The sequence below is a fragment of the Malania oleifera genome, chromosome 2 (genome assembly GCF_029873635.1).
Source record: "Malania oleifera isolate guangnan ecotype guangnan chromosome 2, ASM2987363v1, whole genome shotgun sequence".
Classification (NCBI taxonomy): domain Eukaryota; kingdom Viridiplantae; phylum Streptophyta; class Magnoliopsida; order Santalales; family Ximeniaceae; genus Malania; species Malania oleifera.
This window is the reverse complement of record NC_080418.1, coordinates 118,776,828-118,848,916: the sequence shown is the minus strand read 5'-3', so window position 1 is coordinate 118,848,916 and position 72,089 is coordinate 118,776,828. Positions and strand designations below refer to the sequence as shown.

The following is a 72,089-nucleotide window of genomic DNA, read 5'->3' as shown; positions in this document are numbered from 1 at the left end:
CCGGTTTGACGAGGTAGAGTAGTATCGTACCTGGAGAGACTGTAATGGGCCAGATTGTTGATTGGTAGAGATTTAAATTGACTTACCTAATAGGCCAACTAGAGTTTAGTCCCGCCTATGGGCCGCACAACCCTGTTATGAGGGGTTAAATCATAATATTCAGTTCCCAAGGTATTATTACAATTGTTTCTATATATATATATATATACAAATTTACAGTGCAACAGCATTTTTATTATAATATTAGAATTATGTGTAACTAGAAAACTCAGATACACAGTTGTATTTTAAACTATAATAAATGTAATTTGTACGGTATACTAGACTATCAGTTTTACAATTTTAGTATTATATCAGTATATTAAATGTGTAACTTAGTTGCCATACATTAGCGATAGCATATCTTCTCATACTGAGCGTCGTCTCATCCCAGTGACTTAACATTTTTCAAATGATCCAGCTAGGCGAGCAAATCAGGCTCGCAGGTAGAGAGGTTCTTGGGCTACCCTTTTTGAAGGGTGAGTGTTTCCTAGGTGTTGGTTGTTTGGGTAGATCCTAGACTCTTTTATGATGTCACAGGGTACTTTGTGATGTATATTTTGGGACTTTTAGATTTCTAGTATTGTAAATATTGTTTACAATTTTATGTTTACCACTACTTAGGAATGTAATGTGAACAAAGTTTCCTGAGTGCTCCCTTGGGCTTGAGATGTTTTTAGCAACTAATATAGGGAGATTTGCTATATATTTTATATTTGTTTAAGTGGGAAAAAAAAACATGAAAAGCAGGTCATTACAATATAGTTGACTTAAATCATTATTAAACTATGATTGCCAATTAGGAGATTTTTCAACTCTTTTGTTATAAAATGGTTAACTTTAATCCAAGATTCAATCTTCATCGCCAAACCCTAATTTTCAATTAGGAGTTTTTTCAACACTCTCTCATTACATGGTTGACTTCAATCATCATTAAAACCTGGTGGCTATTTAGAAGATTTTCTAACTCCTAACACATTCAATGTTTTACTTCAATCAAAGATTCAATCTCCATCCTCTTTAAACCCCAATTTCCAATCATGATATTTTTTAAGTCTTAAGCAACAAAGAGTTTTCTCAAGGTGCTGCTCTGGTAACCTCACTTTCATATTCCACTAGCCCAATCCTTTAGCCATCAAGATCATTTGATAGGATTGACAAAATGGGGCAATACCAAACAATTAATCACAATCCATTTGTTCAAAATGAGTTCAGGTTTAAAGTATGGTAAATCATTTATGGTCAACCCAAACCCAACTTGTTTCCTTAACAGTTTAAGCAGGTTTGAGTAGTACCCATGAGATTACCCATTTATTTCACATCTCACTTACCCAATTCTAGCCTAAATTCATTCCCATGAATCATGATTCATGTAGAGACCCAAAGAATCATACCAAATTAAGTATTAAAATAAAGGAGAGAAAATAAGTTTTCTAAGGGTGTTCAACATGCCTCGTCGACGAGGCCAGGTCATTCGTCGATGAGTAGCCTTCCTGGGCATGTCAACGGGAATATGTGTCTCGTTGATGAGGAATTACCGAGAGAGGTGTTTTTGGGCCTAAACTTCATCGACGAGGAGTAAGTACTCGTCAACGAACCTCCTTCTTGAGCTCGTCGACGAGATGACGTGGCTTTTAGATGAGTCTGCACTTTATAAATATGCTAAACCCGGATTTGAAGCAAAAAAATGGCATGCAATTCCTTTTCTCTCACTCTCACTTCGCCCTCCTCACCTTCTCTCTAGCTTTATGGCCCGATTCTTCGCCGAATCGACGATCCGAAACCGCCACGTTACTCCTAGCAAGATTTTCTTCAAATCAGCTGGAGTAATTTGTTGGTTAGGCTAACTTGGGAATCATCCCAAAATTTTGGTAAGTTAGTTAATTTCAGTTTTATTGGGTATTTGGTGTTTTGTACTAAGGAGAATATGTCAAGAAAGATAATACTGAAGTTTTGTTGGGGAAATGCAAATTTCAGGGTGTTGAGCTGGGGAACACACGGGTGTAATTTTGGAGTAATTTGTGGGCTTTTCCATAAGTCAGGTAAGGCGATATACTAAGTCAATATTTCCATGAAATTATATATTAATATTTAGCTTTTATTTTTAAGGAAATTACGTTTATTATTGAATTGAGTTTGAAAGTACTATTGTTAAAGGGAAAACAATTTTAATACAGTTCAGCAGGGAATATGATTTTGTGCAAATTTTACGAATATAACAATATTCATTTTGTGTGGCATGAGTATGAAATTATATGATTTTATATAATATCAGAGTATTATGTTTTTAAAATAAGCATGTTATTACTGAATTTCAGGAAGATATTAAAAATGGTACAGGGATTTCAAACTATGAATATTATATGATATGTCAGCATAAGGGTCGTGGATTATATGATATACCGGCGTAAGGGCCGTAGTTTTTTTTTATATATGACATGCTATGCTGACATAAGGGCCGTGGTTTTTATGTTTTACTATGCCGGCATAAGGGCCATGATTTACAAGATACAAAATGCCAGCGTAAAGGCCTTGAATTTTATACGATATGTTATGTAAAATTTTGTGGAAATATTATCATGACAGATATTATTATGAAATAGCCATGTATCAATATTTGGGAATATACTATATGTTATCAGAACTCAGATGGCTTGGTTTAGGCTTTCATGAAGCATGGTACCGTAGCTATATGATCTCGATCATGTATATATTAGTGCTACCACATGTCGTAAGGGACAATGGGAGATCGGCAGTCGATGTGATTTTATGGTAGTGTAGGCGTCCTTTTGGCATCCGGACTAGGAGGGGCAGACCAATCATACTTACAAACTTATGTTGATCTAGCATGGTCGGTCAGCCATTGTTAGGTCCCGTCTTCAGGCCGTACAACCTAGTCATGTGGGGGTAAGACATAACACCAGCCAGCTATCCATCTCGGATATTATTTCATGTACAGTTATATATGATGATTTTATGCTTAGAAACCCAATATGTTATACCACATTATGATAAATTATGTTTTATCCAGTTATTATATAGTTTCGCCAAATATGATTTATGTACTAATACATGTATAACATTAAAACACTCATGTTGTCACACACTGATGTTAGTTTATTTCCCTTATTGTGAAGTGTCTCACCCCAGCTAAATAAACATTTCAAGTGCCCCAGATAGAAGAGTGGATAGAGCCCCGCAACATTAGAGGTTGACTATTCTACCCTATCAGAAGGGTAAGTCATTATGCTAGGGTTTGATGGATTTTTAGATTGTGACCTTAGGGCACTTTTTGGTCTTTTGAGATGTGTATATGTATATAACAGTTTTTGTAAAATTCTGGTATTGTGTTGGTTGGATGATTTGATATGTATATGATTTTACGTTTTCCCGCTGCTTAGGTATCCGTGTTGTATTTCAGGTATATCCCTAGTTCCCATGGGTCCAGGTTGACTATGATTTTTTAGGATTATTATATAGATATTATTATGGAGGGAAAAAAATATTATAGTAAAGTAGGCAGGTCATTACAGTTTGGTATCAGAAACTAGGTTACTAGGTTCTATAGAATTTAAAGTGCAGCGAAAACGATACCAGAGAATAGGAAAAGGATTTAAGGTTTTGTTCTGCAGTCTAGAAGCAAGACTTCTGTAGTGGTTTCTATGTCTTTCCTAGGATGATGATTCTAGGAAAGTCATAGTAAACTATTGCCGGGTTGTGTTTCTATAGTGTAGGACTGAATCTTGAAATAAGATAAGGATGTCAAGATAGGAGATTTTAGTTAGACGTGTAAATTATAAGAATAAGGTCCCTGAGCCATGTTTATTGTCTTTTCAAGATGGACCCGAGAGGTGGTAGTGCCCATGTGGGCGGTAGTGATGGTGCAGGGCCCTCGAGTGCAGGCAGGACTGATTCAGATGCAATACTACGCAGCGTAGCTCAGCAGGTTATGATTGAGATTGCTAGGAGCTCCAAAGAGCAGGGAGGCCAGTCTGCAGACCCTAGGTGCACAATAGAGAAATTTACCAAGATGAATCCTCCAGCAATTTTCAAGAGGAGTTGATCCTACAGCCATTGAGAATTGGATGCAGGAGATCAAGAAAGTTTTGGCAGTATTGCAATGTATGGAGGAGCAAAGGGTCCTCTTCGCCACCTATAAACTAACAGGGGAGGCTGAGAGGTGGTGAACTACTGTGAGACTTATAGAGCAGTAGAGGATGACACTGATTGCTATAACATGGGACCAATTTAAAGAATTATTCTTTGATAGATATTTCTCAGCCACTGTCAGGGAAGCTAAAGTGGAAGAGTTTCTGAATTTGAAGTAGGGACAGCAGTCAGTACAACAGTACGCGACGAGGTTTATAGAGCTATCCCGCTTCACCCCGTATATTGTTCCTGTTGAAGTAAAGAAGTCGAGACAGTTTGAAAGAGGGTTGAGGCATAGAATATACAAGCAGGTAGTAATGTTGAAAATACAAAACTTTGCTGAGTTAGTCGATAGAGCAGCTTTGGCCGAGGCTGGTGAGCACATGGATTCAAAGGAGTAGGGACAGAAGAAGAGATCTACACCTTCAGGCTTCTAGCAGGGAGCTAGGTAGGGTCAGTGGAGGAGAGGAAACTATGGCAAAGGATTGAGGCAGGAGACTGGAGGTCATGAATTGTAGGTGGTGCAAAATTTTCCTATCTGTCAAACTTGTGGAAAAAGACACATGGAAGAGTTGTAGCTCCTGTGAGGGTCTATGCTTTAACACCTGGAGATGCTGAGATAGCTGGCGATGTGATGACAGGTATGATTAACATGCTTTCACTTAAAGTTATTGTATTATTTGATTCAGGAATCACATACTCGTTCGTGTCTATGGGGTATATTAGATTATGTGGGGCGGAATCACAGTTGTTAGACACCGAACTATTAGTAACTACACTGACAGGGTCAGTAGCGAGGTGTAGTAGAGTGCTCCGAGGCTGTCTAGTTGATATTTAGGAAAAATTTTGCCAGCTGACTTGATAGCATTGGACATGCATGGGTTCGATGTAATTTTTGGTATGGACTGGTTGGCAACCAATTACGCCAGTATAGACTTTCATTTGAAAGAAATAATATTCAGACCTCCGGGAACACCAGAATTCAGGTTCAAAGGGTTACATGTGCAATCCCCGTCACAGTTAGTATCAGCCATACAAGCAAGGAGATTACTTTTGGATGGTTGTTAGGGGTTTATGGCCTTTGTAAAGGAGGTGTCAGAAAATGAATTGAACCTGGGCAATACACCAATGGTTAAGGAATTTCCAAACGTTTTTTCAGAAGATCTACCTGGGTTACCTCACGATCACGAAGTAGATTTTGCTATTGATCTACTTCCCGAGATGGCACCAATCTCTAAAGCTCCTTACAGTATGGCTCCAACAGAGTTGGGAGAGCTAAAGGGTCAGTTGCAAGACTTTATGGATAAGGGTTTTATTTGGTACAGTGTATCACCGTGGGGAGCTCCAGTGTTATTTGTAAAGAAAAAAGATGGGTCTATGAGGATATGTATAGATTACATGGAAATTAATAAGGTGACGATCAAGAACAGGTATCCTCTACCCCATATAGATCATTTATTTGACCAACTTCAGGATACATGGCTCTATTCCAAGATTGACCTCAGATCAGGCTACCATCAGGTGAAAGTAAAAGCAGAAGACATCTCGAAGACAACCTTCAGGACCAAATATGGGCATTATGAATTCCTCATTATGCCTTTTGGTATGACGAATGCTCCTGCTGTATTCATGGACTTGATGAATAGAGTCTTTCACCAATATTTAAACCAATTCATTGTAGTTTTCATTTATGATATACTGGTTTACTCGAGGAGCTTTGAGGAGCATAAGACGCATTTACGACTGGTATTTCAGATGTTCAGGGAAAAGAAGTTGTATGCTAAGTTTAGTAAATATGAATTTTGGCTAAAGTAAGTGTCATTTCTGTGGCATTTTATTTTAGGAGATGGTATTTCAGTGGATCCCAGTAAGATTGAGGCAATGGTAAATTGGGAAAGATCGAGGAATGTTCAGGAAATTAGGAGTTTCTTGGGACTGGCGGGTTATTGTCATCAGTTTGTTGAAGGATTCTCAGCATTATCAGGGCCACTAACACATCTAACCAGGAAGAATGTCAAGTTTGAATGGGAAGACAGTTGTGAACAGAGCTTTTAGGAACTAAAATAGAGGCTTGTCACTGCACCAGTGTTGATCATTCCATTAGGAGGTGATGGTTATGTAATTTACAGTGACGCGTCTTTTAAAGGGTTTGACTGTGTATTGATGCAACATGGTAGGGTTGTAGCTTATGCCTCCCGACAGTTGAAAAAGTATGAAAAGAACTACCCTACCCATGATCTGGAATTGGCTGCGGTGGTGCTCGCATTAAAGATTTGGAGGCATTACTTGTACAGTAAGAGATGCAAGATATTCTCCGATCACAAAAGTTTGAAGTACTTCTTCACTCAAAAGGAGCTGAACATAAGACAGAGAAGATGGTTAGAACTTATTAAAGATTATGACTGCACCATTAGTTACCACCCAGGAAAAACAAACGTGGTAGTTGATGCTCTTAGTAGAAAATCAGTAGGACCAGCACTGGTAGCTTTGGAGGTTCAGCATCCGATCCAGATGGATCTGAAGAGACTCAGCATAGAGTTGGTAAAGAGTGATTCTTAGACATTTATTGCCAGCCTGGTAGTGCAGCCTACTCTACAGGAAAGGACTAAGATAGCTTAGAGAGATGATGCCGAATTAGCAGAGCTGATAACTAAGGTGTAGAACGGAAAAGGGGAGGATTTCAGTATTTCAAATGACAGAACTCTGAAGTTTCGCACCAGATTATGTGTGCCTACAGATGTTGATATCAGAAGGATGATTTTAGAATAGGCTCAAGAGTCCTTGTACACGGTTCATTCTAATAGTACTAAAATGCATAGGGATCTACGAGAGTCTTACTGGTGGAGCAGCATGAAGAGGGAAATTGTCAAGTTCGTACAGCAGTGTCTGACGTTCCAGTAAGTAAAGGCTGAGCAACAGAAGCCAGCGAGCTAGTTGCAGCTGCTTTATATACAAGAGTGGAAGTGGGATCATGTATCTATGGACTTTGTGACGGGTTTGCCACTAGCACTGCGTGGTCAAAATGCTATTTGGGTGGTCGTTGATAGATTGACGAAGACCGCTCACTTTATTCCTATTAAAGTCAACTACTCCATGGACAGACTGGTAGAGATTTATGTTTAGGAGATATTCCGTTCTCATGGTGTGCCAGTGTCTATAGTGTCAGACCGCAACCCACATTTCATATCACGATTTTGGATGAGCTTTTAGGAGGCTTTAGGGTCTCAGTTATCTTTCAGCACAGCGTTTCATCCTCAGATGGACGACCAGACTAAGAGGGTGATTCAGATATTAGAAGAAATGTTGCGGGCGTGCGTGCTAGATTTTGGGGATAGTTGGACCTAGTATATGCCGCTGGTAGAGTTTGTATATAATAACAGCTATTAGGCCATCATCGACATGACACCGTATGAGGCGCTTTATGGTAGGAGGTTTCGTTCTCCTCTATATTGGGATGAGATTGGTGAGAGGCGAGTTTTGGGACCAGAAATTGTGCAGCAAGCGTACGATAAAGTTTAACCCATCAAATAAAGAATTAGTGCAGCTCAGAGTTAGTAGAAAAGCTACGCCAATATACGTCGCCAGAAGTTGAAATTTGAAGTAGGAGACCATGTGTTTTTGAAGATAACGCCACTGAAGGGGGTTATGAGATTTGGTAGGAAGGGTAAGTTAAGCCCTAAGTTTATTGGCCCTTCGAGATTCCTGAAAGAGTAGGGTCAATTGCCTACCGGCTGACTTTACCACCAGCTTTATTTAGACACGACGTATTCCATGTTTCCATGTTGAGGAAATATGTCTTAGATCCCTCCCATGTCATCAATTATGCCGAGTTGGAACTTAGTGATATTTTGGCTTGTGAAGAAACTTCAGTGCAGATTCTGGAGAGGAAGTAACAGGAATTGCGCAATAAGAATATTTCTTTAGTAAAAGTCTTGTGGAGAAATCATGCGGTAGAGGAAGCCTCATGGAAGCTCGAGGAGCAGATCCGACAGAAATACACGTACTTATTCAGTGGGGATCAGCACTAGGTATATTAGTAAAGTGAATGTAGTATGGTTTAATTTTATGAAAAGCAAGATGATATATGTATGAGTAGTATTGTAGGTTATAGAATAGGTAGTATTTTGATTTTGGGAGAATTTTTTATTTATTTATGTATTGTAATCTCCCAGGACCTTGAATGTAACCATGGTATTCCTCAGTCACAAGTGAGAGTAAGTAATAAAATAAGTAGTCATTTTCTCTTTAAAGGATGGTGTTTAATACAAATAGAAAATTTCGAGGATGAAATTTTTTTAAGGGAGAATGTAGAGACCCAAAGAATTTTACCGAAATAAGTATTAAAAGAGAGGAGAGAAAATAAGTTTCTAAGGGTGTTTGGGTCGTTCGTCGACGAGTAGCTTGCTTGGGCATGTCGACGAGGATATGCGTCTCGTCGATGAGGAATTACCAAGAGAGGTGTTTCCGGGCCTAAACTTCATCGACGAAGAGTAAGTGCTCGTCGACAAACCTCATTCTTGAGCTCATTGACAAGATGACGTGGCTCGTCGACGAGTCTGCACTTTATAAATATGCTAAACCCGGATTTGAAGCGAAAAAATGGCATGTAATTCCTTTTCTCTCACTCTCACTTCACCCTCTTCACCTTCTCTCTAGCTTTCTAACCCGATTCTTCGCTAAATCGACGATCCGAAGCTGCCACGTTACTCCTGGGAAGATTCTCTACAAATATGTTGGAGTAATTTGTTGGTTAGGCTAACTTGGGAACCATCCCAAAATTTGGGTAAGTTAGTTCATTTCAGTTTTATTGGGTATTTGGCGTTTTTGTACCGAGGAGAATATGTCAGGAAATATAATACTGAAGTTTTGTTGGGGAAATGCAAATTTCAGGGTATTGAGCTAGGGAACACATAGGTATAATTTTGGAGTAATTTGTGGTCTTTTCCATAAGTCATGTAAGGGGATAAACTAAGTCGTTATTTTCATGAAATTATTTATTAATATTTAGCTTTTATTTTTAAGGAAATTATGTATATTATAGAATTGAGTTTGAAAATACTGCTGTTAACAAGAAAAAAATTTTAATACAGTTCAACAAGGAATATGATTTTGTGCAAATTTTATGAATAAAACATTATTCATTTTGTGTGACATGAGTATGAAATTATACGATTTTATGTAATATCAGAGTATTATGTTTTCAAAATAAGCATGTTATTACTGAATTTTCAGGAAGATATTAAAAATGGTACAGGGATTTCAAACTATGAATATTATATGATATGTCGGCATAAGGACCATGGTTTACATGATATACCGGCATAAGGGCTGTAGTTTTTTTTTTTATATGTGACATGCTATGCCGGCGTAAGGGCTGTGGTTTTCATGTTTTACTATGCCGACGTAAGGGCTGTGATTTACAAGATACAAAATGTCGGCGTAAGGGGTCGTGAATTTTATATGATATGTTATGCAAAATTTTATGAAAATATTATCATTATAGATATTATTATAAAATAGTCATGTATCAATATTTGGGAATATACTCTATGTTATCAAAACCCAAATGGCTTGGTTTAGGCTTTCACGAAGCATGGTATCGTAGCTATATAATCACGATCATGTATATATTAGTGCTACCACATGTCGTAAGGGACAATGGGAGATTGGCAGTCTATGTGGCTTTATGGTAGTGCATGCATCCCTCTGGCATTTCAGATCAGGAGGGGCAAACCCATCGTACTTACAGACTTATGTTGATCTAGCGTGGTCAGCCAACCATTGTTAGGTCCCGCATTCAGGCCGCACAACCTAGTCATGTGGGGGTAAGACATGACACCAGTCAGCTATCCATCTCGGGTATTATTTCATGTACAGTTATATATGATGATTTTATGCTTAGAAACCCAGTATGTTATACCACATTATGATAAATTATGTTTTATCCAGTTATGATACATATAGTTTCTCCAAATATGTTTTATGTACTGATACATGTATAACACGAAAACACTTATATTGCCACACATTGATGTTAGTTTATTTCCCTTATTGAGAGGTGTCTCACCCCAACTAAATAAACATTTCAGGTGCCCCCAAATAGAAAAGCGGATAAAGCCCCACAACATTAGAGGTTGACTATTCTACCCTGTCAGAAGGGTAAGTAATTATGCTAAGGTCTAATGGATTTTTGGACTATGACCCTAGGGCACTTTTTGGTCTTTTGGGATGTGTATATGTATATTACAGTTTTAGTAAAACTCTGGTATTATGTTGGTTAGATGATTTGATATGTATATGATTTTATGTTTTCTTACTGCTTAGGTATCCGTGTTGTATTTCAGGTATATTCCTGGTTTCCATGGGTCCAGGTAAACTATGATTTGTCAAGATTATTATATAGATATTATTAAGGAGGGAAAAAAATATTATGGTAAAATAGGCAGGTCATTACAATTCCTGAATAGGAACCACATCCATAAATCATAATCCATTCCCTACAATAGCCTATTTTTAAATTTTAGTTTATATTTGGTAAAATATTAGAGATCAAAATAATAAATAGTCAAAATAGGTGCCTTTTTTAAATTTGTAATTAACATTTGTTGATATATTAAAAATAAAAATAATAAATAGTGGCTTTCTAAAATTTTAACTTATATTTGTTAGAATATTAAAAAATTTTAAAAAAATTTAGTATTTATTTATCAACGAGTACTCATTTATAACATGTTGATTAATTAGGCAAGTTTGGGTTTATATTTTATTTACCCAATCAATCTAAACCTAATTCATTTTAGTCCCACCTTTAACTATTGTAATAATGGATCAAATATAGGATGCACAGAGGAATAAAAATGCAACAAGCAAATCAAACTTAACCAGAAAACATGAAATAATAAGAACAACAACAAGATGTACGTGGTTCGGCAAAGCCTATATCCATGGAAGCAATTGGCACAAAAATTTCACTAAGAAATTTAAGAATACACAATACACTTCATAAAAATCTCTTTCATGTCTCACAATACCCTCAGATAGGGATAAATAGACTTTCCTTCAGAGATTTCCCTCCAATTACCCAACCCCCGCCCCCCCCCCCCCCCCCCAAACATTCAACTTCAAAATTTGAATTTCTTCTCGCAACCCAGACACACTCATTGACGAGAACAGGGGATTCGTTGACGAGTCTATTCTCTCGTCAACGGTCTTTAAGCTTGAGATTTTCTGGCTCTCGATATCTACTTGTCGACAAGCACAGCACAAGAAGACCTCTATCTTATGTTTTCCTTCTTTTGTTTGTGATTCCCACCAAGTATAAGAGTCAAACACAATACAACAATCTCCACCTTGGCGATTATACATCCCTTAGGAGATCCCAAAAACATGACTGATTGCTTCACCTTGAGCTTGAAATGCTCGGTTGGGACTGTCTCCCTTCTAGTACTTGGAGACATACACCAAGTCCAAGCAATGCTGCTTGAACTTCCCGATGACAACTTCAACTTCTACCATCAACCCTGATACAGTTGTAGATTCAACACTCGAAGACTTCGCCCAAAACTTCCAATTAGACATTCCCACAATAGTAAACACAAAAGCTGCTGCAAGTCTTATATCACCAAAGCCCCCTAAATAGTCTTCAACAAAACTAACAATTGACAGTCCACTCTGTTGCCTACTAAAACACTCCATTACACAATCATGGAGGACTTTTGACATATCCTGGACATCACAGTTCGTCCTTGGGTACCGAATAGTAGAAATTTCACAACGATTCTCCACAGAACCTCCCTAAGACGGCAAACAAAGTCTCCCTGCAGTTCCGTCCACAAACTCACCCTGAGATATCACCAATCTCCCTGTAGCTCTGTCCACGCGAATCAACAAACTAAGACCCATCTTGGTCGTACCCAACATATGCATGTCAAAAACTTTCAACAAAGTTCCCAACTGATTAGCCTCAATTAAAGCATTTCTAGCCAATAACATGCTATTCACATACAACACATACTTCACTTCATACATCACTATTACCCTCTTCCCAACTAGAAGCCTCACCAATTTATACCTGAATGGTGGTCTGATAGTACACATGGGCCCACCGTGATCCTGCTGATTTTCTAAACTGAAACTCCTTGCAATACGACCAATGTCATTGTTGCCTTGAGTCTATTGCTCCACCTACATCACATGCCCATTCATATTGTGATACTGTTGACTTGAGATAGAACTTTCCGCATTTTTTGCCCTGAGTCTTTAACTCTACCTGAATAACATAATTGTTGTTGCCGCAATTTGCTGGCATTAGTTTCTCTTCCTTTACCTAAGTACGTTGCCCTATGACTTTATCACCAAAAGTTATGTCCTCGATCACCCCTTTATTTGCCATAGGATCATCCAGCTTGCACCCACCTTTCATATAACCCAGAAAGATGTATTATATGGACATAACACCAAGCCTAGATCCTCCATTACTAAAATAGTGCACTAGTGGGCATCCACTCACAATCGAGTAGTCTACCGCAAAACTTGTCCACAATTCACTTACAACTTTTTCATCTAGTGATACCTTTGGCGATTGGTTACACGAGAAACGCGTCATACTCACTGACTTCACCAAGAAGTACCTTACAAGCTCTACATATAATCTGCCCTGCTCACAAAACTTCTTGAACTAAGCAACATACTCAGTCCCAATGGTTAAATTGAGGATTTCTCTCCTGATCTGGTACTACACCTCAACCACAACACCTCAACATCAGGCTTTCCGTGTTACACTCACGAAAAACATATGTCTATCCTTTGATGCTATCATCGTCGGTCTCCAAACATTTGAATATATGTAGTCACCCATATGCTTCAAATGCATATGCCACAAAGTATCTGATTTAGATTCAACAGTTGTAGCTCCACCTACAATGGTAACACCTTGCAATACATAGATATTTCTTGCTATCTTTTCTCCTTTCATCACTATCGAGTTGCCTTCACACACTTTCATTTCTCCTTTTTCAGACTTGTAACAAAATCCATTACATACTAAAATACCCAATGAAATAACATTCTTTCCCAGATCCTCATCATGCCTTACATCATATATAGTTCTTACAACACTATCATGCGTTTTGATTTTGACATTCCCAATACCAAGTATTTTGCATGAAAAATTATTTCCCATCAAAACACAACCAATATTGACTGACTTGTAGGTGTCAAACCATTTTCTATTTGCTGTCATGTGATAAGAGCATCCGGTATCTAGGATCCAAGAATCATCCGTAAGGCACTCCGAACCTAATGAAATACATAACATATCCCCATAACTGCACTTTGAATCTTCTTCCACTACATTTGCAGATTCTGACGGACCCTAATGATTTTCAGAATTCCCTTTCTTCCACTGCAAACATTCTGATCTTATGTACCCAATTTTACCGCACTTAAAACATTTCACTTCCTTCTTCTACTTCTTGTACTGTAATCGAGATTTGCTTTGGAACTTACGTTGTAAAGAAACGAAAAATAATAGAAATTGAATAAAGATGAGAAGGAAAAATTTAAAAGACGTCAAAACAAAGTTCGTCAACAAATGCCCCGGTTTCGTCTACGAACTTCTTGTAGGATTCATCGATGAGTCTCAGTGTTTGTCGACAAGGAGATACTGAGAGGATGTATTTCAAACCCATTGGTTCGCCGATGAGTTTTTTACCTTCGTCGATGAATTGCCTTCTTTGCCTCGTTGACGAGGCCACGTGTCTCATCGACAAAGCCACGTGTCAAGTCGTTTATAAATATGCAAAAATTGAGATTTCAGCGAGAGAATAAATTTTTCCTTCATTTTCTCTCTCTACGTACGACTGCTCTGACTTCTCTCTAGATTTTCGGCCCATTTCTTCCCTGGTTCGATAATCAGAAGCTACCACGTTGATTTTGGGAGATTTTCTATAACCTAGCCGGAGCAGAATTTTAATTTGAGAAGTTTGGGAACCATCCCAAAATTAGGGTAAGTAAACTATTTAAGGGTTATTTGGTTTGTAGGTTTTCTGAACCCAGATTTAGTAGTAGATGTTGTAATAGTGATGTTTGGGATGATTTATGTGCGTGTTTGGAATTCAAGGTGTTGGGGCTTTTACTGCAGGCAGGTTAGAGAACTTAGTGGGTGTTCCCAGGAATTCAGGTAAGATGATGAATAGTTTAAAATTTAGGAAATATGAGTATGAAAATTATTCTGGGAATTCAGTTAATTGATAGGGAAATATATGGATGTGTATAATTTCAGGATTATAGAGTTATGAACATCGTGGGCATGAGTTAGAATCAATAGGCGAGTTCAATTAGTCAGGTAAGGGAAATATGCTATGCTAGGAAATTCAGGAATTCTATCAAAAAAGTATAGTATTTCATTTATTGGGTATAGAGTAGTAATTATATAGCTTATTGGATTTCAGAACATGAGTTTTATTAATTGTGTGGCATGAGTAGTATTTGTTTAGTACATAGTTTATACAGTTTTCAGAATACCATGACTTATAGCATTTTTGCACAGAAATATGTTTTACCATATTTTACAGAATTATAAATTATAGTGTATATACAGACAGATATTTAATAGTCAAATATTTTACAGACAGATATTTTACAAACAAGTATTCACAGAATACCATGATTTTCAGAATTTCAAAACCATAACACTCAAATTATTCAGTCAGATATTACAGATATTTCAGTCAAATATTACAGTTATTTTAGTTAGGTATTACAGTTATTTCAGATCAGATCTATAGTGTTATGGTTATTTTTGAATCGTGATGAAACAACAAGAAAATTATATATATTAGTATTATATATAGTATCGGACCCTAATGATTCAGTTCGGTCAGATTTAGTCAGTAGAACACGATACCGTAGCTAATTCAGATCACAGTGCAACCACATATCTTAGATAATGTGTGGATTTTTGTCAACCGTTCCAACGAAGGGATTGCAGGCTCCCCAGTATTCTGGGTTAAGGAGGCCGGTTTGACGAGGTAAGGATCAGTTACTGTGCCTGGAGGGATTGCAAGCTCCCCAGTATTATAGGTTGAGGAGGCCAGACTAATCATGGTAGAGTTTTAGTTGACTTACCCAGTAGACCAACCAATATTAAGTCCCACCTACGGGCCGCACAACCCTGTCATAAAGGGTTAAATCATGACATATAGATTTCCAGGGTAGTTTTTACAGCTATTTATGTACATATATATATATATATATATATATATATATACAGATTTACAGAATAACAGCAGAAATATTATAATACTAGCAATATGATTAAATAAAAAACTCAAATATTACAGATGTATTTTAAGTCACATAGGTGTGTGCTACACAATATTATATTTTACATAGCATCTCAATTCAGTCATTTGTCAATAAATTACTTATGTAAAATCAGTTGGCACACACTAGTAATAGTATATTTCTTCTTATTAAGAGTTGTCTCAACCCAGTGATCAAAAATTTTTCATGTGATCCAGCTAGATGAGTAGATCAAGCTCACAGGTAGAGAGGTCATCTACACTACCCTATCTGTAGGGTAAGTTTTATTAGGGAGTTGTATTCTTGAGTAGCATTCAGGAGTTTTTAGGAAAAGATGCTAGGATGATGTGTAAATATGTATGTATATTTTGGGGAGATACTAAATTCTGGTATTGTGTATGTGATTGTAAAGTTTTACTTTTTTCGCTCCATAGGTGTTTTCCAGTTGTCTTTACAGGGGTATCAGAGTAAATGATTATCAGTCTATTTATATTTTATAAAAAAAAAAAATGGTATGAAATTTTAGGTCATTACATACGTCTCCCATGTTCTTGATTACTTTTCACCACAAGTCCTTCACCATGTGAAGCTTCATTGCTAATCATTTTTCTTTTTTTATGAAAACCAAGCAATGCACTTGTCACCTCTTCCAAATTCAAGCTATCCTTACCCCATGTAAGAGTTGTAACCAAATTCTCATAAGTTTGAGATGTAAGTAGGGAATTAAATAGCATCAATGCTTTGTCTTCCTCCCTGAACTTTACATCAACATGTGCCAAATCACTCACATTTTGGTATCAAAGCCTAGGTTGTTAGGTTCTGCAGACTCTAAAGTACAACGAAAAACAATACCAAAATATAGGAATGGAATTTTGGAGAAAGATAGAACAGAATATCAGTGAGTTGATGTTGGGAAACTAGGATGAGGATTTAGTGTTCTGTTCTGCAGTCTGCAAGCAGGAATTTCAGGGTGGTTTTTGTGTTTTTCCTAGGGTGATGATTTCAGGAAAACCATAATAAACTATCGTCAATTTCTATTTCCATATGGTAGGATTTTACCTTCAATTAGTGATAAGAGGTATGTGTTATTTTAGATAGAATAGCACTATGAGGTTTGGATTCTCAGAATAATTTGGTGTTGTTGTAGGATGGACCCTGGAGGAAGTAGCGCTCACGCTAGTGGTGATGATGGAGCAGGTCCTTCTAGTGCAAGAGGCGGGGACTCACATGCCTTATTACGTAGTGTAGCTTAGCAGGTCATGGCTAAGATTGCACAGAACTCAAGGGAGCAGGGATGTCCATATATAGTGCAGAGGTGTACGATAGAGAAGTTCATGAAAATGAACCCTCCAGCATTTTCAGGGGCATCTGATCCTACAATTGCTAAGAACTAGATGTAGGAGATAGAGAAAATACTAATGGTGCTCCACTGCACCGATGAGCAGAGGGTTCTTTATGCCACGTATAAGTTGGCAGGGGAGGTCGAGAGATAGTGGACGACTACTAGATTACTGGAGGAGCAGAAACCCATACCAGTGCCTATGACCTAGGCTCAATTCAAAGACATATTCTTTGACAGATACTTTCCTGCCACAATCAGAGAGGCTAAAGTACAAGAATTTCTGAGTTTGACCCAGGGACCATTGACAGTTCAGCAGTATGCGGCAAAATTCATTGAGTTGTCGTGATTTGCTCCATATATAGTGCCAAATGAAGTTAAGAAGGCTAGGAATTTTGAGAGGAGCTTGAGACGAGACATATATAAGTAGGTGGCGGTTTTAAAGATACAGGACTTCTCTGAGTTGGTTGACAGAGCCACCGTAGTAAAGGAGAGCAAGCAAACAAATGTGGGAGTACCGATCTAAAGGAAGAGGCCCATGCCTCTGAGTTTTCAGGTGGGTTCCAGTCAGGGCTCATGGAGAGGAGATCGACTCAAGGGAGGCCAGAGACAGATAATAGGATGTCGAAGGTTTTAGGGTGAGCCGGCTTACCCCATTTGTCCCAAATGTGGTCGGAGGTATCCAAGAGAGTGTAGGATGGGAGAGAATGTCTGTTAGTATTGTGGGTGACCAGTCATAGGTCTTAGTCATGTTAGGGACCACCAGCCCAGGCACCAATTCATAGACCATTTCGGGGTGGTTATTAGGCGCCCCGTGGAAGCCAGCAAAGGAACACAACACCGGCGAGAGTCTATATATTAACACCGGGAGATGCTAAGGCTGCTAGAGACATCGTGACAGGTATTCTTACTGCTTTACCTTATAAAGTTGTTATTTTGTTTGATACAAATGCCACTCATTCTTTCATATCATCGGGGTATGCTAAGTTATTTGGGATTGAGACACAGCAGTTAGATGTTGAATTGTTAGTAGCCACGCCAACTGGATCAGTAATGAGATGTAGGAGGCTACTTAAAAATTTTTCAATAGGCATTCAGGAGAAATTCCTACCACCTGATCTTGTGGTATTAGATATGTAGGGGTTTGATGTGATATTGGGTATGGATTGGCTGACAACTAATCATGCCAGCATAGATTGTCATCGAAAAGAAGTGATTTTCAAACCCCTAGGTGAGCAAGAATTCAAATATATGGGTTCACATGTGCATGCCTCCCCATAATTGGTGTCAGCTATTTAGGCGAGGAGACTACTTCATGGTGGTTTCCAAGGGTATTTTGCTTACATTAAAGAGTTGCCGAGAGAAGAACTGAAATAGCTGATATTCCAGTAATTAGAGAACTTTCAAATGTATTTTTAGAAGAATTACCTAACTTACCACTAGATCGAGAGATTGAATTTAGTATGGATCTTCTACTAGGGTCGGCACCAATATCTAAAGCGTCGTACAGAATGGCTCCAGCTGAACTTAAAGAATTGAAAGACCAATTACAGGAGTTGCTGGATAAAGGATTTATCAAGCCTAGCGTGTCGCCTTGGGGAGCACCAATCCTGTTCGTGAAAAAGAAATATGGAACCATAAGGATGTGCATAGATTATAGAAAAATAAACAAATTGACAGTCTAGAATAAATATCTTCTTCCCAGAATTGACGATTTATTTGATCAGCTCTAGGGGACCCGAGTTTACTCCAAGATTAACCTACGTTCGGGATACCACCAGGTAAAAGTTAGAGCATAAGACATTTCTAAGACAGCTTTCTGAACTAGGTATGGGCACTACGAGTTCTTAGTAATATCGTTTGAATTAACTAATGTATCGACAATATTTATGGATTTAATGAATCAGGTGTTCCTTCAATATTTGGACCAGTTTGTTGTAGTATTTATTGATGATATACTGGTTTATTCGAAGAGTTTTAAGTAACATGAGGATCATCTGAGGCTGGTTTTACAAGTGTTAAGGGAGAAGCAGTTATACGCTAAATTCAAGAAATGTGAGTTTTGGCTGAGACAGGTCACTTTCCTTGGGCATGTGATCTCTGGGGATGGCATAGCAGTTTATTTAAGTAAAATAGAGGTAGTAGTGAGTTGGGTGAGACCAGTGAATGTTTAGGAGGTCATGAGCTTTCTGGGTCTAGGAGGGTATTACCGACGTTTTGTGGATGATTTTTCCATATTATCGGGTCCACTGACACAACTTACGAGAAAAAATGTAAAATTTGAATGGATTGATGATTATGAGCAGAGCTTCTAGGAGTTAAAGTGGTGGTTGGTCACTGCACCAGTATTATCTATTCCATCAGGGGAGAATGGATTTGTTATATACAGTGATGCATCTTTGAAAGGACTCAGATGTGTGTTAATACAAAATGGAAGAATTGTTACCTATGCATCTCAATAGCTTGAGGAGTATGAAAAGAACTACCCTATGCACGATCTAGAGTTAGCGGCAATGGTGTATGCTCTGAAGATTTAGAGGCACTATCTTTATGGTGGGAAATGCTTGATCTTCACTAATCATAAAAGTTTAAAGAATTTCTTTACTCAGAATGATTTGAATATGAGGTAAAGGAGATGGTTAGAGCTCATTAAGGATTATGAGTGCACTATTAGTTACCACTCAGGAAAAGCAAATATGGTGGCTGATGCACTGAGCCGAAAAACAGTAGAACAGTGTTGTCAGCAGTCGAGATTCAGCATCTGATACAGATGGATCTGGAGAGGTTAGGTGTGGAGCTGGTAGAAGGGCGTCACTAGGCATTCATTACCAACCTGGTGATGCAACCTGCGTTACAGGAGAGAATAAAAGCTGCTTAAAGAAATGACACAGAGTTGATAGAATTGATAGAGAGGGTGCAGGAAGGTTAGAGAGAAGAGTTCAGTATATCATATGATGGAACCCTACGATTCCGTATCAGATTATGCGTTCCTGCTGATGCTAAGATTATGAAGGCTATCTTGGAGGAAGCCCATAGATTCCTGTACACAGTTCATCCTAACAGTACTAAAATGTATCGAGATCTTCGAGAGTCTTTTTGTTGGAGTGATATGAAGAAAAAGATAGCTTAATTCATGTAGCAGTGTTTGATGTACCCGCAGGTAAAGGCTAAGCACCAGAGGCCAACAGGACAGTTGCAGCCACTCCACATCCTTGAGTGGAAGTGGGACCATATATCCATGGATTTTGTCACAGGGTTACCACTAGCACTACATGGTCAGAACGCTATCTGGGTGATTATAGATCGGCTGACAAAGACAACCCACTTTCTACCTATTAAAGTTAGTTACCCTATGAACAGACTATCCAAGATCTACATTCAGGAGATAGTTCAACCTCATGAAGTGCCAGTATCTATAGTCTCAGACCGTGACCCACATTTCACATCACGGTTTTAGAGGAGCTTGCAGGAGGCTTTGGGATCTCAGTTATCATTCAGCATAACTTTTCATCCTTTGATAGATGGGTAGATAGAGAATATGATTCAAATACTTGAGGATATGCTGCGAGCTTGTGTGCTGAATTTTGGGGATAGCTGGACCTAGTATATGTCATTGGTTGAGTTCAAGTATAATAATAGCTATCAGGCCAGCATCGGCATGGCACCTTACGAGGCGTTGTATGGTAGGAGGTATTGTTCTCCATTCTACTGGAATGAAGTGGGTGAGAGGCAAGTTATGGGACCGGAATTAGTGCAGTAGGCGTACGATAAATTCTGACTAATTAGAGATAGAATTAGTGCAACTTAGAGTCGGCAGAAAAGCTATGTAGATACTCGCCGCTGGGAATTGAAATTTGATGTGGAAGATCAAGTGTTTTTTAAAGTCGCACCGCTGAGAGGGGCTATGAGATTTCGGAAGAAGGGTAAGCTAAGCCCTAGGTTTATTGGCCCATTCGAGATACTTGAGAGAGTGGGTCTAGTCGCTTACAAGCTAGCTTTACCACCACCTCTATTCAGAGTACACGACGTATTTCATGTTTCTATGTTAAGGAAATACGTACCAGATCCCTCCCACATAATCAGCTACAAGGAGATAGCGCTCAGAGACACGTTAGTATATGAGGAAACACCAGTGCAAATTTTAGACAGAAAACAACAAGAGTTGCGTACTAAAAGAACTCCATTAGTAAAAGTCATGTGAAGGAATCATGCGGTAGATGAGACCTCAAAGGAGTTTGAGAAAGAAATACAACAGAAATACCCGCACCTGTTTGGTGGGATTGGTAGTAGTTAGAAATAATATATTAGATAATATCAGTAATGTTTATTTCGGTGCAAAGTAGTTAAAGTATGAGTTGTATGTTAGATTATAGGATAGATAGTGTTTTTAGTTTTGGGAACGTTTTCTTTTATGTATATATTTGTAATCTCCCAGAAGCCTGAATGTAACTATGGTATTCCTCCGCCATAAGTGAGAGTAAGTAATAAAATAAGTAGTTATTTTTCTTCAAAGGATGGTGTACAACACACATAGCAAATTTCGAGGACGAAATCTTATAAGGAAGGGAGAATATAAAGAACTGAAAAAAATAGTAATTAAATAAAGAGGAGAAGGAAAAATTTAAAAGAGGTCAAAATAGGGTTCGTTAACGAATGCCCTGGCTTCATCGACGAACTCCCTGTAGAATTCGTTGATGAGTCTCAATGTTCATCGACGAGGAGATACCAAGAGGGTGTATTTCAAACCCATTGGGTCATCGACAAGTTCTTTACCTTTGTCGACGAACTGCCTTCTTCGCCTCATTGACGAGGTCACATATCTCGTCGACGAAGCCACATGTCAAATCGTTTATAAATATGCAAAAATCGAGATTTCAGCGAGAGAATAATTTTTCCTTCATTTTCTCTCTCTACATACGACTGCTCTGACTTCTCTCTAGATTTTCGGCCCATTTCTTCCCCGGTTCGACAATCAAAAGCTACCACGTTAATCTTGGGAGATTCTCTACAACCTAGTCGGAGCAGAATTTCGATTTGAGAAGTTTGGAAACCATCCCAAAATCAGGGTAAGTAGATTATTTAAGGGTTATTTGGTTTGTAAGTTTTTTGAACCCAGATTTAGTAGTAGATGTTGTAATAATGGTGTTTGAAATTATTTATATAGGTGTTGTGAATTCAGGGTGTTGGGGCTTTTACTGCAGGTAGGTTAGGGAACCTAGTGGGTGTTCCTAGGAATTCAGGTAAGATGATGAATAGTTTATAATTTAGGAAATATGAGTATGAAAATTATTCTAGGAATTCAATTAATTGATAAGGAAATATATGCATGTGTATAATTTCAGGATTATGAAGTTATGAACATCGTGGGCGTGAGTTAGAATCAGTAGGCGAGTTCAATTAGTCAGGTAAGGGAAGTATGCTATGCTAGGAAATTCTAGAATTCTATCAGTAAAGTATAGTATTTCTTTAACAGGGTATAGAGTAGTAATTATATAGCTTATTGGATTTCAGAACATAAGTTTTATTAATTGTGTGGCATGAGTAGTATTTGTTTAGTATAGAGTTTATACAGTTTTCAGAATACCATGATTTACAATATTCTTGTACAGAAATATGTTTTATCATATTTTACAGAATTATAAATTACAGTGCATATACAAATGGATATTATACAGACAGATATTTTACAGTCAGATAATTTACAAACAGATATTTTACGGACAAGTATTTATAAAATACCATGATTTCTAGAATTTCAAAACCATAACACTCAAATTATTTAGTCAAATATTACAGATATTTCAGTTAGATATTAAAGTTATTTTAGTCAGGTATTACAGTTATTTCATATCATATTTACAAGGTTATGATTATTTTGGAATTGTAATGAAATAGTAAGATAATTATATATATTAGTATTATATATAGTATCAAACCCTAATGATTCAGTTCAGTCAAATTCAGTCAGCAGAACACGATATCGTAACTAATTCATATCAGAGTGCAACCACATATCTTAGATAATGTGTGGATTTCCGTCAACCGTACCTATGGAGGGATTGTAGGCTCCCTAGTATTCTGGGTTGAGGAGGCCGGTCTGACAAGGTAGAGATCAGTTACCATGCCCGGAGGGATTGCAAGCTCCTCAGTATTCTGGGTTGAGGAGGCCGAACTGATGATGGTAGAGTTTCAATTGACTTACCTAGTAGGCTAACCATTGTTAAGTCCCGCCTATGGGCCGCACAACCCTGTCATGAGGGGTTATATCATGACATATAGATTTTTATAGTGGTTTTCACAACTATTTATGTATATATATATATATATATATATATATATATATATATATATATTTACATAATAACAGTAGAAATATTATAATACTAGCAGTATGATTAAATAAAAAACTCAGATATTACAGATGTATTTTAAGTCACATAGGTGTGTGTTACATAGTATTATATTTTACATAGCATCTCAATTCAGTTATTTGTCAGCAAATTATTTATGTAAACTCAGTTGTCGCACACTAGTAATAGCATATTTCTTCTTACTGAGAATTGTCTCATCCCAGTGATCAAATATTTTTCAGGTGATCCAACTAGATGAGCAGATCAGGCTCATAGGTAGAGAGGTCGTCTACACTACCATGTTTGTAGGGTAAGTGTTATTAGGGAGTTGTATTCTTGAGTAGCATTCAAGAGTTTTTGGGTAAAGATGCTGGGATGGTGTCTAAATATGTATGTATATTTTGGGGAGATATTGAATTCTGGTATTGTGTGAGTGATTATAGAATTTTACGTTTTCCGCTGCATAGGTGTTGTCCAGTAGTCTTTACAAGGATATTAGAGTAAATGATTATCAGTCTATTTATATTTTATAAAAAAAAAATGGTATGAAATTTCAAGTCGTTACATACGTCTCCCATGTTCTTGATTACTTTTCACCACAAAGTCTTTCACCATGTGAAGCTTCATTACTAATCATTTTTCCTTTTTTATGAAAACCAAGCAATGCACTTGTCACCTCTTCCAAATTCAGGCTATCCTTACCGCATGAAAGAGTTGTAACCAAATTCTCATAAGTTTGAGATGCAAGTAGGGAATTAAATAGCATCAATGTTTTGTCTTCCTCCCCAAACTTTACATCAACACGTGCCAAATCACTCACAATTTGATTGAAAGTGTTGATAAGTTGATTCAAATCCAAACCCTCAACCATCTTAAGCTAATACAACCTTTGTTTAAGAAAAAATTTATTTGACAATGATTTAGGCATATACTGGTTTTCTAACTTTCGTCACATAGCCGCTAGAGAATCCTCCTCCATCACATAATAGAGAACTTCATCGGTCAAACACAAGCGTATTATAGAAATGGCCTTTGCTTCTAATTCTCCCTATGTTGCTTCATCCATTCCAATTGGTTGAACGTCAAGTAAAGCCATAGTCATTCCTTGTTGCACAAGTATATCCTTCACTCTCCTCTATCAAAAACCAAAGTTCTCAGTTCCATCAAATTTGACGAAGTCAAATCTTGCAGAAGATGATCCCGAAGCCATATCAACAATCTCTCTTATACCAATTTATTGCAATAATGGATCAAATATAGGATATGCAGCGGAATAAAAACGCAACAAGCAAATCAAACTCAACTAGAAAACATGAAATAACAAGCATAACAACAAGATGTATGTGGTTCGGCATAGCCTACATCCACGGAAGCAATCGACACAAAAATTTCACTAAGAAATTTGAGAATATACAATACACTTCACAAAAATATCTCTCATGTCTCATAATACCCTTAGATAGGGATAAATAGAGTTTCCTTTGGAGATTTCCCTCCAATTACCCAACCACCCCAATGTTCAAATTCAAAATTTGAATTTCTTCTCGCAGTCCATGCGCACTCATCGACAAGAACAAGGGATTCGTCGACGAGTCAAAGAGACCCACTTGTCAACGAGTCTATCCTCTCATCAACGAGTCTTTAATTTTAAGATTTTCTGACTCTCGGTATCTACTCGTCAACAAGCACAGGGCATTCGTCGACAAGTTTCCTAATGCCAGCACAAGAAGACCTCTATCTCATTTTTTCCTTCCTTTGTTTGTGATTCCTACCAAGTATAAGAGCCACACATAAATACAACATTAACAATCTAACATGTTTATTCATTTTGTCAACCTTCTTGTTCAACCTTGGAAGTAGAGCATTCAGTTTGGAGGAATGATAATTTGTATCTCTAAATCAATATCTGCACCAACAATTTATATTTCACTTTTCAATTGCAAAATTTTATATTATTTACCTGTTTTAACTAAAAAATACAATAAAATTTTTTTCCCTTAGTCAAAAGTCTCGTAGCAAATAATCAATTGTTATATACTTGTGTAGGGCTACAAGCTCAGGCTCGGCTCGATTTGAGCTTAGAAAGTCAAGCTTGAGCTCGGCTCCAACTTATACTCAAGCTTGACTCATTTTGTAGACTCAGGTTCACGCTCGAGCTCGAGCTAAAATTTTATAAATGACCTAATAATAACAATTTCATCCATTTATTTTATTTGGATTCAGATTTGTGCCTTTCTTCTTACAGAGTTGGGTCAATATTGAACTCTTGCGATCGAATCAACTTAACGAACTCATTATCGAGCTCCTTAAGGAGTCTAATAAACTAGCCCGTTCAAGTTAGTTTTCAAGTCGCTCACGAGCTGAAACAACTTAAGCCTGACTGTACTCATGCTCAACTCGTTCATAAATCAAGTTTAAAAATTAGGCTTGAGACTTTCTCTTTAGATAATAAAAGAATTCAAACGAACCCTTATCGATTGGAGCTCTCAATTCGCTTAAAAGCAGCTTGATTCGTTTCTAACCGTATACTTTTGTCCTCCTCCCTCCCCCCCTCTCAGTCACTCCATTCAAAAATCCAAGGACCCGACTAAAAGATCCATGGGTCTCATCACCGAGAAGCCCGACCAGGCATTCCAGACCCATTTATGCCTTGGGTCTGAACGCTAGTACGCTACGAAACAAGCAAAATATCTCACGTCTCCATCTCCATCTCCACTCCCGTTTCGTGCATCATAACCACTCCTTTATTACATCAAACGGTTGCATGCATGCAGCCACACCAACTTAGCCTGTAACGTGTCCCGTCATATCACTGCCACAACCAACTTGGGCTAATTAAAAAATCCCAAAAATAATATACTTGGAGAGGCAGCGTTTGGATCTTATGTTCTCCAGCTCTAAATTTGGAGTTTTGTTGAATTTGACAAAAATAAAATATAATTTTTTATTCTCTAGCATTCGAATTTATTAATTTTAAAAATTAAAATATATTTGATTGTGAAAAAATTATTTTATTTTTTAATTTTTAAGAAATTATAAAAAATGTCGGGTCATTTTTATTTTTTCAATACACAATAAGTAAAAAAATATCTCTTTAAATTACATTTTGAGCCTTTTGATTGATATAACATCCGTTAATAGGAATAAAATGATATTAGTATAAGAATTTTATAATTTACAAAAGCAAAAAAAAAAAAAAAACATCTTTAAGAGAATGACTATAAAAAAAATTTAAATAAAAAATGACTATTTTTCAATATCATCATAAAAATATTTATTCTTATCTTATTTTATGTTTTGATTATATTAATAACACAAATTTGTAAGGGTTAGTTTGGTTATAGAAAAAATACATATTTTTTATTTTTACTTTTTCAAAGAAATACAAAAATAAAACCTTATTTATTTAATTTTTAATATTTGTATGCAAAAATTTAAAACAATATAATTTTTTTTCCCGAAAAGCTAACAAATCTATATTAAGACTACTCCTATTCTTAACTCTATTGCCTAAGAATAGAAATTATGCAAACAAAATATAATCTTATTGTTTGCGAAGTTCTCGTAAAAATTTACGAAAACTGAAAACAAAAAAAAAAATTCTTATATTTTAGAAAAACTATAAAATCATAAATTCAAAGTTCACCTCCATAAAGAACATCTCTTATAACTCTATGGTCTATCCTCCCAAACACCTCAGTGGTCAAAGATCAACAAAAGAAATCAATTCTGAGAAACTAACTAAATAAATGAGAAGTGTTGATTTACTGAAAAATAAAAAAGCAGGAATTATTGCACCATCAAAGCCCGTGTTCTTTTGTACACGTTCACATGGATTCAACAGGAGGAGGACGCCTGTGCGGAAGAACCATGCAACTATACATTGATTTTGACACATACAGCAAAATGCCTACCTCAGCTGCCGCGAAATCTGCCCCTTTAAATTCATCTCTCTTCCAAACTCAGATCTAAGCTTAGCATGCAAACAGAAAATTTGCAATGCTTACCAGTATGAAGGCTGCAGGGTGCTGCTGGAAGGCATGGCTGGTTTTCTTCTGTCTAGTTTTGTCTAATGTGTTGGTTTCGGGCTCTGCGGATGGAGGTCTGGGAAACCGTATCAGAATCGGCATCGATCACTTCGGTTTCAGTCCGCTGCCAGCTTATGGAGTTCCTCCGCCACCTGTGCAGCCGGTCTATGGGCCTGCACCGCCTGTTGCAACACCTCCACCCAAGCAAAAACCGCCCTCACACCCACCGTTCCATCACCACAAGCCGCCACCAGTGCCCATTTATAAGCCTCCGCCGATAGGAAAGCCACCGGTTGAGAGGCCTCCAACGCCACCGAATTATCAACCACCTCCCATGCCGTCACCATCTCCGCCAGTTTATAGCCCTCCCCTGCCCCCACCGCCCACATACAGGCCGCCCATTAGCCCACCGCCACTGTACAAACCCCCTACCCCACCCACATATAAACCTCCAGAACATAAACCACCATCCCCACCCACATACAAGCCTCCAGTACAGAAACCACCTTCCCCACCAACATATAAACCCCCAAGTCCAACTCCGCCTACATACAAGCCTCCAGTACAAAAACCACCATCCCCACCAACATATAAACCCCCAAGTCCAACTCCACCTACATACAAGCCTCCGGTACAAAAACCACCATCCCCGCCAACATATAAACCCCCAAGTCCAACTCCACCTACATACAAGCCTCCAGTACAAAAACCACCATCCCCACCAACATATAGACCACCAACACATAAGCCCCCTCCACCAGTGTATAAACCCCCAACTCCACCAACATACAAGCCTCCAACTAAACCACCAGTGCACAAACCCCCAGCTCCACCAACACATAGGCCGCCAGTGCAAAAGCCCCCAACTCCACCAACATATAGGCCTCCAATTAAACCACCACCAGTGCATAAACCCCCAAGTCCACCAAAATACAGCCCTCCCATCACCCCACCTCCAGTATATAAGCCTCCAGTGCAGAAGCCCCCAACTCCACCAACATATAGGCCTCCCATAAACAAGCCCCCATCTCCACCGACATATAAGCCTCCTACCACTAAACCACCACCAGTTTATAAGCCCCCAAGTCCACCTTCATATAAGCCTCCTTCCACTAAACCACCACCAGTTCATAAGCCCCCATGTTCACCTACATATAAGCCTCCTTCCGCTAAACCACCACCAGTTCATAAGCCCCCAACTCCACCGACCTATAAGCCTCCTTCCACTAAACCACCACCAGTTTATAAGCCCCCGAGTCCACCTACATATAAGCCTCCTTCCACTAAACCACCACCAGTTCATAAGCCCTCCACTCCACCAACATATACGCCTCCCACTAAACCACCAATTTATAAACCCCCAACTCCACCAAAATATAGGCCTCCCATCACCCCACCCACTGTATATAAGCCCCCGACTCCACCAACATATAGGCCTCCCATCAAACCACCTCCAGTGCATAAACCCCCAACTCCACCAACATATAAGCCTCCCATTAAACCACCACCAGTTTACAAACCCCCAACTCCACCAACGTACAGGCCTCCCAGCACCCCACCACCAGTTTATAAGCCCCCAAGTCCACCTACATATAAGCCTCCTTCCACTAAACCACCACCAGTTCATAAGCCCCCAACTCCACCAACATATACGCCTCCCACTAAACCACCAATTTATAAACCCCCAACTCCACCGAAATATAGGCCTCCCATCACCCCACCCCCTGTATATAAGCCCCCGACTCCACCGACATATAGGCCTCCCATCAAACCACCTCCAGTGCATAAACCCCCAACTCCACCAACATATAAGCCTCCCATTAAACCACCACCAGTTTACAAACCCCCAACTCCACCAACGTACAGGCCTCCCAGCACCCCACCTCCAGTATATAAGCCCCCAAATCCACCAACATACAAGCCTCCCACCACCCCAACTCCACCAACATATAGGCCTCCTATTAAACCACCACCAGTGCATAAGCACCCAACTCCACCAACATATAGGCCTCCCATTAAACAACCGCCACTACATAAACCCCCAACTCCGCCAACATATAGGCCTCCAGTCACCCTACCTCCAGTATATAAGCCCCCAACCCCACCACCAGTTCAGAAACCCCATCCAACACCAAGTTATCAACCACCACCAGTGTCAATACCATCTCCGCCAAGTTATGTTCCTCCCCCAACTCCCACCTATAGCCCTCCAATAGTACCTCCAGCACCCACTCCATCTTATTTACCACCAAAATCTCCACCAACGTACCAGCCTCCTTCCTTACCTCCACCATCACACAAACCTCCACCAGTCTATCGGCCACCAAAGTCTCCACCCCCTGTTTCAAGACCTCCACCCATTTACCAGCCTCCTGCCTCCCCTCCACCAGTCTACATGCCCCCAACAAGTCCACCCCCAGCCTATGGATTCCCTCCACGAGGATAGATGCACCATTAATGGCTCAAATCTGCATTCTAGTTTAGTAGTTTGACTATCAATAGCTTGCTGTAATGTGCTTGTGCTAGAGATCGTTGATAAGATGTCATTACCAATTATGCTCGCTCTCTGTTTCTCTATTTCACTCTCAAGTTCTTGTAATTTCTGTTTTAAGAATGCAATAAAAGTTCTCTTTGGAGGGTTCATCATGGAAATTGAAAACTGTCCAATTTCAAATCATGCTTAATGATAGTTTTGAAAAATGAGCTGGGATAATTTTGTTATGAGTTGCTTTCTATTTTTTTTTGAAACCATCCTCTGTTGATAGCCCAATGCAGTTAATGATCAGCTGCATCTACCAAAAGCTCCCCTTGCCGTTTGGTTAGATGCAGTGTATTCTTTCTCAAAATAGAAATTCCAATATACACACACACACACACATTTATATACCAGTAATTTTTTCCCAAGTATAATATATGACTCATTTTGTTGAATCTACAACATGATGAAAGTTGTTGCGACCTTCCATAGGTCAGAAGGAGTCAAGTGCTAGATTACCCATCATTTTAACCAATGGAATAGGACATTTCGTAACAATATCAAACCTGGACATGTTTGAGGCACGTCCAAACAGAGATAAGCTCAGGAAAGCAAGTTCTGCAAGGGACAATCTCGAGGAGAGAAACCCTTGCCAGTAGTAAGGATCCAAATCAAAGAAAGCATCAAAGAACCTTCTTGTCCCATTCAAATCAAGCTTCAACAGAGTTTCCATTCCGAAAGTATAGAATTCCCTAGTATATTTCCTCTCTATAGGCCATAAGCCACTCCACACTTTGTGATAAAGTGGATTCCCTCTAATCATCCGAGTTGAACCAAGGCACTCTGCAATGGCATCCGCAAGGACTGGCGCGAGAGCCAGGGTTCGAGCCACCATGTATCCAGTTGAGGGATGAACCAGTCCAGCTGTCCCACCAATTCCCACCACCTCCTGAGGAATTTGAGGCAAAGGCCCTCCCATGGGAATCAGACACTTCTCATCCTCTAAGACCCTCTTCACTTTAATACCAAGGTGCCTCAGCCTCGCTATCATCCTTCCCTTCACCTCCATATAAGATAACACAGGCCGGCTAACTAGAGAGGTCTCTTCTAGGAATATTAAGTTTGAATTGAATGGCATTGCATATAGAAAGGTTGGGAATCTCGAATTATCAGTGCGCAAATAAGGTTCATTACCCAAATGAGAATCTCTCCAGTCCATGAGAACCATTTTATCCAAATCAAAGGGGTGATTATCTACTTCAACTAAAATCCCATGAGCGATCTGATAGCCATGGTTTCTTGGCTTGTTGTACTCAATAAAAGTGCTTGCAAAGCCACTAGCATCTACGATTAAGCTTCCTTTCAGCTCCTTCCCATCATCACATTTAACTAAAGACACAAATTCCCGATGCTTCACTTCCCAAACCTTGGCCTTATGGAACTTAACTCCATTGGCGATGCAACCTTGCAGTAATTTAGTCTTCAATTCTTTCCTACCAACCCGACCGTAGGCACGATCTAGGTACTTGGTCTTGTGATCATTGATAAAAACACAGGTCATAGGCCACGTCTTGTCCAAGCAATCCTGAAGCCTTAAGCTCTCAAATTCATCAACCCAAACACCATAGTTGTTGAGCCACATAGCACGAGGAGAAGGATCAATGCAGCATGCTCGAACTCCATGGCTAGATACAAGCTCTGCAAGTCGGAGACCAGCCGGGCCAGCACCAATCACAATCACATCGAATTGGCACCGATCAGCCTGGTCAAGGCATGAGAGATCAATATCCAAGAACTCGGGTTTCGATTCGGTTTGCAGATCAAGAAAACCACCCAGATTGCTACTCCCAACTCTGCAATGAACATTTGTTGACGGGGTGTGATGGATTTTCTTGAAGAATGATGCAGGGGAGATAGATGGGAAATAGCCAATAGAAGTCGCCACCGGAGGGAGAGGGATTGGGTGGAGAGAAGAACCCATTAAAAGAGTGTTGAGACAAGGAAAGGGTGGTCGATGGAGAGAATAAAATTCTGGTATTATTAGATGGAATCACAGGCGTTGAGTGTAGACTGCTAGGCATGGACACATACCGAGGTTCCACCGAGGATAATGCTTTTCCCAACATTTTAAAATGGGGAGAAACGAGAGTGACTTCTGACCATACAGACAAACCTGAATCTTCACCTGAGTGTGGCACTAAGATCAATCATGTAGGCACTGATCAAGGGCATGTAGGGCCCAAGTGCACGTGTAGTGCTCAATCTTTAGTGCTGCTATTCGTTCATTGTATTGGGGCGGTGGCAGTGGCAGTGGCAGTGGCAGTGGCGGTGGCAGTGGCAGTCGGGCGCAGGCATCATCTGCCTATTGCCTCCCTCTAATCCCTTCAATGGGAGTTTGGGCCTGTTCTCTTTCCTTTCTCCTAACACAACAGAATGGAAGGAAGAATGGCACCATATAGAATCAGAAATGTGAAAGAGTCATTCGTCATGGCCAATTTGCCCAAAATTTATAGCTGAGATGAGAAGGGAAGAAGAAAAGAATTCAACTTCTTTCCACCTTGTTTGATATAATAAAGAGTGGACGGAAAATTAAAATCAACTGCCATTTGCAGAAAAGCCCCCTACAAGATTATTTTTAATTGTAAAAAATCATTTTTCTTTCCAAATTTTTTTCAAATTATAGAAATGCCACGTTGTTTTCTATCTAGAAAATAACCCAAAACATAAAAACAAATTGGCCTTCCTATAAAAAATTGAGAAATTAAAAATAAATAATGATATTTTTCTAATTAATTGGACGATTGAAAACTGTTTTACAAAGCCCGCCTTTAATCTTTTTGCACAGTTCTCTCCATTTCGAAAAATAGAAAGTGGCACTTTTAAAACTTTTTCCCTATTGCCTTCCACTTTTCTTTCATACGTGAACCAAATAAGAGACGTTGAGAGAGAGAGAGAGAGAGACCTCATTTCTTCTCTTTTCTCCTTGAAAACCAAGGTGGCTTATCACAAAAATTTCAACAGCCCAGAATTATGCTAACACATTAGTATGGGCAACGCAGTTCCAACACTAACTGTGAGACAGATGAAGCCATGCAAAGATGCAGTTCATCAAAATTGTTATTTACCAACTAAAACAGGGCCAGCTAATCATATCAATCATAGAAGCAGATGATGCTAAGCAGTTGATTAAAGCATAATCAGAGCTTTGACCATAAATGAAAAAATTATTAAATACAATATCCGCGAATTTACAGAGAAAGATAGTATCTGCAATAACATAGTACAAATACATTAAGCATCTTTTGATAACCACACAGGTTTTGAAAACTATCGGTAATGGAATTGGCTGGGATATTTCTTGAACCTTGGATATTATAATTCCAAAAATCTGAATGGTGAGACGAATAGGCTTCTTCTCCAACAAACAGATATGCATCTTTTCAAAAGCCATATATTGCATACCTTACGAACTTTGGGCTACTAGCACAACAGCAAGTTAAGATCTGCAGGACGGAAGAGTAATGCCTCCACAACAGACAGCAATAATAATGTATAGCAGCAAAACAATCAAGCAAGTCAGCAAAGCCCTGCCATGGAAAAAAAGGGCAAAAAATGTTTCTGTGAAAAAAGACAACTGGATGCATGTTGCATGTATTGCTAAAAATTCAAGTCCCTAGATGCAGGAAATGGTGTCGATGCTTTCAGAAAAAAACAAATTAAACAAGAACAATAGTTATCACAAAATAACTCAACACTCAAAAAAAAAAATCAAAACAAAGAGACAACAGAATGTTCAGTTTTTAACACACATTTATGGTTATCAACCAGCAGTTTAGCCAAAGATGTGCATATATATATAGATGAATTGTCTAGATAATTGTTGTATCATTAAGTTACTGGATATTTATAGTAATAGTACTTTTTTGCATGCAAATGAAGTGTTTATGTTGATTTTCACTTCACTCGCATAACACAGACACACAATTGGATAAGCACTTTTCTTAGTTTTCAGAAAAACCAAAACTTATTTAATGATACATACTTATATTAATTGCCTAGATTGAATTAGATAATGGGTAATATTTTCAGCATGTGAACTAGGATCTTAAATTTCAATATGTTCCACTAGAACATATATGATATCAAGTCTTAACGCCATATGGTCCAGCCAGTGCGATGTTTCCACTTGTAATCATCTACTACAATCTAATAGCGGAGAAGAAAAAACAAGATCATCTACCTGCACTGAGGAACACAGGGTAAACAGAACATTGCCAGTTGTCACGGTCCGCCTTTTTCACACCGTTGTGAAGGGCCGTGCGGCGCTAGCTAAAGCACTCTTGCTTAACTAGCCAGCCTTTTGTTTACCAACATTCATCCACGAAGCACTTTCATTAACATTCAATCAGATAGCAGCGGAAATAATTATCAATTCATGAAAGCCGTGGCAACCAAGCAGTAAATATTGAAGCAAACGTAATTCATTAACAAATCCTCCGTTGACATGTTGTACTTAGCGAGGGAGGCAAGTAGGCTAAGCACGTTGACAATTGCTAGTGAGTTTTACAATGATTGATGAACACTCACCCTCCCCTAAAGAGCTTTCTAGGCCATTCTCACTCTAGCACTAGAAAACATCAAAGTGACCGAGGAGTCATACTGCCCTATTTGGCTTACAATGAAAGAAATACTAGAAAATAACCCTACACTAGTATTTACATGATGGAAACCCATCCCAAACACACGAGATAAGCGGTCATAGGCAAGCATAATGCCCTGAACAAGCTTAGCCCGTGACATTCTCCCCCACTTATGCGGTCGACGTCCTCGTAGACTTTTGGCGATAGGTACACTTCAAATTTGTCCACGAATGGCTTCAAATCTTCCGCAGAAATCCAGCTGATTTCTTTATCATCAAGGCACTTCCACTTCACTAGGAACTTCTGCCGCTTCTTCCTTGAGGATAGGAACTTTCGGTCTGCAAGGATCTCTTCAACAACATGTCTGTCAGGTTGCATTGTCTTCAACTCTGCGCTGTTTGACTGACTTCTGCTCAGGTCATTGGTGTTGGCGTTGAATGGCTTGAGACACTTGACATGAAATTGCGGTTTTGTATGCTGATCTGCCCACTTCTTCATCTGCTCAGAAGCTTTCTCTAGATAGGCTTGGGCAAACTCTACATTCTTTCTCCCTTCACTGGTGAAGATGTACGCCTTAGGACTCCTTCGTCTGTACGGCTCGCCCACTGTGTGAGGTAACAGCGGCAGCTGGTCTATAACAAGCACAAAAGGGCTCTTGTTGGTTGTTGAGCGCCTTTGGGCGTTGCCACAGAACGGAGCCACATGAAGTAGTTGCACGCCATTCTTCTGGTTGTCGTTGACAAAATGGCACAAGTACTCATCTAGTAGCTCTCTGAATCTCTTCATCTGTCCGTCTATCTGTTGATGATAACTCGAAGAGATGTCAAGATGTGACCTGAATATCCTGAAAAACTCTGTTAAGAAGTTGTCAGTGAACATTAAATCTTGGTCACAAATAATAACTTGGGGAAAACCCCAATGTTTCACAACAGTCACAAGGAACAATTGTGTCGTCCCCTCTGCCAAACAGTACTTTGGTGCGGCCATGAAAGTACCATACTTCTTCCGCTCCCCCTTGTCTTGTTGGCAAGTGAGACAAGTTTTGGTATAATTAACCACATCATCCCGCGTGTGCGGCCAATAATACCTCCCCAGTAGTCCTGTCATTGGAGTCATTCTCCGCGAATACCCCTTAACGAACTTCCTGCAGCATCTAGTAAGGCCAAGAAAGGAACGCAACTCCTTCACTGTTGTGGGGATCTTCCGTTCTTGAATCATCCTTACTTTCTCCATACCCCTCCGGATACGACCTTGTTCAACGACTTGACCAAGGAATTTGTTGCTCCACCGAGCGAAAGAGAAATTCTCCTTCTTCACATCCAGACTGTTTCCCTTCAGCCTGTCGAACACCTTCCGTAGATGCTCTTCATGTTTCCTATGAAACGACACCGATGCTCCCAACGGTGTTTTGGAAGGGCGAACACATCCCGCTTCCACTTCATCAAGTTGCTTCCCCAACTCTACTATCTCTCGGGGCGCAATCCAACATGGCCCTTTAGCAGGTGGTTTCACTCCTGATAACAACTTGATCTCTTGCTCCACAGTCCGTCGTGAAGGCAAATTTTGAGGCAGCTTATCCGGCAACACCTCCTTATCCTCATCCAACACCGCTTGGATGGTCGTAGGCTCCAGCTCTTGGCCTACTTCTTTGTCTACCACCACCGTGGCTAGACGTGTTTGCTCACCCTGACCCAATCCTTCATTGAGTTGTATGGCTGAAAGGGACTTCCCTTCGTCTCCTTTCGTTGCAACGACTTGCACCATGCACGAGTGATCTCCCATCAGACACAGGGAACCAGCCGAAGGCATCAGCACTGCCCTCGTCCCCATTAGGAACTCCATTCCGAGAATGACTGGATAGTCATCCAATGGCACCGCTGTGAAATTCGCATGACCTTCCCACTGTCCAAGCTTTATCACCACTTGCTTGGCTACTCCCAGAGTAGGCTGGGCTACAGAGTTAACTGCTTTCACGCGTCCTGTATCCTTCTCTAAGGATAAGTTGAGTCTTCCTGCTTCCAACTGCGAAACAAAATTATGAGTAGCTCCCGTATCCACCATAGCGCGAGTACTCTTCCCATTTATCCTCAAGTCCACAAACATTAACCCTTTTGCTCGTGTAACTTTCGGTGTTTTTGCCTGCTTTTCCAATGCGTTCACTAACCGCACTGAACCCACCCTCGGGGCTTCATCCTCTTCCCCATCGTCTTCCACTGCCTGTTCTACAATGGAAGCCTGTAAGGCATTAAGTGATGCTTTGTGAGGGCACTCAAAAACTCTATGAGGACCCCGACACAAGAAACACTCAATTTTACTCTTCCCCTTTCCATTGGGTGTGTTGAATCCTCGAGACGACGATGCTTCCTGTGAGGTTGATGAATTAGGGTCGGCTCCCCCACTCTTGGGTTTGCCATTCTTGAAAGACTTTCCACCGTTTCCCTCTCCGCCAAACCGTTTGGACGAAGTGGTCTCATCACCAGCGTAGTCTGTCAAGCGTTCTGCAGCCGCTTGTGCAGTTGACAAGTCTTGAACCCTTTGTCTATGAAGTTCAGTTATTGCCCACGGTTTCATCCCCTCTAGAAAATAGAACAACTTGTCCTTCTCCGACATATCCCGAATATCCAACATTAAAGCAGAAAATTGTTTCACATAGTCACTGATTGAACCCGTATGCTTGAGATCTCTCAGTTTTCTCCTTGCATTATACTCAACGTTCTCAGGAAAGAATTGGGCCTTGAGCTCTCTCCTCAAGTCTGCCCAACTATCAATCACACAGCTTCCATTTTCAATTTCTCTGTACTTGGTACGCCACCACAGCTTGGCATCACCAACCAAGTACATGGTCGCAGTATCCACCTTTGCCTGTTCTGAGGCCATCCTCACAACGCGAAAGTACTGCTCCACATCAAACAAGAAGTTCTCTAACTCCTTGGCATCTCGGGCACCCCCATACGTCCTGGGTTCTGGCACCTTGGTTTTGCTAACTCCCGGAGTGTTGGAGTTCCCCATAGCAAGAACCATCACATTTACCTTTGCATCCAGATTTGCCATCCGGGCTTGCAAAGTTTCCACAGTGTGGCGAAAGTCCTCTGACATGTCGCCTATCAAACCTGCTTGATGTTTTTGTGATCCCCTCACTTCATCAACAAGTTCTCTCATCTGGGCCACCTCCGCGGCCATAGTGTTGGTTGACTCTTCAACCTATGCTTCCAGCACGCTGATCCTCTCAGCAGTGTTTGGTGCCATGGTCACTTACCAAAGCTTTCCAAATCCAACAACGAAGGCAATCGAATTCACGTAGCAACTCAACCTTGGGCTCTCACCAAGTGTCACCGACTTGGGCTCTGATACCAAATGTCACGGTCCACCTTTTTCACACCGTTGTGAAGGGCCGTGCGGCGCTAGCTAAAGCACTCTTGCTTAACTAGCCAGCCTTTTGTTTACCAACATTCATCCACGAAGCACTTTCATTAACATTCAATCAGATAGCAGCGGAAATAATTATCAATTCATGAAAGCCGTGGCAACCAAGCAGTAAATATTGAACCAAACGTAATTCATTAACAAATCCTCCGTTGACATGTTGTACTTAGCGAGGGAGGCAAGTAGGCTAAGCACGTTGACAATTGCTAGTGAGTTTTACAATGATTGATGAACACTCACCCTCCCCTAAAGAGCTTTCTAGGCCATTCTCACTCTAGCACTAGGAAACATCAAAGTGACCGAGGAGTCATACTGCCTTATTTGGCTTACAATGAAAGAAATACTAGAAAATAACCCTACACTAGTATTTACATGATGGAAACCCATCCCAAACACACGAGATAAGCGGTCATAGGCAAGCATAATGCCCTGAACAAGCTTAGCCCGTGACACCAGTCTACGCTAACAAAAAGTGCAAACCTCCTTTGTACTCCGCATAAAATCTAATAAACCTTTGTACTACGCATAAAATATAATAAAACTCAACAGAGAAAGACTAGTCACATAAATCCTCTCAATTAAGACTCATAAAAAAATATTAAATGCTGCAAGGCCTACAAAAATTTATTTCCAGAATAAATTCATGAACCATGAGAATATGAGATTTACTAATTGTACATGGAATGAGAAGCAGCTTATAGGGTGAGGTGGTCCAAGGAAGATGGAAAAATGCCCATGCAGGTCGTAGTTTACAAGGATAATTTGTGAAGTACCAAGACGAAAAATAGCATGGTGGCAGCATTATTAAAAGATGAAGGCAGCAGACATTTGTCAATGGGGCAGCAAAAGTACCCAAATTTAATGCGATAGGTCAGAGTAGCACAAGTCAGTTTGTGATGGCATTGCGGTGATGATACTTCAAGGGGATGGCATGGTGATAGCAGTACAGTTGTCATTTGGCTGAATACAGAGTCTTGAGTCGTTAATCACCTTCTTAACCAGTGATTGTAATGTTATAGCGACCAACTCAACAATGGATATTTAGGGTCAAGAAATCTCACACACACATTCTCATAGTTTTTATACATCCCACTTTTCAATATAGTAACCACTATAGGCTATAGCACAACCATAACAATGCAAGGCATACTCATCTTTCATCCATTATACTTTTTCCTTTAATTTGGACAGAAATAACTCCTAATGTTCATATTCAATCTTACTATTATGTTTTGGATTCAAAATTAATTGGAAAGTTCTCTTGGAAAGAAGATACTTGTCCAAATCGAGATCTCCATACAAGTTCTAACTAGATTCAGACTCTTTAGTCCACCCAAAAAAGCCCCAAGAAGCTATACCCATAAAAGAATAAAAGTTGAAGACCTTACTCCTAAGTTTGGAGAAGTAAATCATTGGAGATACTTACAAGAGCTTGAAATTTTTCATCCAAAGAGCTCGATGAAGGCGCTTAGATTGCTTCCTGAAGTGAAAGGCACTGTCTTGCATTGTTGCCGTTTTGTCGACAAGAAGTTCAATCCGATCGCCTCTTTCCAGTATCTTCTCAATGTTTTCAACCATGATGGTTCGTATCTGAACATCAGTTTTCAGACGTAAGCACAATAAAAATATAATACCATAAAAGCTCTAGACATTAAAACTCACGTGGGTCCCACATTCATGGACATTTATGAACATTACAACTGCTCTAACCATTTCACTTTAAAAGAATAATTATAAAACAAGTTCCAGACAAAATGTACACCTATTTGCTTGTGTGCAACAAGCATTGGACACTAGCAAACAGATGTCTTATCAGACAAGCAACACAGAAAATGTCAATATGGTGAAGTGCCTATATGTCATAGCTTCCAAACTCTTAAGATCAATCAAAATATTACAATTCAACCAACATCAGATCAAAGATTGGGAAATACAATGTTTTTAGTTAAAAATTGAATGTGTTGAATCTACAAAAGATACTCTATCTGAAAAGATATTACAAACGGGAAATATATTCAGAAAACTCCTCATTGTAATAAATAGACCTAATCCAGACAGTCATATTGCCTACAAACCATGAAGCTTCTCATAAAGAAATAGGAATATAATAAATCACCAACAGAAAAAGGGAAAAAAAAAAAACCCAAATACACACAAAATATTAACCCTGCGAAATTTAAGGGGAAAAAACAAATATGTGCACACAGACTCAACCAGACTCTCCTCATATCGATGCTATTAGATGTCAAATAGATAAAGCTAATGACTATTTCAAAGAAGCTTGCCTATTGCAAATGCCAAACTCTTTTTTTTTTTTTTTTTTCGGAGGTGGGGGTGGGGGGGGGGGGAGGCAGATGGAAAACTGGAAAGATTACACACCCCAGAATTCAGAAGGGCAGCGCCGAAATCAAGTCACAACACTAAAATACCAATTAAATACCATGGAACTTTAATCTTAGTGCCTAGATTAATTGGCTAGTATTGCAGCATATATCCCCTTGCAATGTATAGTGGCCAAGCTGAATTCAAATTAGCACCACTGAAAAGTTTATACAAGGCACTGCGTTATTCGACAGAGCCTAGGAATGAACTAAACTCTGATTCTCGGGCTAATATCAAGCAATCCATTTTCATTTTTGAAACATCACTAGTTGTGATAACAAACTTTGCTCATCACACGCATGCATACATACGAAGACTGGTGTCTTGCAAGCACGCCAACAAAACCATGTTCCAGCATAACAGATGATACTTGCCTCACCAACTTCACCTCTGACACGATTGAGAGTATCAGCACTGGGATTACTAGAGAAAAATTCCATTTGCTGATGCAAGACTCTTGAGAATTCATCATTCATTGCGTAAGCAGGTGCGTAGTGGGCCACTCTGCCATAGTTTTTCATGAACCTCATGTGAATATCCTCCAAGTACGAAAAGGGGATTCTTCCTGGATTAAAATAGGAAATGCCAAATAGCCACATTATGAAATCATGAAAAATATATTGTTTGAAAAAAATAAAGGTATGAAAATGGTAACATGAAAAATATATAGTTTTAAAAAATAAAGGTATGAAATGGCAACAAGACTTCAAAAAATCTTTAGAAAGTGCATTATGCATACTGTTGTCAATGAGAATGTGAAATATAAATAATGGAATTGAACCAAAGGGGGAATAGAAGAGAAATGAGACATAAAACAAGGGCATAAAAGAACATAGTTGGAATTAGGCTAAAAACATCAACCATGAAATCTAGCTGCTTAGGACATTAATTGAGAGGGTACATATACGAGAAAGAAGATGTACACGTTATTTGTCTTGACCTAGAAAAACCATCATAAGGTCTCCACAGAGGCAACTTGATGGATTTAGAAAGAACATGTCTGTTAATGCGATCAATAATATGCAAATCGCAGTGGTAAAAAGGATGAGAATTGGAGGAAAAACAAATTTATTACATGGAAATGTTATGTTTATATCAAGGATCTATGTTAAAACACTAACATTTTAAATTAGTTATGAATCTTACAAGATATATGACATAGTATATTATATGATGATGACATGGGACTTACAAGATAAACTCTAATCTAGAGGTTTCAGAATAAGTAAGATTAGAACAGAATACATATAATACACATTTAGTAATAATAGGCAAGAAGGATCAACTATAGTAAACGCCAGTGATTAAGAAGTACCTAAAATTGATATATTTTGGAATTTTTCTATTTAGTATTTGTAATCAATTATTCATCAAGATGGAGATATTGACAATACTGCACAATAATTTTAAAGTAGGATGACTAAATTTAGTTAAGTACTTATGCAGTACTTTGTGACCATATGATAGCTGTCAAATTAAAGAAAAAAAAAAGGTAAAATTATATAGAACTGTGATATTGGCTACATTTAATAGATCTAGGCATTAGGCAAAAATATTTGAATGCTACTGAAATGAGAACATTCTTATGGATGAGCAGCAATACAGAAAATGACAGAACATGAGATGATTACATATAGCTAGAGGCTAGAAGAACTGCAACATGACCAAGAAAAGAAAGAATTAGTTCTGAAAGTTTAAATATCTGCATGTTAGACAAATATATGCAGCAGGAGGAAAGAGGTGGAAGTTATAAGGACAAGAGGAAGACAAAAAAAGGGACATGGACAGAGATATCTAAAAGATTTTTAATAAACCTTAACAGATGAAATAGTTCTAAAGCAAGCTGAGTGAGGGAAAAAGGTTCATGTAATCCATATCGTTGTTGAGGTCCTTGAGGTGTTTGGGTGCTAAATGAGTGAAAATTTTTTTTTTTAGGTCTGTTAAGTTACCTGCATTAGAACCTTATATTTATCAAATTCCAATCATTAATAACATTAGCTCAAAAGAGGTAAAAATTTTCAAATTCTTGTAGAGTTTTTGTATGGTGCTACTATAGTAAGTATAAGATACCCTTGAAATAAACTCATTAGGGGTTCTAATAATTTTTTTATACGTAAAGTGGTAAATGTGTCGTTAAGGGGCACCAAGAGGGTGCCAAGTTATGTACAAGATCATTTAGATGATAAAAAATCAACAACCTCTGAGAGTGACCACTCATCAGCAACATAAGTTCGGTTATCCAAATGTGTAAAATTTATAACCATCTTTCTTTTAGTCTGAGGACAGAATTCTTCTCCTTGAAGTAATCTATTTCTTTCTCACCACATGCCTATAAAAATTGAAAGGGGGATTAAATAATCAATTATCCTCTTTTTCTGTACAAGTCTTGACTCCAGACCAAGCCCACAATTCTGTAAAAAACCAGAATCAATCATCACCCACAAAAATGCCTAAAATAGATAGAGCCACCGAATGCAATTCCTCAATCCACTTACAGCCAATAAGAATTGGACTTGGCAGTTTCACTTCGACTTTGCAGAGACAGTGCCTGCTCACCAGGACCTTTTCCCCTTTTTTTGAAGATTGACAATGGTTAGAATTTTCTCCCAAGCTGCTTTCCAGGAAAAGAAAGCAAGTAGGGCATCCATATTTCCAAATTGCCTTGAAAGGAAAAGGCAGATAATCATCATTCCAGTCAAACTTAACCATCCACTTCTAAGTATCAACTTTAAAGTACTCCCCTTCTGGCAGTCTCCATCTGAATTCATATTCCCTACCTGCATCAATCATATTCCTGTGCAACAAAGTGAAGAAGTTCGAGAAGAATGTAAATGACACTCTTGATCTAGCCTTTCAAATGCCACATTCCGCATCATTACATCACCTGTAAGAATAACATTTTCTTTCACAAGCATTTCTTTCCCTAGTTATCCTGAGCAGATCTCGGAATTGCAATTTTAGAGTTCAGCCATACCAGTTGTCATGCCAAAAAGTAGACTCCCCATTGCCTGTAAGGGCTTTTAATTATGTTGGGGAGACTTTATTTGTGATGGATTTATTGGTATTTGCATCTTCATACTTGGTTGGAGAGAGTGATTGCAATCATGTCTTTCTTATTTCTTCTTCTTTTCTATTTTTTTTATTGTTTTAATTTTTTATTATTTTCTTTGGTAGAGCATTGATTTTTATTATTAGATACTATTGTAGTGTGTACAAGATACTCTAGAAATGAACCAATGCGGGCTTCTAATTGTTAGAATACCATTACCTAAAAGCTTAAAATTGTTATGTTGTGGGCCAACAATGCATATCAGGCCTTAACACTCCCCCACACGTGCAACCCGACAAGAAGTGAAGAAATGAACAAATGATAAACAACACCCATTGTAGTGAATAAATAAATGCTTAACAAACAAACAATAAACGCTCGGATACTATGTTAGCCACTTTACCTACCTAAAAGCTTAAGCTGTTAGGTTGTGGGCCAACAATTTATATAAGGCCTCAACACTAATAATGCAAGCAAGTAATTATTTCAACCCATGTTTTAAAAGGCGAAGGCATAAGGTGAGGTGTAAGCCTTAAGGTGTTGGGACATAAGCTTTTGAATTTTATTTTTATATAAAAATAAGTAAATAAATACATATATTTTAAAAATAAAGGGAAAAATTAAGAAAAACACAAATATAATGTAAAAAAAATCAAATATAATTTGTAAACTATTTGTTCGCCATTCGAAAACTACTAACTTCTAATTCAATTAAGCAAATCATGACAAGAGATGAGCTATAACATTACAAAGTTCAAATTATTTTCAAGATCTATGATACAACTCTCAAATATTTTGGAAAGGTTGAGGTTCAAGAGTTTTAGAGATCAACACATATTATGACATTCCTTTTTACATAAACATGCAGTTAAAATTTTCTAGCCAAAACCTACCTTGAGAATCACAAACCCCAAATGCGTAAACATCAACTAAAAAGGCACAAAAGGCATGCTTGTACAATGCATAAGACATTTGAGCCTCAAGGCATTTTGGGCATGTCTTGCCTTGAGACAAGCCTCGATTGAGCCTATTAAATCATTGATTTCTCTTGAAGTTATTGGATATTCAACTGAAAATTTTTCTACCATTGGCCAAGGTGTGGCAGCAATCTGCCTGCATGATGGAGGCCTGGGCATGGACCAAGTCAAAGACAAAATATGGCACTTGGGCTGCTGTATGGTATAAAGGAAGGATCCGTGTAGCACTCTTCACTGTTTTTTGGGGATAATTAAAGAAATTTATTGCAAGAGAAGAAAGAAATGCAACAAGGAGGATCCAAATAAAAGGTCCAAATGCATTCCTCTTTGGGAGGCCTTCACACTATCTACAGTAGCCTTCCATGTAGTGACAGGAGCTAAATCCGACAACTTTGTGCTTGGTATGAGAGTCTAATTGCAATTGTCTCTTACTCTTATCCTTTTCCTTTTATTTTATTTTATTTTATTTTATTGATACATAAAGAAGAGATTTCATTAAAGAAAGAAAGAATGTCAGAAAAAAAAATTAAAAAAAAAATCCTCCTATGAAGAATCTTCTTTTTTATTTTATTTTTTTCTGCTTTATATTTTATAGTATTTCATGATAGAACACTGACATATTATTTTGAACAAAATAGAGTTTCACAAATCAACCCTCAAAACCTTGTCTCCACTCCAAAATTCCCCTTTCACCAAGTCCTCTATTCATCCCTAGAACTTTTTTTGATAGAAAAAGAAATTCATTAGATAAAGAAAGAATGTACAATCAAGAGAGAAGACATCTCCTTAACGAAGAAATCTGAGAATCCCCAGAAGAAACAAAAAAAGGAAAATACAAAAAATACAGCAAACTCAAATCGGCACACCCTTAGAAGGGACTTCCAATCCTGCGGAGCATCTGTCAAACACATCCCCCAAAATTTCCATTGCCCACACACCATAAAGAAGCCATAAAAAGCACTTTCTCCCACACCAACCAATATGGAATTTTCTTCCCTGAAAAAAACATAGATTACGTTCTTTCCACAAGCCCCATAGCACTGCAAATAAAGCACAATTCCATAAAGCAATACCTTCCTCCTTCTAAACCTCACATTTTTTTTTTTTTTTTTTTGTGTGCGTGCGTGTGTATGATTATTTTTATTTTTCTGATAGAGAGAAAAATTATTGAGAGGAAGGATATACAGAAGTGAGGATAGAACATCCTCATATTAGAAAACAATAAATATAAAAATCTTAAAGAGGGGGGGGGGGGGGAACGAAACAAAACAAATACAACAAAAGATCAAACTGATTGTTAGGATTCCCAAATCAATTGGGATTTCTTACTAATGTGTTAGGGTTCGCAAATCAATTGGGATTTTCTATTTAATGATAGGATTCCCAAAACAATTGGGATTTTTAATTAATGTGTTATGATTCCCAAATCAATTGAGATTCTATTTAACATTGGGATTTTTATTTAATGTGTTAGGATTCCCAAATCAATGGGGGTTGAGTCCATTAAGGACTTGGATTGGGATATTTTACATTCCTAATAGGAGTAAGTTTCCTAACCCTATAAATATGAAACCCTATGGGGCTTTTCCATTCAAGCAATAACATAATTCATAGCCTTTCGCTAATTTGGAGGCAAATCCCCTTGAAGTGATCAAACCCTATTCTCTCTTACTATTTTCCCTTCTTTAAATTTCCCCAATTTCTCCACAATAAAACCCTAGGGTCTTATCATTTGGTATCAAAGTCAGCATCCTTGTATATGACGTTAACCCGCTTAAAAAAGCAAGGTCTTGGAATTCTTGATCTTCACTTATACACAATGGCCTTAGAAAATTCAGAAAAGTCCCTGATGGAAGCTAGGCTAAAGGCTGAACTTAGCAATATGTTTAGCTAAAGGCTGAACTTCGCAATATGTTTAAGTGTCAATTTGAAGAGATCCAAGCATTGCTCTCTAAACTACTCATTACATCTTCCATAAGGAGAGAGAATATGATGCCTCTACATCATCTATCGTAGGGAACAATCGTACATGCATGAAGGAGGTTACCAAGGAGAGTGATCATGGTCCTTCTTGTTGAAGGTGTTCTTCGGTGGGACAATGATGATCCTACTAGTTGGCTTTCTCGGGCTAAAAAATACTTTCACTTTCACCGCACTCCAAAAACATCTAAAGTTGAGATTGCTTATATTAATTTGGATGACAATGCTATTCAATGGTACGACTAGTTTGAAGCTCATTATGAAAAGCCTTCAGGGGCAGAATTTGTTTCTAGATTACTTGTCCGATTTGGGTCCATTGGCTATGAGAATATCGATAGAGAGCTTGCCAAAATATGCTAAACTAGCACTGTTTTGGAGTACTAGACAAGATTTGAGCAACTATCAAATAGGACTAAAGATTGGAATGAATGCCAACTCATTGGTACTTTTATTGAAGGTCTCCTACCAAATAGGACTAAAGATTGGAATGAATGCCAACTCATTGGTACTTTTATTGAAGGTCTCCTACCTGACATTCAGCGTGAGGTCAAAGTGCATCGGCCACAAACTATGACTGTTGCAATTTCCTTACCACGAATTGAAGAAGAGAAGTTGGGAGAAGAAAGACGTTGCTCCAACAAGACCATTAGCAAGCAGAATGTTAGCAGCGCTAATCACACCACTTGCTCCTCGTAATCCTCTTGCCAAACGATTGACATAAGAGGAACTTAAAGAGCGAATGACAAAAGGTTTGTGTTGGCATTGTGATGAAAAGTGGCATAGAGTGCACCGTTGCAAGAAAGGCTGACTCTCAATGATTGAACCAGTGGAGGAGCCAAAAGACGTTGAGGATGACCACCTTTATTCAGATAAAAAAGGTACGAAGTATGATGATAATATGAATCTATCACTTTTTAGTTCATGCTTTAACTGGTTATGCTAATCCTAAAACCATGAAAACAGGTGACTTCCTAAAACGCCAACCTATTACTATCTTAATTGATACAGGCAACACTAATAACTTCATGGACACTACAATTGCTAAACGGCTAGCCTATCCTATGTAGCAATGTGAAAAGTTTGCTGTGAAGGTTGCAGATGGAAGGACCTTGACATGTCAGAGCAAGTGTCTGAAGGTTAAATTTAATATGCAAAATCATGGATTGTATGTTGATTTCTTTTTACTACCACTACAAGACTATGAAGTGGTTTTGGGTATTGAATGGTTAAGGATTTTACATGATAAAGCTTGGAATTTCTCTAAATTGGTTATAAAGTTCACCGTGAATGGCCAAAGAGTGACTCTAAAAGGCATACATTGTGGTAATGTCACTATAGTTTCAAGTCATCATATGAAGAAGCTCCTTAAAAAGAAGAGACATGGTTTCCTGGTACAACTTCGAACACCAAAGGAGTTACAATATCAATATGGCCAAGATGAAGGGCTAGACTCTCTTATTTCAAAATTTTCTGACCTATTTGCGGAGCCACAATGATTGCCACCTCAACGAACACATGATCACCACATTCCTCCATTGCCTAGTAGTGTCCTTACTAATGTCCATCCGTATCGCTATCCTTATTTTCAAAAATCATAAATAGAAAGGATAATGAAAGAAATGTTAGATGTTGGTATAAATCAACTAAGTGTCAGACCATGTTCTTCTCCTATCCTATTGATGAAGAAGAAGGATGGCTCTTGGCGGATATGTGTTGATTATCAAGCACTAAAGAACACTGTGAAGGATAAATATCCTATCCCTGTTGTGGATGAATTGTCAAATGAGTTAAGAGGTGCCCAACAGTTCACCGAACTCGACTTGAGATCAAGCTATCACCAAATTCGAGTACATAAGGATGACATTCAAAACATGAGCACTAAATATCATCCACAATCAAATGAGCAAAGTGAAGTTTGTTAACAAGTACTTGGACACTTATCTTCATTGCTTTGCTAGCGAAAAACCGAAAGATTGGGTACAATGGCTCCTATAGGCAAAATAATGGTATAATACCACTTATCATTCCTCCATCAAGTTGACTCCATTTGAGGTTATTTATGGTCGAGCTCCTCCTGGACCATCCAGAGTTGATCGAGTGGACAAGGAGTTACATGATTGAGACAAAGTGCTTTAGCTCCTCAAGGAAAATCTTGTTGCAGCTTAAGCTTGTATGAAACAGAAAACTGATAACCACCATGGTGAAAGGGAATTCTCAATGGGAGATTGGGTATTTCTTAGGCTACAGCCCTAAACAGATATATGAGATTGTTCGTTCTTTCCTCAGTTCTTTAGGCCTTATAAGATCCTAAAACTTATAGGAGTTGTTGCTTATCGTCTTGACTTACCAACAGGTTCTAACGTACATCCAGTTTTTCACGTCTCTTGCCTAAAAAATAAGTAAGGGGAGCAAGTTATTGTGAAACACCACTTGCTCTATGTTGCACCTACTAAGGAGGTTCAAGTGCAGTCAGGCAATTCTTAAACATCGGGTGGTCAAACGTAGAAGTCGAGCATCATAAAAATTTTAGTTCACCGGTCTCACTTACCATCTAAAGATGCAATTTGGAAAACTTATCAATCCTTGGAGGATAGATTCTCAGAGTTTATTGCTGCTCAGCCTTGAGGACAAGGTTGTCTTGAAGGAGGTGAGAATATTAGGATTCCCAAATCAATTGGGGATCTAATTACTAAGTTAGGATTCCCAAATCAATTGAGATTTTCTATTTGTTAACAAGATTCCCAAAACAATTGGGATTTCTAATTAATATGTTATGATTCCCAAATCAATTGAGATTCTATTTAATGTTAGGATTTATTTAATGTTGGGATTTTTTTTTTTTTTTTTTTTTAATGTGTTAGGATTCCCAAGTCAATTGGGATTGAGTCCATTAAGGACTTGGATTGAGATATTTTACATTCTTAATAGAAGTTTCCCTACCCTATATATATGTAACCCTACGAGGCTTTTCCAGCAATAACATAATTCATAGCCTTTGGCTAATTTGGAGGCCGATCCCTTCAAAGTGATCAAACCTTATTTTCTCTTACTATTTTCCCTTCTTTAAATTTCTTCAATTTGTCCACAATAAAACCCTAGGGTCTTATCACTATCAAGGCCCTTTAATCTAATTAAAGATCAGAGAAGCAAATACTGCTAAAGAAGTTTGCAGAATACACTAACAAATAAGCCAAGAAAACAATTTCCACAAAGCATACGCCAAGACAAAGAATGATCATGAAATATATGTGCATTGCTCTCTAAAGAAAGAAGTCAAAACACTGCATAAATACACACAAGCACAGCCTGCTTGCATTCTAGTGACTCGCAAAGCTTCTAGGGAAAAAAAAAAATTTGAAATCAATATTAATGGTTATTTTGGTTATTTTGCATTATTTGTATGTGCCAGTGTCATGTTTGTATGCATGAATAAGGGAATTATGATCATTGGTATTTACTTGACATTTATTATATATAGAGGAAGAGACCTATTGTTGTGATTAGGTCTTCCGTTTTTAACTAATATCTTAACATGGTATCAAAGCAAGATCCAACCAAAATCCTACCACCAAACCAAACCCTAAACCTGATTATCCTATGCAAATCTGCCATCATAGGAGGATCAGCAGTTGTCAAAAAACAACCTGGCATCCACAGCCCTTCTCAAAACCATTAGAATCCTTCCATGTTTCACAAAACAACCACACAAGTAGACACAAAACCCTCCAATCTGTAAGTTTGTGAGTACTGTCACTAGAGGAGTCGTCATGCACCCCCATGCGCCAGCCAATTGTCAGCAGCTTCAATCCACGCGGCACAAAATACCACTTCCCAGCCTAATTTTGCTGCAATTTTTTATATAATGCTTCAATTTCTTTCATAGACCATAATATTGAGGAGTTGGTCCTATTTCTTGTTCAAAGATTCAACCTTTCCTGTTCGTTCACTCCTGCCAATTCATTAGTTAGGTAGGTATGATTAAGGTGATCGGTTGGTGCATTGTGACAGTGGCAGTGTGTGTAGGCTAATTTTTGGGGGTTATGGTAGTGCTATGTCTAGTCGTTGGTGACTCATTCATTGTTAAGCCAATAGTTAACCGTATTTGTGGTTGTTTTGGTTGGTCCAAAATTTCATTTTGTATGCCGTTGGTTTCATTTTTGGTCGTTGGGATGGAGTCTGAGTTCCAAAAGCATTTTGTTTTCTATGTATCTCTGATTTGCTGATGTATCAAGGTTATGCTTCTATTGGGATGGCATCCCCAAATCCACAAAGTGTGTTTTCCACCTTAGTCACTTGTTCATGTGAACCGCATTCTATAATTGTCTTAGAGGAAGAGTGTTCAAGATTTTTGCAATGTCATGCACCCCAACAAGCATCTCATCACGTTGCATCTTTTGCTTAGGGAAGTAATCCTATAGCCTGTACATCATCTGGTATCTCTCCTACTAGTTCTTGGGTTATTGATTCTGCTACTACTAACCATATAAAAAGTGTATCCAACTTCTTTTCTACCCTCTAATATTCTAAAAATCTACCAAAAGTTACCCTTATTGATGGGTCCACTTCTACAGCTAGGGGATGGAAACAAAAAATATTATTCCCACCATCTCTCTTTCTTATGGTTAGTACATTCCTAAATCTCCCTTCAATCTCATGTCTATGAGTAAAATTATTAAGTCACTAAATTGTTCTATAACCTCCATTCCTATTATGTTGTTATTCAAGATCCGAAGACAAGACGATTGGAACAGGACGTGAGGCTGGTGGATTTTACTACTTTGAGTTGCTCTCTCCCCTTATTACCTGCAATATACCACATCAAATCCATTGTCACGTTGCAAGCTGTGGCAAACAGAAACCTTGAATCATGTGCTTTGTTCGAGCGAGATTGCTGTGAAGGTTTGGGATTTTGCCGCTACAGCCTTCCAGGTTCCTTGTACAACTGCAGTTTCTTGGATTTGTTGTGCTCAACAATGGTCTACTTAGGCTAATAAATCGACTCAGAGGGGTGTAATCATTGGTATCTTGAAACTTGGAGACTCTGGGTGCGTCGTTGTAGAGCCCAAATGAAAGGTGCTAAGGAATCGGCCGAAGGAGTTTGGTTGGCAATCAAGGCTTGGCTTAGGAGGATTTCAGAGAATATGAGATCAAGCAGACCCCTTTCTACTCAGGATAGCAAAGTACTAAGTGCTCTTGAGATTCCAATTATCACTCTGAAGGCACGGATTCCTTGTGTACTTAGGTGGAGGAAACCTTGGGTTGGGTTTGTAAAATTGAACGTAGATGGTAGAAGAAGGCACCACTATAAGATATCTGGAGTTTGTTACCTCGTCTAGTTAGAGGCATGATACGACCTGACAAAATTGGTATTCCTAATTTAAGAGTCTAATGTGTTGTTTTATCATCATTTCGTTATTGTTTCGTTCCCTGCTATCTGTTTGTAGCTTGCTTTGCTAGAACCACGGTTTTCCTCTGTCATAAGTGAAGGGTTTTCTAATAAGGAAAGGAGGTGCCGCCCTCTTTTAGTAATAAAAAAAAAAATCCATTGTCACGCTGGTCATCCTTCATTGGACAAGTTAAAACAATAAAATCCTACTTTGATTTCTATGTCTAATTTTGAGCGTGAGTCTTGTCAATTAGATCATGTTCCTTTTGTTTCCCAAGTCAATAAACGGGCAGCCAACCCCTTTATGTTAGTCCATTCTAATGTTTAGGGTCCTAGACTATTACATCAAAGTTAGGGTTTTGGTACTTTATTACATTTGTCAATAACTACTCTAGAATGACTTAGTGGTAGTTGTATCTCTTATGCCTTCTGTTCTCAAATAAGGACTCTGTTTGACAGGTCAGTCAAGATATTTTGTAGTGACAATGCTAGCCATCAGTTATCTTGAACCCACACTCCACAACAAAATGGAGATGCAAGCAGAAAAACAAACATATTCTTGAAATCACTCAAGCCCTATTGCATCAATTGAATGTTCCTAAAGTTTTTTTTGGAGTGATGTCGTGCTCATCAGTTGCTCTCCCATCAATAAAATGCCATCGTCCATCCTTAGTGGTAAAATCATACACTCAGTTATCTTCCCTAAGGCTCCTTTGTCCTCGTATATTTGGTTATGCGTTCTTTGTCCATCAATTAAGTCCAAGAACTGTTTGGATCCTGTGCTATCAAAGGCATCTCCTTGTGCTATTCTTATACTCAAGAGGGATATCGTTGTTATAGCCCTACTTACATTGATTGTTTGCCTCTATTGATGTTACCATTTTTTTTTTTTTTTGAGTTTACACCATACTACTATGATTTCTTGAGTTTTGTTGAGCACCTTCCTCCGCCTACCCTTCCAGATCCCAACCTATTATCTCTGCCCAATCCTCTTACATCTTCATCCAATTTCAGTCCTTCTCATCACCTGGATCGTCCCAATTTACAAGTTTACACACAACGGCTCAAGAGAGGAAAGCCTCCTCTAGCTTCAACTTCTACGCCTATAGTTTCCTCAGCAAATGATCCTATTTCCCAAGATGTTGACCCTCTTATTGCTATTCAAAACGGTAACATGCTTGTACCCAACATCCAATCTCTAATTTTGTTTGTTATGATTTCTTATCACACTCATATTACTGTTTTGTTAGTACTTTGTCTTCCATTACTCTTCCAAAATTTATTTCTGCAGCCCTATCCCATTTTGGATGGAGAACTGCAATAATTGAAGAGATGCATGTGAGATAGGTAATGATACTTAGGAGTTGGTACCTCTTCCTCCTAATAAGTTTGCGGTTGGTTGTCATTTAATGTATACCGTAAAGGTCAATCCAAATGGTTTGGAGGCTCAATTGAAGGCCCACCTTGTTGCTGAGAGGTGTACTCAAGTGTATTGTTTGGATTATTCAGACCCATTCTCCCTGGTTGCCAAACTTGCCTTAGTACATTTGCTCATCTCCTTAGCGACCATATGTCACTAGCCTCTATATCAATTAGATATGAAAAATGAATTCCTACATGATGATCTTCAAGAGAAGGCCTATATAGAGCAACCACCCGAGTTTGTTGCTTAAAAGGAGTCAGGCCTAGTGTTTTAACTCAAGAAATCATTATATGGTTTAAAATAGTCCTCTAGAGCATAGTTTGGACAATTCAATGCTCTAATATTTGAGTTTGGCCTCCAATAGTGTACAAGATCACTCTTTATTTTATCATCATACTCCATCTGACAAGATTATGCTTTTTGGATATATGGATGATATTTTGATTACTGGTGATGATAATCCAAGTACTCTAGGGACTAAAGCTTTTCCTATAGACTTAAGTTTCAAAGCAACAACTCGAGACCATTGAAGTACTTCTTGGGTATAGAAGTATCAAGATCTCGTATGAGACCATCCTAACATGCAAGAAGTATGTTCTTGATCTCTTAGATAAGACAGGAGTACAGGACTATTGGGATCCAAACTTGTCAATAAACCCATGGATCCCAATAGTAAGTTAGTACCAGACAATGACATGGGTGATTTGTTGCCTACCCCAAGATTGTAATGGAGACCAGTTGGAAAGTTAAATTATCTTAGAGTCACTTTTGACCAGATATATCTTTTGCAGTGTGTTATGAGCTTGTTTCTTGATTCTCCAAGAAAAAGTCACTAGGAAGCAGTACTTCGCATATTGAGATATCTCAAAGGTGCACACGGAAGCATGTTTTTAAATAACAGTAACGATCGCAATGTTATGGCCACGGTCGTCACTAACGTAATGTCACGGGTAACAATCTCTGCATCCGTGAATTCATTTTTTGCATTAGCAAACTTTTTAAAAACACATAGATTGACATGTTTTGATCCTAAAATCCTATATACTAATGCTCTAAATGATTTTTAGTAAATTTATATCAATTTAAATGAAACATATACTACAAGAATTGGATGTAATCTTGGTTGTTTTTTAGTTGCTATCGGCAAGAAGAAGCATGCATTTGCTATTTTTTACTACTTATTGATTATAAGGGAAATTCAAACTAAGAAATCATAAATATAAAGAAATATAAAATATAGAATGCCATTTTTGTACTTTTTTAGTCTTTAATGGAATTTTTGTTATCCAAAATATAAAATATAGAATGTTCATAAGTTAAACAAGAACAAAAATCCATACAATAGAACGTATTTTAGTCTCCAAACTATGGGCAAGAAAAATAGAAAAACTAAAATGAAATTGAAAGAGCTGAGAATATGAACATATGTAATTTATTGGGAGAAAAAAGTTGGTTTTATTTTAATAGTAGTTAATTCAAAAAAAAAACATACTGAATGTAAAGGAAAATAAACCCAAAAAAATGAATTGTTTTCATAAAAAAACCCAACTGCATAAACCAACTTAAAACCGAGTTTGTAAACTTTAATGTAGGGAAACGAGAGGGGGAAATGCACAAAAAAAAAAAAAAAAAAAAAGGGGACTAAAAACCTGTTTAAGTCATTCACAGCCAATTTGACACTGTAACGGCCCATAACAGCCATTATGCTGTCATAATGGACCATAATGGCCGTTACAGTTGTGAATCGACATACCTCCGAGACATTCCCCCATAACACTCTCAGAAGCCACCAATACTGTTACATAACATCTGTAACAGCCATTACACACCGATTTTTAATACTATGCCTGGGAGAGAATCACCTTCCAATTGAAGATCCAAACCAGGTATTGAATATTTGTTGGTGGTAATATGGTTTCTTGGAAGAGTAAGAAACAAACTATGGTGGTCAGGTCAAGTGGTTAGTTCAAGTATAGGATCATGACTAGCATGTGAACTTGTTTTGTTGAAGAACATGTTGGAAAAACTGGGTTTTCCACATTCTCGGACTATGGAGTTGATGTGTGATACTCAAGTTTCTATTCATATTGCCTTCAACCCGGTCTTCTAAGAGTAGAAAAAGCACATTAAAGTTTATTGCCACTATGTTCGGGAGAAACTTTTTGCAAAAGATCATTACAACCACTCATATAAAGTCTGATTTGTAGCTTGCTAATTTATTAACTAAAGCCTTGGGGTTGCTTGTGTTAAATTTATTTGTGACAAAGCTAGGAGCATATGATGTTTATGCTTCATATTGAGGGGGAATTTTAATGGTTATTTTGGTCATTTAGAATTATTAGTATGTGCTAGTATTATGTTGGTAAGCATGAGTTAGCAAGGGTACTGCCTTTGGTATGTACGAGATATTTATTATAAATAGAGGGAGAGACCTCTCCAGTGATTAGATCTTCTGTTTGTACCAAATATCTTAACAGTCAACGAAAAGATCTCCATAGAGTTAGGGGGCCCACAACATTCGCCAAAGAAGCCAAATAACTTATTCCATAAGCTCCAAACCACAAATTAACATAGGAATAAATGAGAATGTGACTTACCACTGTCATAACACATCACACACACATCAGTGGATACGGCCATATGAGTACCCTAAGTTACAGATCTACAGGTATGATCAACTAAGCAAAAGGCTTGACCTTGGAGGGAACCTTGGATTTCCAGACACAGCATGAGTGAAATGGTTAGAAGAAATAATCAAATGAGAATAAAATGAGTTGACGAAAATACCCTAGACCCGTCCAAAGTCCAACCCATATAATCCCTTTCAATAGAAGGCTAAGAAAGAGCCAACAGAGTTAGAAGCAAGTTCACCAGCCTCTGTATCATTAATATTCCTGTGAAAATGAAAATCTCGGGATATACAATCTTGATCTAGAATCATAAACAAGGAAATAGCACTTTATGAATAGTGGTTGGACTAAAAAAAAAAAGAGAGAGAGAGAAGAGGAAACACAACAAAAAGATATTACGCTCCTCTAACCATAGATCCTCCCAAAACCAAACTTGAGATGCAGCTCCAACTCTATGCATAACAAAGGGAAAGAACAAGAATGAAATCTGTATGGTGAATATTCATGGGCTTTCACAATCCAGTATTAGTTAGCATCCCAACCTAACTAATTCATAGGCCAGTGCAAAATTAAATACCCAGCAAGAGAAGAAAAACTAGAAATAGCACAATTTCAAATTAATAGTGCTAGCTCCTAACCCACATTAATCATTAACCCCAAAACTCTCTCCAAAACCCACAAAATGGTAGGAATATTAACAAAAGACAACAAATCACAGGAAAATGTTATCAGCAAATTGCAAATGTGAAACGACAATATCAACCCACCCACAACAATAAGACCTTGAACTAAAGCCCTATCAACAATCTTGACCATCATCCTACTAAAAGCATCTGCAACCAGTTTTTTTTTCCAAATATGAGAGAGAGAGAGAGAGAGAGAATCTCCTCAGCTCCTCGTAGCACCTCCAAGGAGTGGAAAACCATGCCCTAACCACCCCAATAATAATCACACCAAAAGAGAGTAGAAGGGGGAGAGAGAGAGAGAGAGAAGAAAATAAAAATAAAAATAAAAAACAACCTTATCCAACCATTCCAACCTCTCCATCTTGAACCAAAACCCATTCGATCCAAAATTCTATTTAGAAAACTCTTATTGACCTATCATACTCTTCCTCAAAATCCAGCTTAAAGACAAGGCATCTTTTGTTCCTCTTTCTAGCATCCTCAACCTCAACAAACTCATTTGGCCACCAATGCAACATCTAAAATCTGCCAACCAACAAGAAGGAAGACTGCGAATTAGTAATAGTAGCATCCAAAACCTCACTCACTGATGGAAAAACTAATGGATCTAAAATCATTCACTATTACACAACGATCCTTTTCAGGCACAAAATTTTCCAATTAGCCCATGATAATAAAATTCCAGAAAAGTACCATCCAAAAATCAATCTTAAACACATTCAAACACCATGAGGAAAAAAGTTAAATTAAAATCATTGGGCCCTAGAGGTTGGAGCTTTATCCCTCTCCATACCAAGCATCGCTTTTCTAATCTCCTCCTTCTCAAAAGGTTCCTTGAAATATAACATCACTTGAAATAAGACACCAATCCAACCCCTTTTGTCATATGGCCTAAGCAAAATCTCCTCCAAATAAAGGTTTCTATAAGATCCTATCATATCTTCAACAATCAAATTAGGATCTTCAATAATATTCCCAGCACTGGTTTCCAACTCTTTAACCTCATTCTTCCTTCTCCTATGACTTGCAACCAAAATAAGGAACCCAGAATAGCAATCCCCTTCCTTAACCCACTTAAATCTAACTTCTAGCCTCCAACCCATATCTCCCTAAAGCAATTCTTCCTACTCATTCTTGAGAGCCATGTCCTCACAAAGAACACCCTCATCATACAAGCAATCAAAAGACTAGGATATTAGCTTTCCAAGCCCTAACATCCCCTTGTCACGAGTCTAGCTTGTTCAGGGCATTATGCTTGCCTATGATTGCTTGTCTCATGCGTTTGGGATAGGTTTCCATGCTAGTGTAGGTTTATTTTCTACTAGTTGTTTCTCTGTATGCCAAATAAGGCAGTATGACTCCCCGATCATTTTGATGTTTCCTAGTGCTAGGATGATATTTGCATATAAAGCTCTTTAGGGGAGGGTGAGTGTTCATCAGTCTTGTAAAACTCACTAGCCATTGCCAACGTGTTTAGCCTATTTGCCTCCCTCGCTAAACACACAATGTTAACAAAGGTGTTGTTAATGAATTGCATTGCTTCAATGTTTATTGCTTGCTTACCACTGCTATTATAATTGCTTACTACTTCCGTTGTTATCTAATTAAATGTTAATGAAAGTGTTTCGTGGATGAATTGTGGTAAACGATAGGCTGGCTAGTTAAGCAAGAGTGCTTTAGCTAGCACAGCACGGTCCTTTCACAAAGGTGTGAAAATAATCGGCAAGTGACACCTAGTATCAGAGCTCGGTGAATTGCTACGTGAATTCAGTTACCTTCGTTGTGAAATTGGAAAAACTTTGCTAAGTGACCGTGGCACCAACCAATGCTGAGAGAATCAATGTGATGGAAGCACTGGCTAAGACAACAGCCAACAATGTGGCTGCAGAGGTAGCCCAAATGAGGGAACTTGTTGATGAAGTGATGGGATCACAAAAGCATCAAGCAAGTTTGATAGGTGAAATGTCAGAGGACTTTCACCACACTATGGAAACTTTGCAATCTTGGATAGCTAATATGGATGCAAAGATGAATCTGATGGTTCTTGCTATGGCAAACTCTTAACACTCCGAGGTTTAGCAAGACCGAGGTACCAGAACCCAGGACGTATGGGGGTACCCGTGATTCCAAGGAGCTGGGAGAACTTCTTGTTTGATATGGAGCAATACTTTTGTGGTATGAGGATGGCCTCAGAACAGGTGAAGGTGGATACTGCGACCATGTACTTGGTTGGTGACGCCAAACTGTGGTGGCGTACCAAGTACAATGAAAACATGGACGCTGTGTAGTGGAGAATTGGGCAAACTTGAAGAGAGAGCTCAAGGCTCAATTCTTTCCTAAAAACATTGAGTATAATGCTAGGAAAAAGCTGAGAGACCTTAAGCATATTGGGTCAATTAGGGAATACGTGAAACAATTTTTTACTTCAATGTTGGATATCCGGGACATGTCAGAAAAGGATAAGCTATTCCATTTTCTTGAGGGATTGAATCTGTGGGCAAGAACTGAACTTCATAGGCAAAGATTTCAAGACTTGTCTACCACGCAAGCTGCCACAGAATGCTTGACTAAATACGCTGTTGATAACACCGCTTCGTCCAAAGAGTTTGGCGGAGGGGGAAACAGTGGAAAGTCTTTCAAGAATGGCAAACCCAAAAGTTGGGGAGCCGACCATAAGGCCTAAACTTCGAAGGAAGCTTCATCATCTCGAGGGGTCAACACACCCAATGGAAAGGGAAAATTTTCATGCTACTTGTGTGGAGGCCCTCACAAAGTTGTTAAGTGCCCACACAAAGAAGCACTCAATGCCTTACAAGCTTCCACTTCAGGACAAGTGGTGAAAAACGATGAGAAAGAGGAGGATACCCCAAGGGTGGGTGCAATGCGTCAAGTGAGGGCATTGGAAAAGCAGGTGAAAGCTCCAAAAGTTACACAAGCAAAAGGATTGATGTAGTGGACTTGAGGATCAATGGGAAGAGTACACACTCTATGGTGGATACCAGGGCTACTTATGATTTTGTTTTGCAATTGGAAGCATGGAGACTCAACTTATCATTGGAGAATGATACAAGACACATGAAAGCAGTTAATTCTGTACCCCAGCCTACTCTGGGAGTAGCCAAACAAGTGACTATGAAGCTTGGGCATTGGATGACTTTCCAGTCATTCTGGGAATGGAATTCCTGAGGGATACGAAGGCAGTGCCGATGTCTTCGACTGGTTCCCTATGTCTAATGGGAAATCACCCTTGCATGGTGCAAATCGTTGCAACAAAAGGAGATGATGGAAGTTCCTTTCAGCCATACAACTCAAGAGGGGATTGAGAAAGGGTGAGCAGACATATCTAGCCACGGTGGTGGTAGATGAAGAAGTAGGCTAAGAGCTAGTGCCTACGACCATCCAAGCGGTGTTGGCTGAGTACAAGGAGGTGATGCCGGATAAGCTGCCTTATAACTTGCCTCCACGACAGGCTGTGAAGCATGGGATCGAGTTGTTGTCAGGAGTGAAACCACCTGCTACAGGGTCATATCAGATGGCGCATCCAGAGCTAGCAGAGCAGAGGAAAAACCATTGATGAGTTGCGAGCAGGATATCTTCGCCCTTCCAAAGCACCGTTTGGAGCATCAGTATTGTTTCAGAGGAAACATAAAGAGCATCTACGGAAGGTGTTCAACAGGCGGAGGGGAAACAGTCTGTATGTGAAGAAAGAGAAGTGCTCTTTCGCTCAGCGGAGCAACAAATTCCTTGGTGATGTGATTGAGCAAGATCCTATCTAGAGGGATATGGAGAAGGTAAGGGCGATTCAAGAATGGAAGATCTCCACAACAGTGAAGGAGTTGCGTTCCTTTCTTGGCCTTAGCAACTATTACAGGAAGTTCGTAGATGGGTATTCGCGAAGAATGACTCCAATGATAGAACTACTGAAGCAGAGGTAATATTGGCCGCACATGTGTGATGATGTGGCTGATTATACCCGAGCTTGTCTCATTTACCAACAAGACAAGGTGGAGCAGAAGAAGAGTGCAGGGCTACTAAAGCCCCTACCAGTACCATCCAAACCGTGAGAAAGTGTCTCACTAGACTTCATCACCAATCTGCCCAGAGTGGGAGATGCAAGGTCTATACTTGTGGTTATAGACAGGTTTTCCAAATATGGTACGTTCATAGCCGCACCAAAGTATTGTTCGGCAAAGGAGACGACACAATTATTCGTTACAAATGTTGTGAAATATTGGGATGTTCCCCAAGACATTGTTAGTGACCGAGACTCAATATTCACTGACAACTTATTAACAGAACTTTTCAGAATCCTCAGTTCACATCTTGACATCTCTTCGAGTTATCACTGACAGACAAGCGGAGAGATTCAATGGGCTACTAGAAGAGTACTTGCGTCATTTTGTCAACGACAACCAGGGTGCAGCTACTTGATGTGGTTCGGTTTTGTTTCAATGCCCAAAGGAGCTCAACAACCAACAAGAACCCTTTTGAGCTTCTTATAGGCTAGCAGTCGCTGTTCCCTCACACAGTGGATGAGCCGTACAGAGGAAAGAGTCCTAGGGCTTATATCTTTACTAGAGAATGGAGACAAAATGCAAAGATTGCATGAACCTATTTGGAAAAAGCTTCTAAGCAGATGAAGAAGTGGGCAGATCAGGGGGGAAGACCACAGCACTTCACCTGGATGAAAGTGCATCATGTGTTTCACGTTAACTGCCTCAAGTCGTTCAACGCCGACACCGACAATCTGAGTTGAAGTCAGTCAAACAAAGCAAAGTTGAAGATAGTGCAACTTGACAGACATGAAGTTGAAGATATCCTTGCAGACAAAGAGTTTTCATATCCTTAAGGAAGAAGTGGCGAGAGCTCTTAGTCAAGGGGAAAGGCCTTGGTGATGAAGAAATCAGCTGAATTTCTGCGGAAGATATGCAACCGTTCGTGGACAAAGTTGAAGTGTACCTAGTGTCAAAGTCTACGAGAACGTCAACCGCATAAGTGAAGGAGTGTCATGAGCCTAACTTGTTCAGGGCATCGTGCTTGCCTGTTACCGCTTGTCTTGTGCATTTGGGATGGGTTTCCATCATGTAAATGCTAGCGTAGATTTTTTTTCTACTAGTTGTTTCTCTGTATGCCAAATAAGGCAGTATGACTCCTCGGTCACTTTGATGTTTCCTAGTGCCAAGATGATATTTGCATATAAAGCTCTTTAAGGGAGGGTGAGTGTTCATCGGTCTTGTAAAACTCACTAGCTATTGTCAACAGTTTAGCCAACTTGCCTCCCTCGCTAAACACACAATGTTAACGGAGGTGTTGCTAATATATTGCGTTGCTTCAATGTTTATTGCTTGCTTGCCACTACTTTCATAATTACTTACTCTTTGTTATCTGATTAAATGTTAATGAAAGTGTTTCGTGGATGAATTGTGGTAAACGATAGGCTGGCTAGTTAAGCAAGAGTGCTTTAGCTAGTGTCGCACGGTCCTTTCACAAAGGTGTGAAAATAGTCAGCCCGTGACACCTACCACCTCCAAATTTGACTTAGTCAAAGGCTTCTTAAGGGGTTTCAACTTCTTCATAAACTTGAAACCCTCCTCTACCCTTCAAAGGAACAAGTTCTCTAATTTTCCTAACCAATAGCATGAAAGAAAGGATGAGTTCATCACATATTTTCGAAATGAAAAGGGCTAGGACCATATTTAATCCCATTGGACTTGATAACAATAGGATAATGATCTAATGTTAATCTTGATAAAACATTCAAAGAAACTTTACTAAAAGCACCCTCCCATTCACTACAACACAAAAACATACCTTGATTAACAAGAAACAAATTACTCCCCCAACCAATTGGGGAAAAGGAAAAAAAAAAGGACCAGGTAAACAAAACATTAACCAAAGGGGCATCCTTTAACTCACATTCCTCGATAAATTTTTCAAAACTCTTCAAGCTAGGAGTAACCCTAGAACCACTTTTCTGCACCAAAAATCTAATGGGGCCCCTAAAACTCACCTAGGAGCACAAAAATTTAACTCATAAAAGAGCTTATCCCAAAACAAGATCTGCGACCAAGCCAAGCTCGTAAATGGATAAAGATCACCACTAACCCTTCGGCCAAAATTCCAACAATAATGAAGAGTGAATGACCCACAAATACTGTCGACTCTAGACATACATCTAGTATCTCACATAACAAGAATACCTTTAACAGCACAATAAAAAAGGGGCCCACCCAGTCTTTACAATGCAAATCCCAAATACTATTAATCTACCTATTCATTGATTCAAGCTTAATTTCTTGCAATATAACCACATTCATAGAAGCTTTCAAGACAATCTCTCTACCTACCCCATGTGGCCACGCTTAACATAGCATCTAAGGGTCCTTAGAAAGACTAAGTATTACCCCCTTTACCCTATCTCTTTTCCCCTATAAATAATTGACGTTACCAACTTTTGAGATTCTTATTCAACAACATTCTTTCTTAATATAAGTCCTAGGGGAAACTGACATCTTAATCTCTTGGCCCAAGAATCTAACAAACTTTAACCCCATATCCTCTAAGAGTGCACAATAGTCTTGGCTATCCCTCTATAATCAAAATGTTCAAGGAAAAAAAGCCTTTTATTCAGATTTCTCAATTGAACTTTTACAATAATGATCAGCAGAAAAATCACCCATCCAAGCCGAATGAGGAAATGAAAGTTTGTTAATAGTGCTAGAAGAATCAAGACTTTGACTAGAAGGTCTATGGATAAGATTAGCATCCGAACAAATAATGGTTGAGTTAATCCTTGGACTGGACCATCAGACCACTGTTGGATCAGCAGCTTCCTTCAAATGGTCAACAACAACCTGAGCAAACTCACATAAGTCAACAAGACTACACCCTTCTTCAACACCTGCCCTCCTGGAAATCTGCTCAAAAATCTGCTCTAAATCAGCATCATCTAATCCCCAAAAGTATAGCAAAGCCCCAAATCATCGGCTTGTATATGACTTCTACTCCACCACCCACATTTTGGCTGTTCAACCATGCTTAACATCTCTTCTTCGGTGCACTTCCTAAGCATGTTTGAAACTTAACGTGTGCAATAATATATATGCTAAAAAATAAATGAAAAATACAAAGAAAAGTAATAAGCCCAAAGAAATAAAAGCAATCAGCCTTCTATTTTCTTATTGTAAGTGAGACAATATTTTTATGGCGAAACTAAGTAATTTTTGCTTCCCCTCATAAGTCATAAGATAAAATAATGAACCTAATTCAAAGTTGTATATCTGTCTATTTTTTCATATGTCAAAACAAGTTTAATCTTGTAAATGATGATGATTTTAATTAGCTAATAGATAGATAATATAGCTAATTCATAAAGCTAGACCAATTCAATGTTATTTAAGATGTTGAGAGCTTTTGTATTATACCATAGACTTACAGGTATGGGACATGCTACATGTTCTAAAATATGACCAAGTAGAGAGAGCTTATATTTGTAACTAATTGGGTGTGGTAAGCTAAATGTTGATGAAGACACATTTTACTGCTGCAACGGGAAGATGAAAGTTGGTTTCCTTTAAACACAGAAGTTGTTTATTTACTTGTGTCTTCTGACTACCTTTTATGCAAATAAAGCAAGAAAAAGCATGGCACTGGTCTACTTCAAGATAAGTTTGTGATGCTTTAGTTCTTTAATTTTCAACAGTTCTCCCAGAAATCCAATTAAGCTTGATGATTTTTCCTACACACGAGAAAATAATCGAAAAAAGTGTGAGAATTTCTGGATCTTTTTCAGCATTTTGGAATGAAAGGCAAGCATCAGACAGCTAACTCTGGTTATAGCAGTTCAAGTTATCTACTGCTCAGATTTAAAGGAGAACTTAAGGTGGCATTTTCCCTTATATATGATCTTTAGTTGTCATTCTATGGGGAAGAAGCAATCTTTTATACATTTAGTTGAAACTTGAGATGTGCCCATAATTATGTTTTTCTCCCTCCTTTTGTTTCTTATTTGTTTGATAAATAACAGTCATGTTTATGCATTATTCCATAAAAAGCATAAAAATTATTTAATCACAACTCTGTGTTTGCTTCAAACACCCCCAATTTTGAAACCAATAGCTAAACCCCGTCTTGAAACTGAATTACCAAACAGAATCAAAGCCAGATCCACAGTTCCCAAACGTATGATCTAAATAGAAACAAACAAAGATCAAATTCTCAGAGCATATCCTACTTCTATGCCGTAACTCCACTTCGACCCCACATAATTCACGATCAGATTCATCCCCAGCGATTTCACAAACATAAAAGAACTACTCTTAACTCAGTTTTCAGCTCATTTGAAAAATATGTGAAGCCCCCAAACCGTATAAAAAACATCAAATTAAAATCAAAGATTCATAATCACCAACTCAAGACGCTTTTCAACTACCGTGCGCGTGTGCCTGGAGTGAAAGAAACAAAAACGAGGTACAAAAAAGGGAAAGATGAAAGTACGAACTTCCGAAGGTGTCGTTGGCCATGCACAGGAAAGTGAGCCCATCGCATCTGAGGATGTGAAAAATGTATCGATCCTGCGAGAAACAGAGCCTGGAGTCGGCCTCGGACGGCAGTTTCTCCAGAATCCTCCTGGCCACGGCGCCTGTGTTGCCGGTGACGGCGCTGAACTCCGCCAGCACCACCGTCCCCCTCGCCACCACCGCGTAGAGAATTGCCATGGATCACCCCCTCTCTCTCTCTGGCAATGAGCTGTCGCAGCTAATATTGTACGAAGAGAAGGGGTTTGGGCGGTTGGGTGAAGTTAGGGTTTTGCGGATGTAAATTAGGGGATCGTTCTCATTTCTGCATCTTCTGAAGCGGAGAGCAGAGGAGAATCAGAGAGAAAAAGAAGAGAGGAGGTCGGTTGAGAGTTGACAGTAGCAGCGGCAGCCTGGCGGTGTCACCGGCAAGTCCACCCCAAGCCGGTTGGGGAGCTGAGTTGGGTACAGAATTTACTATTTTTTGTTTGATAATGGAGAATTTAAAATTTTAAATAATTTTATCTTTTAGAAATATAGTCATTCGTAAAATTTTATTCACATGGAATGCTTGAGACACCTATTTTTTAATTATATTGAATTTTTTATAAAATAATTTTACACCAGTATACAAATTAATCAATCATTAACTTGCATATCCTTAGTAAATTTGTAATTGAATTAAACAATTTTTAACTACTTAATGATTTCAAGGATATTATTATTATTATTATTATAAAATTTCAAGAATATTTTTAAAAATAATAAGCAAAATAGTTCAAAAATATATATTAATTACTCATTTAATCACCAGTGCATCCTATCATTCATTTAGATTTTAAAATCATATACAAAATCTTTTCTACTCTAATTTTTAAACAATAAACTAAATCATATATTGTAAAAAGATTAACTAATAAATTAATTTTTTTATAAAATAGTAATTTGAATAATTTTGCCCTCCCTTTGCAATTCTACTAACTACTAAAATGAGTTAGTCAATCCCAAAAGCCATTTTTTTTACAAAGAGAAGAAATGTATGTTGGTAGTTGTGAAATTTATCTCCGTAATATTTTTAACACCATCCATTTCATATAATTAAGAACATATATATTTTTAGAGCATATGACCACCATCACTATATGCATGGTGATCATTTAATTGATATTTAAACATTAGCACGGTCAACGTGTTCTTATAAGTTTTTAAAATTATATAGGATCGCACATGTTGAGAGCTCTCTTCTTGAACCTCACCTAAACTCGAGAGTGGCAATCTCCAGATCGTTTGAGCTCATACTAGTGCCCTATTTTCCGATTATCCAAAACACTTGGATTTTGCTTCTCATCATTGCCTTTAGATCATTTTCCTAGACTATTATTCTCATCGTCACTTTTTAAAAGGTTTTCAAGTGCTTAAAGTAAACTTTAAAATGAATACCCATGATGTGTCTAGATTGTTTCTCAATGAGTTTTCAAGGTGAGTTGTGGTTCTTCTGCCAAAAAACCAATTTTTCAAAGTTAAAAGTAGGAAAATGACATCTTGCAAAGTAATCACCTACGAGTGGCTTAAGGGTGGAAAAAAGTTTTGTTTTCGAAGTTTTACTTGGTTTCAAGACTCTATTTTTGTAGAGATCCAAAAATTTTAATTTATGAGAAAACAAGGAAAAAGAAAAAAGAAAAGAAAAAGAAGGAAAAGAAAAAAAAAAAATTTGAACGGGCACACAGCAAGGACTCGTCAACGAGGAGATTCCCGAGAGTCAAGGAATTTCAGACTATTAAGGGTTCGTTGACGAACCCATTGTTGTCGTCGACGAACAATCTCATAGACTCGTCGACGAATCTTATGTCCTCATCGACGAGTACATGTGACCAGCAGGTTATGTAAAGGCTTAAAGTCATTTTCAGTGGAAATAAATCACTCTCCCTTACACTCTCTCTCTAGGGTTCGGCCCTAACCTCTTCTCTCTTCAATTTCGGCTCCATTTTAGCCCAATTTGACGATCAGAAACCACCACGAGGATCTAATGACTATTCTCTGCAAGTTAATCGGAGCATATTGTTGATTTGGGGTTCCTAGACACTACTCCAAAATTAGGGTAAGTAAGATATTTTAGGGTTTAATTGGTTATTTGGAGTATTTGGGCCTTAGAAATGTGACTGCGATTATTATTCTGGGTTTAAGCTAATGAATTGGGATTTGTGGAATACAGGGTTTTGTGTGAACACCGTAGGCATGGGTTCAAGATCTCTGCGTGCATTTCCTCAGGGAATTAGGTAAGGGGATAAGTTATGCCAATTAGTTTCAAAAATTTTACCAGTTAAAGTATAGTATTTAATTATGGGATATCAGTATATGATATTCTGAATATTACAGGAAACAAATTTAGAGGGAATTTTGATTTTTCATGTGTTATATATTTGTGAAAATTCAGAAATTTGGGTTGCAAGAAAGTTTTACAAATGATATGTATTTTTCATATAGCAGGAAAATATAGTTTACCCATACAAATTATAGTATAAAAGTTTCATTTAAATTGTGTGGCATGAGAAATACTAGGTATAGTACAAAGGTTTAATATAGAATTCTATATAACTTTTTCAAAACTATGATTTTTCAGCTTTTATAGAGTCATGATATTACAATTATTATAAAATCATGGTATTTTCAGTATATACAGAATCATGGTAAAACGATAATATACAGAGATAGTAATATACAGTATCAGAACCCTGATGGACCATAATAGAATACATATACAATATATATAGTGCAACCGCACATCTCAGATAGAGTGTGGTGTTGACAGTCGATTGTGCCTCTAAGGAGAGTAGAGGAGCTCCCTATAGTCTGGACGAGGTTGAATAGGCTAAATGTACTATAGACAATTTATAGTTTGATTTAACCTGGTAAGCCAACCATGGTTAAGTCCAGCCTTTGTGTCGCACAACTCGATCATGCGGGATTAATTCATGAATACAATTATCCATCTAAGGAAGTTTTCACATATATATATGTATATATATATTACATATATATAATCAGATTTACAGTAAACAGGAACTATGTATTACAGCTAAAAGTACGAACAAATAGAAAGTTTGTATGTTAAATGGCAAAGGTGTGAATAAAAATATGTATTTATATTCAATTACCATTTCAGTTACAGCGAGGTAAACTCTCCGCCCGAGGGCTTGCAGAGTAATGTGAGTGCCCTGATAGGTATCAGTTGTAGTCACACTCAAACTAAATGGGTAAAGATACAAGAGGTATCAGAGTAAAGGGGCGTTACATGTATGGGCTTCTAATCTCCCCAATCCCCAGGAACTCTCGCTTTTAAAGGATGTTGCACGTGTGAATACAGTCTATAAGTGTTTTAAACAGTTGTGGTCGTTTAACAAATGATTATATTTTGTATACACTAAAACCCATTTGCCACACACTGGTGATAACTTACCCCATCTTACTGAAAGGTGTCTCACCCTAATAATCTTAAACATTTCAGGTAATCCAGGTAGCCGAGCAGAGCAAGCTCCGAGGTAGAGGAAGTTTTAGTACTGCCCTAACTGCAGGGTAAGTGGTTGAGTTGAGATATGGATTTTTGGGAAGTTTGTATGTATATTTTGGAGATTCTAGCACTCTAGTATTGTATAGAAAGTTTAGGTGTATTATGTTTTCCGCTGCTTAGATAGAATGTGAATATGGACAAGAATATCCCTAGTACTACACTTTGGGTCTAGGTTGACTTTATTCAAAATATTATTACAAGTATCAGAGTAGCTTTTGTAAAGAGTTTACTGATAAATCAAAGTTTTCAAATAAAATGTAGATTTTTTAACCAAAGACTTCAAATGTTTTCAAAAATCATCAAAATGTTTTATAATTTCAAATTTGAAAATATTTTGACGAACTAAAAATGATGTGATTCCTCTTTAGAAGATATATAGGCAATCTACATTGGTGGAATCAACCATAACCATTAAAAAATAATAATAAGAAAAGTTCTCTTCTTTCTCCTTTTTCTTTCTTTTTAAGTTTTTGTGTGAACACTTGATGTTTATTTTTGGAGAGGCACCAAAGTAGTAAGTCTCCATAAGATTAAGTTCTTTATATGGACCCTATAAAAGCCATTTTGTATTGGTTTCAAAAAATGAAACCATTTTTTCAAGAAAAATAAAAAGGGAGATGTCTTCTACAGGCAGTCGACCGTCTATTAGAAAATGGTCCACCAACCTTGCCCGAAAGCAAGGGCCTTTAGAGGTGATCGACTAGCCCCTACTGCTTCCCAATTTTTGATGAATTTGAACACATTTTATGGCTAAAAAGTGGCGTTTTTGAGGGAGATACAGACACACAAACTAAGCACAATAACTATTCATGGAATGGGTGCTTTAAGATGCTAGTCTCTTAACTCAATCTTTCAAGAAATCCTTGTGCTTGCTTTTTAGTGGATGGAGGTTCCAACTTCTCTATAACTGAAATTTTAGTTGGATTTACCTCAATCCCTCTTTGACTTACTACAAATTAGGACTTTCTAGAAGTTGTTCCAAAAGTGTATTTAACCGGATTTAACCTTAGCTTGTATTTCCTTAATTTTTCAAGAACCTTGAACTCTTTTGGAAGTACCATGCCAATGAAGAGACAAAGGTCTTCAAAGTCACCTACTCCTCCATTTTGTATTCTCTGGATTGATCTCAGTTACTCTTTAATGTATGCCATACGGTATTTGTCTCATTTTGACTTGTTTTCTTCTTCCTTTGTCTTAGTTGACTTCGTGGCTCAGCATTAGTTCCTTGCCCGGTTATGTTGATGAATATTGGCTCTTGTGAAATTGGTTATGTAGCTTAGGTTTCATCAATAAGGGGTATCTTTCCCTTGATGAGTTGGACTAAGTTTGCAATATATTTTTTTAAAGCCTTAATTCTTTTGTCCATTGTTGGAAACTCTTCAAGTTGGCTAGATTTTGGTATCTCCATGCTTTGTGACGAAGCTATGGTAATAATTGGTTCATGGATTACTTGATAATTTTTCTTCCTTCATGAAATTTTGATTAACTTTATTGAATATATAAAATAAATAAATACATATGCAAAGTAAGAAAATACAACATAAGGCAAACAACAAATAGAATTGAATTACATAAGAGTTACAACGTGCCAAGTGGATCCTTTCTTTGGTGAGAGGAAAATATCATTTTATTCCATAGAAATTTCAAGTACACATTTATTCATTGGAGGAAAGAGACTTTGCCTTCTCCTTTTCATACACATCACTAGCCTTTTTGAAATAGGCTAACACATGGGTCAATACATCATATTCACTTATGTTGCAGCCTCTCGCTCATCTTATCCACTGCTTCTTTAACCATGGGATATAGCTCCTAAATTGACTTGCTAGTTTGTTGAAGGATGTGATCTAAGGTAAGGAGCCTATTCTGTATGGCATGGTAAACTGGAATGATGATTTGGAGCTTGTTCGAATGCCAAAACAACTGAGACAACTACTTCTTCTTTTGCATAATGATCCACTCTAACTCCTACATATGTATCTACTAGGCTCCTCTCCTTGTCCATGTATGTTTGCTTTAACTTCCCATAGCTTGTTTCTTAAGTCTTAGTTCAAAGCTAGAAGTCGTCAGATTTGTCTTTCCGAGTCTTCTATCTTTGATGCTTTCTCTATTAACTTAGCCTTTTCTACTTCCCACTCGGTCTTCTATCTCTTCAGCTCTTTGTTGGCCTTGATCAATTCATTCACTTTGGCTTGAAGTTTCCTCTTAGCTGCCTTGTACTCCCCCCCCCCCCCCAACAACAATCTCTTAATCCTTCTATAGACCATCAACTAGCATGTCTAACTTGAAGACTCGAGCTTGTAGAGCTTCCCTTTTGACTCACTCAAAAAATGAGCAGCTCGAAAGCTATCCCAAGTATAGGAGTTTTGTCGTGTAATATTAAGCCCAAAGGCTAAATCGTCTCCTCAGGGAATGCGTTTTAATCTCAATTTTACGTTCTCCCAATCAAAAATAAAAATGTACTAAACTCAGTTCAGATTCGGGATTTTTCAGAATTTTGGAGATTTAAACAAAAACTTAAATTAAAGTCCTAAAACTAGCATGCTTCAATCTAAAGAGCAAAAATGGAAACCCTAACCTACTCAAGGAAACATTGGAGCACGCACTAATTAAAGATGGCAACTTTGGACACGGGATTAAAACACGCAATGGAAACTTAATCAAACACTCACGCACACAATAAAAGCCAAACTTTTAACTAGATAAAACTTCGAACCAAAATTAAACTGTTAACGATGAAGACAAAACACGATAAAAATTAAATAATTAAAACTTTACCAAACTAATTAAATAATTCAAATATTAATTAAATCTATGGCAAAATTCAACTAAGAGAATATTAAATAAACAATCAAAGTTCAACAATAATAAAACACCCTAACTAATGTTCAAAATCCAAAATTTCACTAGTTAATTAATAATAAGTAATGATAAAGAGAAGATGAGAGAGAGAGAGAGAGAGAGAGAGCAGAGTAGAATGGCTGGAAGTTGCAGCAGTGGCAAGGGCTGGTACTGTGGTGGAGACTGCAAGGTGGAGAGGCCTCGGGCTGTGCTGGTATGGCAGGAACAAGGAAGTTCGACGGAGAAGGCTGTGATGCTTGGGTCTACTGCTGGAGTTGGGACGAAGCTGTTGTTCTGGCTGAGACGGCTGTGGCTGAGCTGCTAGAGAAGTGCTTGGCCGAGAGTGGAGGAGCTGCTGGAGAGGGCTCATGGGTTGTAGAGAAATAGAGTAAGAGGGGAGGAATTGCTGAGATCTGCCATGGAGTTCAACTGAGAACCAGGGGGAGACTTGCAGAGGCTAAGCTGGAATTGGTATGGCAGTGGCTTGTGGTCGTGTGCATAGGAGGGCTGGAAGAGAAAGGAGATTTGTGAGTATTGGAAAACAGGGGAAGAGAGAAAGAGGAAAAGAGAGAAATAAAATAAAATAGAGAGGAACTAGGGCAAGAGAGGGAGATAGCAAGCAAGAAGAAAAGAAGAACAAGAGAAGAAGAGGAAGAGGAAGAGAATGGTGCGGCTGGGGCAGTGCCCAACAAGGCAAAAGGAAGAGCAAGATAGTATTTAAAAGGGCAAAAAATTGGCTTGCCCTAGACCCACAAGACCAACCCGACCCGGCCATGCATGGCCGGGTCACATCAAATACCCATTCATATATGTATTTTTTTATTTTCTTATTTTATTTGTTCTCTGCGTTCACAGCCTGTTTTGATCCTTTTAGAGCCCGTTTATCACAAAAATCAAAATACA

General features: G+C 38.4%; 3 protein-coding genes across 3 annotated transcripts; 1 reads left to right on the top strand and 2 right to left on the bottom strand.

Moving 5' to 3' along the window:
- Nucleotides 1-27,151: 27,151 nt before the first annotated feature.
- Nucleotides 27,152-31,666, bottom strand: LOC131149811 (capsanthin/capsorubin synthase, chromoplastic-like). Its single transcript, XM_058100572.1, has one exon. It carries the CDS (start codon nt 31,664-31,666, stop codon nt 30,179-30,181), a length of 1,488 nt encoding a protein of 495 aa, XP_057956555.1. The 3' UTR covers nt 27,152-30,178.
- Nucleotides 27,181-29,861, top strand: LOC131149810 (proline-rich extensin-like protein EPR1). Its single transcript, XM_058100571.1, has one exon. The coding sequence runs from the start codon at nt 27,181-27,183 to the stop codon at nt 29,653-29,655; it is 2,475 nt and encodes an 824-aa protein (XP_057956554.1). The 3' UTR covers nt 29,656-29,861.
- Nucleotides 31,667-32,867: 1,201 nt separating the features above from the next.
- LOC131149809 (vesicle-associated membrane protein 714) lies at nt 32,868-65,282 on the bottom strand. Its single transcript, XM_058100570.1, has 4 exons — nt 64,762-65,282; nt 40,505-40,695; nt 39,175-39,338; nt 32,868-33,272 (listed from the first exon to the last, which is right to left on the bottom strand). Exons 1-4 carry the CDS (start codon nt 64,976-64,978, stop codon nt 33,182-33,184), a joined length of 663 nt encoding a protein of 220 aa, XP_057956553.1. The 5' UTR covers nt 64,979-65,282; the 3' UTR covers nt 32,868-33,181.
- Nucleotides 65,283-72,089: the final 6,807 nt, after the last annotated feature.

Bases quoted from the DNA above. Each gene is read 5' to 3' on its own strand.
- LOC131149810 (XM_058100571.1), top strand. From the start codon at position 27,181: ATGCTTACCAGTATGAAGGCTGCAGGGTGCTGCTGGAAGGCATGGCTG.
- LOC131149811 (XM_058100572.1), bottom strand. From the start codon at position 31,666: ATGGGTTCTTCTCTCCACCCAATCCCTCTCCCTCCGGTGGCGACTTCT.
- LOC131149809 (XM_058100570.1), bottom strand. From the start codon at position 64,978: ATGGCAATTCTCTACGCGGTGGTGGCGAGGGGGACGGTGGTGCTGGCG. The intron at 39,339-40,504 runs GCAAGTATCATC...ACTGATGTTCAG, and splicing joins TCAGAGGTGAAGTTGGTGAG to ATACGAACCATCATGGTTGA. The intron at 33,273-39,174 runs GTAAGTATCTCC...TTTCCATGGCAG, and splicing joins ATGAAAAATTTCAAGCTCTT to GGCTTTGCTGACTTGCTTGA.